The sequence below is a fragment of the Rutidosis leptorrhynchoides genome, chromosome 10 (assembly GCF_046630445.1).
Source record: "Rutidosis leptorrhynchoides isolate AG116_Rl617_1_P2 chromosome 10, CSIRO_AGI_Rlap_v1, whole genome shotgun sequence".
Taxonomy (NCBI): Eukaryota; Viridiplantae; Streptophyta; class Magnoliopsida; order Asterales; family Asteraceae; genus Rutidosis; species Rutidosis leptorrhynchoides.
The window spans coordinates 47,778,606-47,850,694 of NC_092342.1; the positions used below are offsets into that span (position 1 = coordinate 47,778,606).

Sequence of the window (72,089 nt, forward strand, 5' to 3'; positions counted from 1 at the left end):
ATGAAGCAAAAGTATCCACATTTGTTCATTGATATCGCTCATAAAATAGGTATTACTCAAAATTTCAGGACGAAGTTTTCTTTAACGGGGAGGTTATGTGATGACCCAGAAAATTTCGACTAATTTAAACCAATTCTCTATATAATTTAATATTATGTAAATATACATATAAATATATATATTATAAGATGTACAAGTAAAACACTAATTGCTACTGTAAAAACGACTTTGCTACAGTAAACACTATTTACTACAGTAAAACACTATTTGCTACAGTGAAACCGTATTTTGCTACAGTGCTACAGTGAAAACTATTTGCTACAGTAAACACTATTTGCTACAGTCTACAGTGATTTGCTACATTAAACACTATTTGCTACAGTACACTATTTGCTACAGTAAACACTATATGATGTCGACGAACTAGCAAACAAAAATGGAAAAGGCGGCCATGCGATCGCATGGCAAAAATACTGAAAACTCATGCGATCGCATGAGCTACAGTAAATCGAAAAGTACTATAAAAGGTCAGTTTTGCTCGACGAATATTTTCATAATCAATCTCTGTAATCAAATTTTATTTTATAATTATAATTATAATTTTAATTTAAGTTTAATAATAATAAAGTATATTCAAGAGTGTTTTAATTCGGGTTTCAAACCGCTTAAAGCTAAGGAAATATTGGGTATTGTTCGGGGTATTGTTCTTGAATCCAAGGCCAACCATACAGTCATCTACCATCATTACGTCTACGCAATTTGCCTACAATATTGCATCGCAATATTGAACTGTGAGTTATAGTCTCCCTTTTTAAATACTTTAAATATTTTTGGGCTGAGAATACATGCAATTTATTTTAAACGCGATAAGACACAAGTACATACTAAATTCTACACTGAGTTAAACCGAAAATCCCTTAGCTTTGGTAACTAGTTGCTACCAGTACATAGGATATGGACTGGTGGGTGCGAATAATTGTATATGGATCCATAGGGCTTGACATCCCCGTCCGAGCTAGAGCGCTAGCCTTTTAACGGACGTATGTTATTTGAGTTTAAGACACGTTGGTTTGCGTGTATTAAAACGAATGGGGTAATTATCACTATAGCGTTAAGTTTAGTTACCAGGGTGCTCTGTTACGTAGAATCTATTGATAAACTTTTGATGAAATCTTGTGGTCTATCTTTATATATGTTTATGACTCGAGCAATTAAACCTATAACTCACCAACATTCGTGTTGACTTTTTAGCATGTTTTATTCTCAGGTCCTTAGAATACTTCCGCTGTGATGTGCTTGTTGCCTGCATGGAGTCTCTCATGCTTTGTACAAAGTTTATTGCATTCAAAATAAAGCTGCGTTGTGTAATAAATAATTGGACTGTGATGTCAACCTGTAAATTAAAGACTTATGTATTTCGGGGTTTTGCTTATACCTAAGCACTCGCCCACATGTTTATAACTTTCTATGTTTAGAAAGTCACTTATTTTAATGAATGCAATATTTTATCAAAACGTATCATATAGAGGTCAAAACCTCACTGTGGAATCAATGATTAACGTGCCGCGTCAATAGCGATTTTGACGGGTCGTTACATATAGAATTGAAACGCACCAATTAGAAAACAAATGAGGGTGCTCGGCCCGCATAGTTTCCTCGAGTTCCCAAGTGGCCTCGCTAGCAGGATGATTCTTCCATTGAACTTTAACGAAAGGGGTGGAGCTTTTACGAGTTACTCTCTCCTCGCGTTCTATAATAGCTTCGGGCTCCTCAACATAAGAAATATTAGCTCGAATTTCAGAAAAAGTATATTGCACCATGTGCAATGGATGATAGTTGTAACCCCGCAACTGAGAAACGTGAAATACATTATGAACATGAGATAACTGTGGCGGTAATGCTAAATGATAAGAAACTTCACCAACTCTATCCAATATCTCAAACGGTCCAATATATCGAGGACTGAGCTTTCCTTTCAAACCAAAACGTCGTATACCCTTCCAAGGTGACACCTTTAAAAACACCTTATCACCCACCACAAACTCTAACGGACGTCGGTGTTTATCGGCATACACTTTCTGTCTCAATTGGGCCTCCTTCAGTCGATTCATAGCTATAGCAACCTTTTCATTAGTCACTCTAACCAACTCAGGTCCTTCAATCAATTTCTCTCCCGTTTCATTCCAACAAACTGGCGCTCTACACTTTCGACCATAAAGCATATCAAATGGTGCCATACAGATACTTGCCTGCCAACTATTATTATAAGCAAATTCCACAAAACATAAGTACTCATCCCAATTTCCCTTCCAATCTAAGGCACACGCTCGAAGCATATCTTCTAATATCTGTATCGTACGCTCAGACTGTCCATCAGTTTGTGGTTGAAAAGCAGTACTAAGCTTCAATCGTATACCCCAAGCTTTGTGTAACCCCTTCCAAAATCTAGATGTAAACTGAGGATCACGATCGGATACGATGGATGAAGGAACCCCGTGTAATCTCACAATTTCCTGCTGAAAAAGCTCGGATAGCTTACTTACCGAATAATCCATGCGGATACGCAAGAAATGAGCCAATTTGGTTAATCTATCAGTCACCACCCAAATAGCATCATGTCTTTTCACAGTCTTTGGTAAACCACAGACGAAATCCATTGAGATATCATACCACTTCCACACGGGAATGTCCAACGCCTGCAACAAACCACTAGCACGTTGGTGCTCAATCTTTACTTGTTGACAAGTGAGGCACTTCCCAACATATCTAGCAACGTCTTTCTTCATGCAACTCCACCAAAAGTGCTGCTTTAAATCCTGATACATTTTGGTCGAACCAGGATGTACAGAAAAAGGTGAGCTATGAGCCTCAGACAACAGAGCCTCACGAATAGCATCATCATTAGGAACACACAATCGATTCCCACACCAAATAACACCATCATCATCTTCTCTGAACTCTTTCACTCTACCCTCTTCCAAATTTTGAAACACTGTCCAAAAATCCCCATCATCCAATTGAGCCTCTTTTATTCTAGTAATTAAATCAGATTCGAATTTTAGATTTGCCAACATCCCCGATGCTCCTCTTTTACTCAATCCCATATCAAGTCTTTCAAATTCTCGAATGTGAGTAACCAAACATGAGATACTATCAAATGTCTTTCTACTCAAAGCGTCAGCTACCACATTCGCTTTTCCAGGATGGTATTGAATGTTGGCATCATAATCCTTCACTAACTCAAGCCACCTTCGTTGTCTCATATTTATCTCTTTTTGCGTGAATATGTATTTAAGACTCTTGTGATCAGTGAAAATATTACAAGTTTCTCCATAAAGATAATGCCTCCATATTTTCAACGCAAAAATCACAGCAGCTAACTCCAAATCATGAGTAGGGTAATTAACCTCATAAGGTTTCAATTGCCTCGAGGCATAAGCAATTACCTTACCATGTTGCATCAAAACACAACCCAAACCATGCTTAGAAGCGCCATTATAGACTTGAAAACCCCCACTTCCTGATGGCAATGCAAGAATAGGAGCGGATACAAGTCTTTTCTTTAACTCATCAAAACTTTTTTGTCGTTCATCGGTCCACACAAATTTTCCCCCTTTCCTCAACAACTTGGTAAGCGGCAAAGCAATCGTTGAAAAACCTTCAACAAATCTTCGATAATAACCAGCTAAACCAAGAAAACTTCGAACCTCAACAACAGAAGTAGGTCTTGACCAATTTGTAATAGCCTCAATTTTCGCTGGATCCATCATTATACCCTCAGCCGATACAACATGACCCAGAAAGGCAACTCGTTGCAACCAGAATTCACATTTAGAGAACTTTGCAAACAATTTCTTACTTCGGTGGGTTTCAAGTACAACACGAAGATGATTCTCATGCTCTTCTTTACTCTTAGAGAATACCAAGATATCGTCAATGAATACGATCACAAACGTATCCAAATACTCATGGAACACCCGGTTCATTAAATCCATGAATACCGCAGAAGCATTAGTTAATCCAAACGGCATCACTAAAAACTCATAGTGCCCATAACGAGTGCGGAAAGCAGTCTTGGGGATATCTTCTTCTTTAACACGCAACTGATGATACCCAGACCTAAGATCAATTTTAGAAAAATACTTCGAACCTTGAAGTTGATCAAATAAATCATCAATACGCGGAAGCGGATAACGGTTTCGGATAGTAATACGATTTAACTCGCGATAATCAATGAAAAGTCTCATGCTACCAACCTTCTTCTTGACAAACAAAACCGGTACACCCCAAGGTGACACACTTGGTCGAATAAATCCACAATTTATCAATTCTTGCAATTGCTCCTTGAGTTCTTGCAACTCGAGTGGTGCCATACGATAAGAAGCTTTTGATATCGGTTGAGAACCGGGAATCAAATCAATCAAAAATTCAACTTCACGAACCGGAGGCAAACGTTGCAATTCGTTAGGAAATACATCAGGAAACTCTCGAACAACATCAATATTTTCAAGTGAAGGACTCTCGATAGAAAAATTCTGAATCGAAGCTAAATAACCAACACAACCATGTGAAATGAGCTTTTGCGCCTTAAGCGCTGAGATAACCTTAATAGATTTTTCAGGAAGATCACCATTAAAGACACAATCGGGTATAGAATGATTTCCAAACAAAATTCTCTTAGAATAACAATCGATAGTCGCATGATGATGAGATAACCAATCCATGCCAAGAATAATGTCGAAGTCATGCATGGTCATAGGAAAGAGATTTGCGGGAAACATGCATTCATTGAATTCCAAACGGCAGTTTTGATACACACGATCTATAATTTCAATACTACCCATTGGGGTAGAGATTGTAAACGGAGTAGACAACCAAGTTGGAGACACTTTAAAATATTTCGAGCTCTTAACAGACACAATCGAGTGCGTAGAGCCAGAATCAAACAGAACGAAGAGGGCACGATGGTGTACAAATACATGACCAGTAATAGTACCTAATCATATCAAGAATGTATGAACAAATAACTCAAAGGAAATATTTTTAAAATGAAAAGGAATCGGAATGTACCTGTTGCGTCAGCAGCCTGAGCAGTAGTCATGGCAAAGATGCGTCCACCAGGAGCTGGAGGAGGAACCCTCGGAACAAACCCAGGTCTAGGATTCTTGCAATCCTTAGCTAAGTGACCAATCTCTCCACAAGCAAAACATGAACCCGCATTACGATAACAAACTCTTCCCGGATGATTCTTTCCACAAGTCCGACAAGGTGCATTGGCATTAACACCACCATTTCCGTTACCCCTTTGTTGCCCTTGGGGATGGTACACTTGTAATTGACCACGGTTATTATTATTTGGCCCGTTGTCAATCCTTAGCCGATTTCCTCTATTATTCCAATTATTACTACGATACCCTTGGTTCCCAGATTGTTGACCCTGTTTGGTAGTCGGTGGCGGCACAGATCGTAGTGGTTGTACATTCTTAACCCACTTATTTTTACCATCATCATTTTTAGTAGTCAAATACTCGGCTTGCTCCATCTCCAAATTTCGAGCATAATCGGCTGCCTCAGCGACATCAAAACATTTCAGATTAATCATTTTAGAGCGGTAACGCCCATTAACAGCCCATTTCTACTTACGGGCTTGGTCCTCGGAAGACCCAGCAGCAGCCCCAATCAAACCCACAAGCCTCAAAAACTTCTTTGTGAAATCATTAATTGACTCATCACTCCCTTGCTTAATATTCGCATACTCCCGAATCACAGCCTCTTTCTCCGCCTCAGAAAAGTACTGACGAAAAAACAACTCCTTGAAATCAACCCAATCTAACGAATCCTCAAAATCGTTACCTCTTTTTGCTTGTCTCAAAGCGATCCACCAACGCTGAGCATCCCCTTCTAGTTTATAAACAGCCAATGGAACCCAAAATCTCTCTTCACAACCAAGCACTCGATATATCTTCTCAATGTGAGTGATCCAATTCTCAGCTTCAATAGGAGTACTAGCAGTGCTAAATGACAAAGGACGCTGTTTTTGAAACCGTCCTAGCCAAACATGAATAGCATCCCCCGTTACAGCATTCATCTCCACATACTCATCCTCATCCACATCTTCATGCTTAAAAGTCTCGCCACCTTGCTTACGCATAGCGTCAATAGTTTGAGCTACAATGTTGGGTAACAAATTCGTGATTGTTTGGTTAATCTTGTTTTCTACCTCCTCCTCAGACATCCCCTTTCTTTTCGGTGCCATCTATGAACGAGATGAGGATATAACGGTTACTATTAGTAAGAAGAAAATAAGAGAATATGAGAAGTGGAAACATATTATTAATGTGGAAAGAAAATCCTAACCCAAAGTCAACCCAAATCTCACAGGCCATAACGTAGGACGTAAGTTTCTACAAGAGGGAACCTAAGCTCTGATACCATTCTGTAAAGACCCCTAATCTTACGAATTTCAAAACTTATAAATAAAGGTAACTTAAAAGGTAAATGAACGTTATTCTTATTCGAATTCAAACCATAGTTAAAACACCAAAGTTTACAAACTTATTCAAAGTACTACTAAACCAAAATAAACTACTAAATCTTGAAGGAAATCTCTAAGGCAGGGTGCTAAGTTCACTCCACTCTACACTCTTCCCTCGTTCCCAACGCCCCCTTGATTACCTGTCATATAAGAAGGAAAACAAAGAATACGACTGAGCCAAAGCCTAGTGAACGGATATAACAAAGAACAAAGTACAGTATGACATGCATGACAAATTTCAAAACAAACTTATTTACAAAGTAACTTATTTTTAAATCAAGGTGCAAATATGTATATATCCTTAATAACGAATATGTCAAAATATCAAAGTCACATACTAAGAGTGTTGTACAAATTCCCTAAAATAATGCCCTAAGAGTCAAACAAATATATATCAAAGTATCCAAAATGAAATCATAGGGTATTTACTCCACTAATCATTCATATTGGTGACGTTTCGTATGACACTACGATGAACGTCCACCGTCAAAACAAAATTCCAGGATCGATCCATACGCCTCCTATCACAATTATATATATATAATAACAATGAGCTCGTACCACCACCGGGCAATCAAAAAGGAGACGCCGTAGATATAACAAATACACCGCTACGGTCAATGCCACGTTACCGGTATCACAATAACGTGCTCATGAGACCTCCATAAATAGGTTACTCTTAGGCACATTTTAAGAAAATGTTTTAACCGATTTATTAATTATAAATTTTCAAATATCCTTTAATGTGATTAATAGACTTTAAAATATATTTTAAAAAATTAATGAAATGACTTATATATTTTACGTTTGACCAAATACTTAAAATATTTAAACGGGACTTAACAGGATATGTAAAGCCACATGGAATGAGGGACACTCGATACGAATCACCGTACCACTTTCCACACTCACACGTGTTCTTTACCGAAATATTTCCGACATTTTTCGGGGCTGTTTCGAGACACGGGTTTGACACAATTTCCAAAGGCCAAAATATTATAATTTCCTCAATTAACAAACATAATTAGAAACCTCGTTAGTACATCCAAATGAGAAAACATAACACAATATATAGACTAACAAATATAACGAATTTCCAAATAAGCATGTCATACCAATAATTTTTTTATACACAATTCGAGACAAGATTTTTAGAGGAAATATTTACCAATGCGATCCTAAAACCACCTAGAATATCCGTACCTTATGATGAATGAAGAAATTCCAAGGACAACAAAATACCACCAAAGGATGCGATCACCGAGCCAAATCTAATGAATACGCACGTATGAGTACAAAACGCATTCAAATAAGGAGTACGTAATATCCTTTATTTAATTAGTGTTACCATCTGATTCTTAAGTGTTTAATTCTATCTAAATAGTTTCATGAATTTATATTAATGATATAGTTATGTCACCATATATTACTAAGATTTCAATTTTCTAAATCATTAGTAACTTACATATTTTTAAGACTTCAAATTTTCGTTATCGTAACTGAAAACATGGACTATAAATATTAGTTTGTGTTATTATTAGTTAATTAGTTATTTAAATATTTAGATCAGTTTACATATATTTAAATTAATAGATAAGTTTGAGTCTACAAAGTTAAAGTTCACGTTGGTTTAGGAGTCGTAGTCGGTTACGGTTTGATCACTTTTATTATATATGCTCAGTATGTACGTAGTAGCTATCCAACTATCTATCTTTTGTATTTAATAAAAACCTTGAATTTATATAGCTTATTATTAAATTACATTCTAGTAGAAGAGTAACTACTCAAATTGTGAAGGTTTAACCATCGTCGACGACTTATGATATTCTTCATCTTCGTATGTAATATCACTATGTTAATGCTTGTTTTTAATACCGTTTTAGCTTTCGCCCTCCTAAAACTGATTTTTAAGTTCCGCCATTGCTGCCATTTGTTTAAGATTAATATTTACAAGCATTGACAGTAGCACAAAATTTTGTACGCTTTAATTTTATCAAGTTATAATTTTATATCCTAGTTACATGAAAACTATCATTCATATAATTTTATGGGGTTATAATTCATGAAACTCTGTTTGTAGTCTTATAATTAACAACTTAAAAATTTGTGATCGAATAACACTGAAAGAATCGTAGGAATTTAAAAACGATATCTAATTAGTTTAAGAACACGAATTCGTACCTTAAATTAGATTGAGCTGCTAGGTAACCAATAATCCATTAATCGATTTAGCTCATGAAAAGCCGTGCGAATTCATAACTTACCCGAAACCCCCTAAGGTCAGTCGCCCTTCTTCACTAATTTCCTTTGAGTGTTAAGTTATAATAGGAAATATGATAGGATGGGTAGTAATATATGTAGTTGTCTCGGTATCAAATTTGTTAAAAAGTAAAAGGAATCCAACCCATATTGCAGAGTATTTTTAAAGTACTACTAGGATATTAAGATAATAATAATAATAGTGGAAAACATTAGGTATTTGGATCCACAATTATGTTATTAAATCATATGTATGTCTAGTGTTCGGTACATCACAACTATTCAGTTGCATTAATTTAATAGTTTGGTGTAATGCATGATTCCATGATAATATAAGATAATAATAGTTGAGCAATATTGAATTAGTTATTAATTATTTAATGATGAGTGCATTTACTTTACACCGAATTTCAATTGTCAGACTTCAATAATATTGTTAACAATTTATTTAGTATTATTTGTTAATCATAAAGTCATTCTATTTTATTTTTATTTTTACGCCAACTATTAGTTGATATCGATATTGATTAAATTATTTATTATAAATCATAATACTATCAATCCTTATTAAAATACGGGTATTACAACTCCACCTACTTAAAAAAATTTCGTCTTCGAAATTGAAAGAAGTTATAGTGTGATGACCCAGAAAATTTTGACTAATTTAAACCAATTCTCTATATAATTTAATATTATGTAAATATACATATAAATATATATATTATAAGATGTACAAGTAAAACACTAATTGCTACTGTAAAAACGACTTTGCTACAGTAAAACACTATTGCTACAGTAAAACACTATTTGCTACAGTAAAACCGTATTTTGCTACAGTGCTACAGTGATTTGCTACAGTAAACACTATTTGCTACATTAAAACACTATTTGCTACAGTACACTATTGCTACAGTAAAACACTATTTGATGTCGACGAACTAGCAAACAAAAACAGAAAAGGCGGCCATGCGATCGCATGGCAAAAACACTGAAAACTCATGCGATCGCATGAGCTACAGTAAATTGAAAAGTACTATAAAAGGTCAGTTTTGCTCGACAAATATTTTCATAATCAATCTATGTAATCAAATTTTATTTTATAATTATAATTATAATTTTAATTTAAGTTTAATAATAATAAAGTATATTCGAGGGTGTTTTAATTCGGGTTTCAAACCGCTTTAAGCTAAGAAAATATTGGGTATTGTTCGGGGTATTGTTCTTGAATCCAAGGCCAACCATACAGTCATCTACCATCATTACGTCTACGCAATTTGCCTACAATATTGAATCGCAATATTGAACTGTGAGTTATAGTCTCCCTTTTTAAATACTTTAAATATTTTTGGGCTGAGAATACATGCAATTTATTTTAAACGCGATAAGACACAAGTACATACTAAATTCTACACTGAGTTAAACCGAAAATCCCTTAGCTTTGGTAACTAGTAGCTGCCAGTACATAGGATATGGACTGGTGGGCGCGAATAATTGTATATGGATCCATAGGGCTTGACATCCTCGTCCGAGCTAGAGCGCTAGCCTTTTAACGGACATATGTTTTTTGAGTTTAAGACACGTTGGTTTCGTGTATTAAAACGAATGGGGTAATTATCACTATAGTGTTAAGTTTAGTTACCAGGGTGCTCTGTTACGTAGAATCTATTGATAAACTTTTGATGAAATCTTGTGGTCTATCTTTATATATGTTTATGACTCGAGCAATTAAACCTATAACTCACCAACATTCGTGTTGACTTTTTAGCATGTTTTATTCTCAGGTCCTTAGAATGCTTCCGCTGTGATGTGCTTGTTGCCTGCATGGAGTCTCTCATGCTTTGTACAAAGTTTATTGCATTCAAAATAAAACTGCGTTGTGTAATAAATAATTGGACTGTGATGTCAACCTGTAAATTAAAGACTTATGTATTTCGGGGTTTTGCTTATACCTAAGCACTCGCCCACATGTTTATAACTTTCTATGCTTAGAAAGTCACTTATTTTAATGAATGCAATATTTTATCAAAACGTATCATATAGAGGTCAAAACCTCACTGTGGAATCAATGATTAACGTGCCGCGTCAATAGCGATTTTGACGGGTCGTTACAGTTGGTATCAGAGCTTGAGGTCATAGGGAACCAGAAATTACATTAGTGTGTTTAACTGGTAATTGTTAGGATGCATTAGTGAGTCTGGACTATGACCATATCTGTTTTTACTGATTTTTGCTTATTATTTGGTCAAAAACATTATATGTGATATATTTATATGCTAACATAATTGTTGTTTCAATTATGTGATAGATGACTTCTTCTAATCCTATCATTTTGTACGACTCGGAATCGGACACTGAATCTATTCTATCCACAACTGAAAAGGGCGTTCCAATACCTATTAAAGAAGAAATTGTGTTAGCCGGGGAATCTCAACTCCCGGTAAACCCAGAGGAGGTTTCAGCTCCACCCAGCTTTAGTTTTCCGGAGCCACAGTATCGTTGGCATGGACCCATGATCCCTGGAGTAAACGAGGATCATCCATTTCTAAACAAATATGGACATTGGTCCAGATATACCGCCGACGGGCGGGTTGTGCCGATTACGCCTGGCAGATTTCGGTTCATGACCACCGGTACATATTCTCGCAGTTCGTCATCATATTCTCCTACACATGACTCAGACAGTTCGTCATCAGATGAAATCAGTAAGGAGGAGGATTTCGCTAATGAAATAAAAGAGGTCACTAAGGATAAATTCCAACTTGCTATAGATAATAAAAACAACCACAATAATAGAAAGTCCTTAATTATTAAAAAGGAACATGACCATTTGATCCGTAACCACCCTTATTGTATTAAACCCACTGAGGCAACGGGTACCTCAAAACCCCAACCAAAAATAAAATACACTGCCAGAATGTCTGTCGGACCATGTGCACACAAACAATTGGCAGAGAGAACCAAATGGGAAGAAGTTTCTGATAGTTCTGAATAAACGACCTCGTAACCATAAATCTTCCATGCGCTATTCTATTGCTTATGTGTGCTACTCTATCTTGTTATGTAAAATAAGCATATGTAAAATATCAGTATTGTATGGTATTGTATTATTTTGGTTTATTAATAATAAATGCATGGAATGATTATTTGTATTATTACTACTTCTTATTATTATTATTACATAATAATGTAGTAACTCTCTATAATTTTTCATAGTGGAATATTATTAGGATTTTAGTAGTTAATTCCTTGTACTAGCTATTATGTATGAACTTAACGGGTAGGTAATACCCTAGAAATAATTATAAAATGCTAATAAGAAGAAAAGGCTTTTATAATAATCGGTTCATATTATTAATATGCTATGATTAACTATTGACAACTCATTTTACCTATAATATTCTATATGATTAAATTATATATGTTGTGTTTATTGAAGAAACATGTCTCAAATGTCGGTTGCTGAGTTTGAGCAACAAGTCGAGAAACGTGTGAATGAAAGAATTGCTGCAACCGAGGCAGCAAAAGCAACAGCCGAAGCAGCAGCCAAAGTAGCAGCCGTAAACACAAACTCACGAAACGGATGCTCATACAAAACTTTTCAAGGATGCAAACCACAGACGTTTAGTGGAACTGAGGGACCAGTCGGTCTAACCCGATGGTTTGAAAAGATGGAGTCCGTTTTCAAAATCAGTAATTGTGCGAATGGAGACAAGTCAAAGTATGCTTCGTGCACGTTGCAAGACGGTGCACTTACTTGGTGGAACAATTATGCTAAAGTAGAAGGAATAGATACGGCATATGATATCTCTTGGGAAGAACTGAAAAAGATGCTAATCGAGGAGTATTGTCCTCGAAACGAGATCAGAAAAATGGAATCTGAGTTACGTAATCTGAAGGTTATCGGCGCGAATCTCAATAACTATGAAAAGCGTTTCATGGAACTAGCCTTGTTGTGTCCCGAATTGGTGCCAAACGAGAAACGAAAGATAGAAATGTATATTGACGGTTTATCGATCAATATCAAAGGAAATGTTACATCGTCCAAACCAAATACAATGCAGGAAGCCATGACAATGGCACACCAACTCATGGACCAGATCACATAGAGTTCGATTAAGGCACCAATTACCGAAGTCAAGACAACTGAAGGAAAGAGGAAATGGGAAGACTATAAGGGCAAAAGTACTCACCTGAAGAAACAAGAAACTTTTAAAGGTAAACAAGATGGGGCAACTGCAAGTCCAAACTATAAGGGACCCCATCCGTTCTGCAAAAGATGTTACACACATCATGCAGGTTATTGTCAAGTGGTCTGTGATAAGTGCAACAAGAAAGGACATGTGGTGAAAGATTGTTATGCCACCGTTTCTGAAGTAAAGACAAAACCGACCGATGTCAAGAAATGTTTTGGATGCGGGAAGTCTGGTCACTTTATAAATCAATGCCTGATAAGGAGAAAAACAAAGAACCCGCACGTGGGAGGGCATTTAATGTTAGTACCAGTGAAGCACGTGAGGATCCTAATCTTATCACGGGTACGTTTACCGTTAATAATCAACTAGCTTCTATTATATTTGATACGGGTGCTGATAGAAGTTATATGTGTAAAGACTTTAGTTCTAAACTAAAATGTGCATCATTGCCTTTAGACGATAGATATACTATTGAATTAGCTAATGGTAAACTGATAAAAGCCGATAAAATTTGCCATGGTTGCGAAATAAATCTCGCTGGTGAAACCTTCAAAATCGATTTGATACCCGTAGAATTAGGAAGTTTTGATGTAATCGTTGGCATGGACTGGATGTCCAAAACAAGAGCGGAAGTTGTTTGCGCTGAGAAAGCAATCCGCATCCCTCGTAAGGATGAAACGTCATTAATGATTTATGGGGAGAAGAACAACTCAAAGCTGAACTTTATCAGCTGTATGAAGGCCCAGAAACTTATAAGAAAAGGTTGTTATGCTATTCTGGCACACGTAAAGAAGATCTATACTGAAGAAAGAAGCATTAATGACATGCCGGTTGTAAGAGAATATCCCGGAGTATTTCCAGAAGAATTACCGGGGCTACCTCCACACAGATGCGTAGAATTCCAGATTGATCTCATACCAGGAGCCGCACCTGTAGCCCGATCCCCATATAGACTTGCACCTTCAGAAATGCAAGAATTACAAGACCATTTGCAAGAATTATCGGACCGTGGATTTATTCGTCCCAGTTTTTCACCTTGGGGTGCTCCTATTCTGTTCGTCAAGAAGAAGGATGGATCTATGAGAATGTGCATAGATTACCGAGAATTAAACAAATTAACGATCAAGAATCGGTACCCATTACCGAGGATTGATGATTTGTTTGATCAATTGCAAGGATCAAGTGTTTATTCTAAGATTGATCTACGCTCCGGATATCATCAGCTGAGAGTGAAGGAAGAAGATGTTCCTAAAACCGCGTTCAGAACCCGTTACGATCACTATGAGTTTCTAGTCATGCCTTTTGGATTAACTAATGCTCCAGCAGTATTCATGGATCTAATGAATCGCATCTGTAGACCGTATTTAGATAAATTTGTCATTGTTTTTATTGACGAAATATTGATTTACTCGAAGAACAAGGAAGAACATGAGCAATACTTAAGACTGGTACTAGAGATACTCAAGAAAGAAGAATTGTACGCAAAATTTTCGAAGTGTGATTTCTGGTTACAAGAAGTACAATTTTTGGGCCATGTTGTCAGTAAACATGAAATTAAAGTTGACCCTGCCAAGATCGAAGCCATTAGTAAATGGGAAACACCGAAGACTCCAACACAAATCCGTCAATTCTTAGGTCTTGCTGGTTACTACCGAAGATTCATTCAAGATTTCTCTAGAATCGCCAAACCCTTAACTGCATTGACTCAAAAGGGAAAGAAGTATGATTGGTCCACGGAACAGGAATCCTCATTCCAGTTATTAAAGAAGAAGTTAACGCCTGCACCCATTTTGTCATTACCAGAAGGAAATGATAATTTCGTGATCTATTGTGACGCTTCGCGCCAAGGTTTAGGATGTGTATTAATGCAACGCACAAAATTTATCGCATATGCCTCACGACAACTAAAAATTCATGAAAAGAACTATACGACGTATGATTTGGAACTTGGAGCAGTAGTTTTTGCACTCAAAATATGGAGACACTATCTATATGGCACCAAGTGTACAGTGTACACCGACCATAAGAGTCTTCAGCATATTTTTGATCAAAAAAAACTCAATATGAGACAACGTCGCTGGGTAGAGTTGTTAAACGATTACGATTGTGAAATCCATTACCACCCCGAAAAGGCTAATGTTGTAGCTGATGCCCTAAGTCAGAAAGAAAGAGTAAAACATCTTAGGGTCCGAGCTTTGAATATTACAATTCGTACTGATCTCACAAGGCAAATTTAAGCAGCACAGTTAGAGGCTTTAAAAGAAGAAAATGAAAAAGGCGAAATGAGCAGTGGGTTAGAAAAACAGCTTGAAGTAAAAGCTGATGGAACCCTGTATTTTGCTGATAGGATATGGGTACCAAAACATGGTAATCTAAGGCAACTAGTACTGGATGAAGCACACAAAACGAGGTACTCAATTCACCCAGGAAATGGGAAAATGTACCACGATCTCAAGAAGTTTTATTGGTGGCCTAATATGAAGACAGAAATTGCTACTTATGTAAGCAAATGTTTGACGTGTGCAAAGGTCAAAGCTGAGCACCAAAAGCCGTCAGGATTACTGCAACAACCAGAAATTCCGCAGTGGAAATGGGAAAGAATAACCATGGATTTCATTACGAAATTGCCAAGGACTACAAGTAGTCATGATACTATTTGGGTGATAGTTGATCGTCTAACTAAATCAGCTCACTTTCTACCAATAAAGGAGACAGACAGTATGGAGAAATTAGCACGCCTATATTTGAAGGAAGTAGTTTCCAGGCATGGTGTACCTATCTCCATCATATCTGATCGCGACACCCGATTCACATCACGTTTCTGGCAGTCATTACAAAAAGCATTGGGAACTCGATTAGATATGAGCACCGCTTATCACCCACAGACAGATGGTCAAAGTGAAAGAACAATACAAACATTGAAAGACATGTTACGGGCATGCGTGATTGACTTTGGAACCAGTTGGGATCGACACTTACCGTTGGCAGAATTTTCATACAATAACAGCTATCATACGAGCATCAACGCAGCGCCATTTGAAGCACTTTACGGTAGAAAGTGCAGATCTCCTATCTGTTGGAGTGAAGTAGGAGAAAGACAACTTACTGGACCAGAAATTATTCATGAAACCACCGACAAGATCATTCAAATACAACAGTGATTGAAAATGGCCATGAGTTGCCAAAAGAGTTATGCTGATGTAAGAAGAAAACCGCTAGAATTTCAAGTGGGCGACAAAGTCATGTTGAAAGTGTCACCCTGGAAAGGCGTTGTACGATTCGATAAATGAGGAAAGCTAAGTCCTAGGTACGTAGGACCCTTTGAAATCACCGAAAGAATTGGAGCAGTTGCTTATCGATTAAAGCTACCGCAATAACTTAGTAGTGTTCACGACACATTTCACGTGTCAAATTTGAAGAAATGTTTAGCTGAAGAGGATGTCGTAATTCCTCTTGACAAAATACGAATCAATGATAAACTCTATTTTGTCGAAGAACCTGTTGAAATCATGGACCGTGAGGTCAAACAATTAAAACAAAGCAAAATACCGATAGTTAGAGTTCGTTGGAACGCTAGACGAGGACACGAGTTTACTTGGGAACGTGAGGATCAAATGAAGCAAAAGTATCCACATTTGTTCATTGATATCGCTCATAAAACAGGTACTACTCAAAATTTCGGGACGAAATTTTCTTTAACGGGGAGGTTATGTGATGACCCAGAAAATTTCGACTAATTTAAACCAATTCTCTATATAATTTAATATTATGTAAATATACATATAAATATATATATTATAAGATGTACAAGTAAAACACTAATTGCTACTGTAAAAACGACTTTGCTACAGTAAACACTATTTGCTACAGTAAAACACTATTTACTACAGTGAAACCGTATTTTGCTACAGTGCTACAGTGAAAACTATTTGCTACAGTAAATACTATTTGCTACAGTCTACAGTGATTTGCTACAGTAAACACTATTTGCTACAGTACACTATTGCTACAGTACACTATTTGCTACAGTGAACACTATTTGATGTCGACGAACTAGCAAACAAAAACGGAAAAGGCGGCCATGCGATCGCATGGCAAAAACACTGAAAACTCATGCGATCGCATGAGCTACAGTATGTTATTTGAGTTTAAGACACGTTGGTTTGCGTGTATTAAAACGAATGGGGTAATTATCACTATAGCGTTAAGTTTAGTTACCAGGGTGCTCTGTTACGTAGAATTTATTGATAAACTTTTGATGAAATCTTGTGGTCTATCTTTATATATGTTTATGACTCGAGCAATTAAACCTATAACTCACCAACATTCGTGTTGACTTTTTAGCATGTTTTATTCTCAGGTCCTTAGAATGCTTCCGCTGTGATGTGCTTGTTGCCTGCATGGAGTCTCTCATGCTTTGTACAAAGTTTATTGCATTCAAAATAAAACTGCGTTGTGTAATAAATAATTGGACTGTGATGCCAACCTGTAAATTAAAGACTTATGTATTTCGGGGTTTTGCTTATACCTAAGCACTCGCCCACATGTTGTATAACTTTCTATGTTTAGAAAGTCACTTATTTTAATGAATGCAATATTTTATCAAAACGTATCATATAGAGGTCAAAACCTCACTGTGGAATCAATGATTAACGTGCCGCGTCAATAGCGATTTTGACGGGTCGTTACATATAGAATTGAAACGCACCAATTAGAAAACAAATGAGGGTGCTAGGCCCGCATAGTTTCCTCGAGTTCCCAAGTGGCCTCGCTAGCAGGATGATTCTTCCATTGAACTTTAACGAAAGGGGTGGAGCTTTTACGAGTTACTCTCTCCTCGCGTTCTATAATAGCTTCGGGCTCCTCAACATAAGAAAGATTAGCTCGAATTTCAGAAAAAGGATATTGCACCACGTGCAATGGATGATAGTTGTAACCCCGCAACTGAGATACGTGAAATACATTATGAACATGAGATAACTGTGGCGGTAATGCTAAATGATAAGACACTTCACCAACTCTATCCAATATCTCAAACGGTCCAATATATCGAGGACTGAGCTTTCCTTTCAAACCAAAACGTCGTATACCCTGTAGTGACCCGAACTTTTCCATGTTTATATATATTAATTGAGATTGATATTTACATGATTAAATGTTTCCAACATGTTAAGCAATCAAACTTGTTAAGACTTGATTAATTGAAATATGTTTCATATAGACAATTGACCACCCAAGTTGACCGGTGATTCACGAACGTTAAAACTTGTAAAAACTATATGATGACATATATATGGATATATATATAGTTAACATGATACTATGATAAGTAAACATATCATTTAGTATATTAACAATGAACTACATATGTAAAAACAAGACTACTAACTTAATAATTTTTAAACGAAACATATATGTAACGATTATCGTTGTAAAGACATTTAATGTATATATATCATATTAAGAGATATTCAAACATGATAATATCATGATAATATAATAATTTAAAATCTCATTTGATATTATAAACATTGGGTTAACAACATTTAACAAGATCGTTAACCTAAAGGTTTCAAAACAACACTTACATGTAACGACTAACGATGACTTAACGACTCAGTTAAAATGTATATACATGTAGTGTTTTAATATGTATTTATACACTTTTGAAAGACTTCAATACACTTATCAAAATACTTCTACTTAACAAAAATGCTTACAATTACATCCTCGTTCAGTTTCATCAACAATTCTACTCGTATGCACCCGTATTCGTACTCGTACAATACACAGCTTTTAGATGTATGTAATATTGGTATATACACTCCAATGATCAGCTCTTAGCAGTTCATGTGAGTCACCTAACACATGTGGGAACCATCATTTGGCAACTAGCATGAAATATCTCATAAAATTACAAAAATATGAGTAATCATTCATGACTTATTTACATGAAAACAAAATTACATATCCTTTATATCTAATCCATACACCAACGACCAAAAACACCTACAAACACTTTCATTCTTCAATTTTCTTCATCTAATTGATCTCTATCAAGTTCTATCTTCAAGTTCTAAGTGTTCTTCATATATTCTACAAGTTCTAGTTATATAAAATCAAGAATACTTTCAAGTTTGCTAGCTCACTTCCAATCTTGTAAGGTGATCATCCAACCTCAAGAAATCTTTGTTTCTTACAGTAGGTTATCATTCTAATACAAGGTAATAATCATATTCAAACTTTGGTTCAATTTCTATAACTATAACAATCTTATTTCAAGTGATGATCTTACTTGAACTTGTTTTCGTGTCATGATTCTGCTTCAAGAACTTCGAGCCATCCAAGGATCCGTTGAAGCTAGATCCATTTTTCTCTTTTCCAGTAGGTTTATCCAAGGAACTTAAGGTAGTAATGATGTTCATAACATCATTCGATTCATACATATAAAGCTATCTTATTCGAAGGTTTAAACTCGTAATCACTAGAACATAGTTTAGTTAATTCTAAACTTGTTCGCAAACAAAAGTTAATCCTTCTAACTTGACTTTTAAAATCAACTAAACACATGTTCTATATCTATATGATATGCTAACTTAATGATTTAAAACCTGGAAACACGAAAAACACCGTAAAACCAGATTTACGCCGTCGTAGTAACACCGCGGGCTGTTTTGGGTTAGTTAATTAAAAACTATGATAAACTTTGATTTAAAAGTTGTTATTCTGAGAAAATGATTTTTATTATGAACATGAAACTATATCCAAAAATTATGGTTAAACTCAAAGTGGAAGTATGTTTTCTAAAATGGTCATCTAGACGTCGTTCTTTCGACTGAAATGACTACCTTGACAAAAACGACTTGTAACTTATTTTTCTGACTATAAACCTAAACTTTTCCTGTTTAGATTCATAAAATAGAGTTCAATATGAAACCATAGCAATTTGATTCACTCAAAACGGATTTAAAATGAAGAAGTTATGGGTAAAACAAGATTGAATAATTTTTCTCATTTTAGCTACGTGAAAATTGGTAACAAATCTATTCCAACTATAACTTAATCAACTTGTATTGTATATTATGTAATCTTGAGATACCATAGACACGTATACAATGTTTTGACCTATCATGTCGACACATCTATATATATTTCGGAACAACCATAGACACTCTATATGTGAATGTTGGAGTTAGCTATACAGGGTTGAGGTTGATTCCAAAATATATATAGTTTGAGTTGTGATCAATACTGAGATACATATACACTGGGTCGTGGATTGATTCAAGATAATATTTATCGATTTATTTCTGTACATCTAACTGTGGACAACTAGTTGTAGGTTACTAACGAGGACAGCTGACTTAATAAACTTAAAACATCAAAATATATTAAAAGTGTTGTAAATATATTTTGAACATACTTTGATATATATGTATATATTGTTATAGGTTCGTGAATCAATCAGTGGCCAAGTCTTACTTCCCGACGAAGTAAAAATCTGTGAAAGTGAGTTATAGTCCCACTTTTAAAATCTAATATTTTTGGGATGAGAATACATGCAGATTTTATAAATGATTTACAAAATAGACACAAGTACGTCAAACTACATTCTATGGTTGAATTATCGAAATCGAATATGCCCCTTTTTATTAAGTCTGGTAATCTAAGAATTAGGGAACAGACACCCTAATTGACGCGAATTCTAAAGATAGATCTATTGGGCCTAACAAACCCCATCCAAAGTACCGGATGCTTTAGTACTTCGAAATTTATATCATATCCGAAGGGTGTCCCAGAATGATGGGGATATTCTTAAATATGCATCTTGTTAATGTTGGTTACCAGGTGTTCACCATATGAATGATTTTTATCTCTATGTATGGGATGTGTATTGAAATATGAAATCTTGTGGTCTATTATTATGATTTGATATATATAGGTTAAACCTATAACTCACCAACATTTTTGTTGACGTTTTAAGCATGTTTATTCTCAGGTGATTATTAAGAGCTTCCGCTATCGCATACTTAAATAAGGACGAGATTTGGAGTCCATGCTTGTATGATATTGTGTAAAAACTGCATTCAAGAAACTTATTTTGTTGTAACATATTTGTATTGTAAACCATTATGTAATGGTCGTGTGTAAACATGATATTTTAGATTATCATTATTTGATAATCTACGTAAAGCTTTTTAAACCTTTATTGATGAAATAAAGGTTATGGTTTGTTTTAAAATGAATGCAGTCTTTGAAAAACTCCGCATATAGAGGTCAAAACCTCGCAACGAAATCATTTAATATGGAACGTTTTTAATCAATAAGAACGGGACATTTCAGATGGTATCCGAGCGTTGGTCTTAGAGAACCAGAATTTTGCATTAGTGTGTCTTATCGAGTTTTTTAGGATGCATTAATGAGTCTGGACTTCGACCGTGTTTACTTGAAAAATGATTGCTTAACAAATTTTGTTGGAAACTATATATTTTTAACATGTGAATATTATGTGATATATTAATCTCTTAACGCGTTTGATATTATGTGATAGATGTCTACCTCTAGAACAAGTCCCATTGACTCACCTAATAATAATGAAGAGTCAAATGTAAATTGGAATGATTCGTGGACTGATTCACAAGTTCTCGAAGAGGAACCAGAAGAAGAGTCGGAACCGGAAGAAGAATCGGAACCGGAAGAAGAATCGGAACCGGATGAAGAAATAGAACCGGTGGGGGAAATAATAAAACGGTTAAGTAAAAGAAAATCCTCAACCAACCGACCAAGGTTAATTATGGTCAATGGTGTTTCCGCCAAGGAAGCAAAATATTGGGAGGATTACCAATTCTCCGATGAATCGGATTCTGACGAGAATTTCGATGATGTTATAGAAATTACCCCAACTGAATTTAAAAAGGCAAAAGAAAATAATAAGGGAAAGGGCATAAAAATAGAGAAATCTAATTCCAACCCCGATGAACTTTATATGTATCGTCAACCCCCGAAGTCCTTAAGTTGTAACAATGACCCGGGAACCTCTAAACCACCAGGTTTTTCTAAACCAATGTGGAAAACGACGGCTCGTATTAGGGGAACGTCATATATCCCTAGAAACTTGGCAAAACAAACCAAAACCGAAGAAGAAGAAACAAGCGAGTCGGAATAAGATAGTTGTATTCGTGTGGTGTAATATATGTAATATAGTGTGCTTATGCTTTATGATATATGTAAAAATTGCTTGTATTAATAAGTATTTTTTTTATGAATCTAACTCTTGTCTATTTTACAGTATAAAAACACAAAATGGATAGACAACCCAATATTTTAAGAGACCTACCCGGAGACATGATTGATGAAATCTTGTCTAGAGTCGGTCAGAATTCTTCGGCACAACTATTTAAGGCGAGATCAGTTTGTAAGACATTCGAAGAACGTTCCAAGAATGCCTTGGTTTATAAAAGGCTTTCGTTCGAAAGATGGGGGATATCACATTGGGAAATCCATAAGTTACGATGTGTTTACTTTGACGCATATATTGCGGGGAACCCAAATGCTATTTTACGCAATGGGTTAAGAAATTATTTTGACTCAATATATCCGAATATTGGACTTCGTGATTTAGAAAAAGCGGCTAACATGCAACATAAAGAAGCATGTTATGCTTACAGATTAGTAATGTTCGCTTCTCACCAAAGTGAGAACAAGAACATCGGGCTACAACTATTAAACAAAACGTTTCCACAAGTGACGGAGTCGGTAATTGGGGTAAGAAATGAGGTTTTTAGATTGTTACGGGACTGTTGGACATTACGTAACCCTCGTCCCTTTGACGACGTTACAACACGCTGTCTTATCAACGACCATAACGGTTATGTTCCACAAGACCAAGGATGGGAAGTAATCCTAGTAAAACCAGAATGCATGACTTGTTTCTGGACGTATGAATTACGTGTCTTTATTGCCTTAGCTGAACGACTTGTGTACTAGCTAGAATTATCTTCACAACCATCTTGTATCAAATTTATTGTGTGCTATATTTCATGCTATATGTAAAATAAGCGGTATTGTAAGTTTGTAAAATATTGTGTAAAAGTTTGAACGCGAAATATTATTATAATCAGTTTTTCATATAGAATTGTAGTAGTTGAATTGTATATTAGCTACTAAGTATGAACTTAACGGGTAGGTACTACCCGAATTTAAACTTATAAAACACTAATTTGAAGAAAAAGCTTTTATAAATGAGTTCATATTATGCTACGAAATACTATTAACTACTCTTAATATTCTGTATGATTAACTTGTTCCATTTGACTATTTTGAAGGAAATGGCACCGACTACTCGACACACCGTGAATATGAATGAAGAGGAATTCCGTACTTTTCTAGCTTCAAACATAGCCGCAGTACAGGCTGCGCTACATACCAACAATAACCTTGGATCTAGCAGTACAGGAAATCGTGTAGGATGCACCTACAAAGAATTCACTGCCTGCAAACCTTTGGAATTTGATGGAACCGAAGGACCGATCGGATTGAAACGGTGGACCGAGAAGGTCGAATCGGTGTTTGCCATAAGTAAGTGTACTGAAGAGGACAAAGTGAAGTACACTACGCATACCTTCATAGGTTCTGCGTTAACATGGTGGAATACCTATCTAGAGCAAGTGGGACAAGACGTTGCGTACGCACTACCGTGGTCAGCATTCAAGCACTTGATGAAAGAGAAGTACCGTCCCAGAACCGAGGTCAATAAGCTCAAGACAGAACTTAGAGGGTTACGAACCCAAGGATTTGATATTACCACGTACGAAAGACGATTCACAGAATTGTGCCTATTGTGTCCGGGAGCATTCGAAGATGAGGAAGAGAAGATCGACGCATTTGTGAAAAGATTACCGGAAAGAATCCAAGAAGATATAAGTTCACACGAGCCCGCCTCCATACAACAGGCATGTAGAATGGCTCACAAACTAGTGAACCAGATTGAAGAAAGAATTAAAGAACAGACTGCTGAAGAGGCCAATGTGAAGCAAGTTAAAAGAAAGTGGGAGGAAAACGGTGATAATCACCAATACAACAACAACAGCAATTACAACAATAATCGCAAAAATTATCCCAACAATCGCAACATCAATCGCAACTACAACAAATGGTCCAACAACAACAACAACAACAACAACAACAACAACTACAACAATCATCCCAACAACAATAATAACCGCAACAACAACAACAATCAGAAGCAGCTATGCCAAAGGTGTGAAAAGTATCACTCAGGGTTCTACACCAAATTTTGCAACAAGTGTAAAAGAAATGGTCATAGCGCAGCGAAGTGTGAGGTCTACGGACCAGGGGTTAATAGAACGAAAGGAACAAATGGTGTCGGAACGAGTAATGGCGGAGCAAGTAGTTTCGGAGCAAGTTATGCCAATGTAGTTTGTTATAAATGTGGAAAACCGGGCCACATTATTAGAAATTGCCCAAACCAGGAGAACACGAATGGACAAGGCCACGGAAGAGTTTTCAATATTAATGCGGCAGAGGCACAGGAAGACCCTGAGCTTGTTACGGGTACGTTTCTTATTGACAATAAATCTACTTACGTTTTATTTGATTCGGGTGCGGATAGAAGCTATATGAGTAGAGATTTTTGTGCTAAATTAAGTTGTCCATTGACGCCTTTAGATAGTAAATTTTTACTCGAATTAGCAAATGGTAAATTAATTTCAGCAGATAATATATGTCGGAATCGAGAAATTAAACTGGTTAGCGAAACATTTAAGATTGATTTGATACCAGTAGAGTTAGGGAGTTTTGATGTGATAATCGGTATGGACTGGTTGAAAGAAGTGAAAGCAGAGATCGTTTGTTACAAAAATGCAATTCGCATTATACGAGAAAAAGGAAAACCCTTAATGGTGTACGGAGAAAAGGGCAACACGAAGCTACATCTTATTAGTAATTTGAAGGCACAAAAACTAATAAGAAAAGGTTGCTATGCTGTTCTAGCACACGTCGAGAAAGTACAAACTGAAGAAAAGAGCATCAATGATGTTCCCATTGCAAAAGAATTTCCCGATGTATTTCCGAAAGAATTACCGGGATTACCCCCACATCGATCCGTTGAATTTCAAATAGATCTTGTACCAGGAGCTGCACCAATAGCTCGTGCTCCTTACAGACTCGCACCCAGCGAGATGAAAGAACTGCAAAGCCAATTACAAGAACTTTTAGAGCATGGTTTCATTCGACCAAGCACATCACCGTGGGGAGCTCCTGTTTTGTTTGTCAAGAAGAAAGATGGTACATTCAGGTTGTGTATCGACTACCGAGAGGTGAACAAACTTACCATCAAGAACCGCTACCCACTACCGAGAATCGATGACTTATTTGATCAACTACAAGGCTCGTCTGTTTATTCAAAGATTGACTTACGTTCCGGGTATCATCAAATGCGGGTGAAAGAAGATGATATTCCAAATACTGCTTTCAGAACACGTTACGGTCATTACGAGTTTATGGTCATGCCGTTTGGTTTAACTAATGCATCAGCTGTGTTCATGGACCTTATGAACCGAGTGTGTGGACCATACCTTGACAAGTTTGTCATTGTTTTCATTGATGACATACTTATGTACTCAAAGAATGACCAAGAACACGGTGAACATTTGAGAAAGGTGTTAGAAGTATTGTGGAAGGAAGAATTGTACGCTAAGTTTTCAAAGTGTGCATTTTGGTTGGAAGAAGTTCAATTCCTCGGTCACATAGTGAACAAAGAAGGTATTAAGGTGGATCCGGCAAAGATAGAAACTGTTGAAAAGTGGGAAACCCCGAAAACTCCGAAACACATACGCCAGTTTTTAGGACTAGCTGGTTACTACAGAAGGTTCATCCAAGACTTTTCCAGAATAGCAAAACCCTTGACTGCATTAACGCATAAAGGGAAGAAATTTGAATGGAATGATGAACAAGAGAAAGCGTTTCAGTTATTGAAGAAAAAGCTAACTACGGCACCTATATTGTCATTGCCTGAAGGGAATGATGATTTTGTGATTTATTGTGATGCATCAAAGCAAGGTCTCGGTTGTGTATTAATGCAACGAACGAAGGTGATTGCTTATGCGTCTAGACAATTGAAGATTCAGGAACAAAATTATACGACGCATGATTTGGAATTATTCGCGGTTGTTTTTGCATTAAAGACTTGGAGGCACTACTTATATGGGGTCAAAAGTATTATATATACCGACCACAAAAGTCTTCAACACATATTTAATCAGAAACAACTGAATATGAGGCAGCGTAGGTGGATTGAATTGTTGAATGATTACGACTTTGAGATTCGTTACCACCCGGGGAAGGCAAATGTGGTAGCCGACTCTTTGAGAAGGAAGGACAGAGAACCCATTCGAGTAAAATCTATGAATATAATGATTCACAATAACCTTACTACTCAAATAAAGGAGGCGCAACAAGGAGTTTTAAAAGAGGGAAATTTAAAGGATGAAATACCCAAAGGATCGGAGAAGCATCTTAATATTTGGGAAGACGGAACCCGGTATAGGGCTGAAAGGATTTGGGTACCAAAATTTAGAGATATGAGAGAAATGGTACTTAGAGAAGCTCATAAAACTAGATACTCAATACATCCTAGAACGGGGAAGATGTACAAGGATCTCAAGAAACATTTTTGGTGGCCGGGTATGAAAGCCGATGTTGCTAAATACGTAGGAGAATGTTTGACGTGTTCTAAGGTCAAAGCTGAGCATCAGAAACCATCAGGTCAACTTCAACAACCCGAAATCCCGGAATGGAAATGGGAAAACATTACCATGGATTTCATCACTAAATTGCCAAGGACTGCAAGTGGTTTTGATACTATTTGGGTAATAGTTGATCGTCTCACCAAATCAGCACACTTCCTACCAATAAGAGAAGATGACAAGATGGAGAAGTTAGCACGACTGTATTTGAAGGAAGTCATCTCCAGACATGGAATACCAATCTCTATTATCTCTGATAGGGATGGTAGATTTATTTCAAGATTCTGGCAGACATTACAGCAAGCATTAGGAACTCGTCTAGACATGAGTACTGCCTATCATCCACAAACTGATGGACAGAGTGAAAGGACGATACAAACGCTTGAAGACATGCTACGAGCATGTGTTATTGATTTCGGAAACAGTTGGGATCGACATCTACCGTTGGCAGAATTTTCCTACAACAACAGCTACCATTCAAGCATTGAGATGGCGCCGTTTGAAGCACTTTATGATAGAAAGTGCAGGTCTCCGATTTGTTGGAGTGAAGTGGGGGATAGAAAGATTACGGGTCCAGAGATTATACAAGAAACTACCGAGAAGATCATCCAAATTCAACAACGGTTGAAAACCGCCCAAAGTCGACAAAAGAGCTACGCTGACATTAAAAGAAAAGATATAGAATTTGAAATTGGAGAGATGGTCATGCTTAAAGTTGCACCTTGGAAAGGCGTTGTTCGATTTGGTAAACGAGGGAAATTAAATCCAATGTATATTGGACCATTCAAGATTATTGATCGTGTCGGACCAGTAGCTTACCGACTTGAGTTACCTCAACAACTCGCGGCTGTACATAACACTTTCCACGTCTCGAATTTGAAGAAATGTTTTGCTAAAGAAGATCTCACTATTCCGTTAGATGAAATCCAAATCAACGAAAAACTTCAATTCATCGAAGAACCCGTCGAAATAATGGATCGTGAGGTTAAAAGACTTAAGCAAAACAAGATACCAATTGTTAAGGTTCGATGGAATGCTCGTAGAGGACCCGAGTTCACCTGGGAGCGTGAAGATCAGATGAAGAAGAAATACCCGCATCTATTTCCAGAAGATTCGTCAACACCTTCAACAGCTTAAAATTTCGGGACGAAATTTATTTAACGGGTAGGTACTGTAGTGACCCGAACTTTTCCATGTTTATATATATTAATTGAGATTGATATTTACATGATTAAATGTTTCCAACATATTAATCAATCAAACTTGTTAAGACTTGATTAATTAAAATATGTTTCATATAGACAATTGACCACCCAAGTTGACCGGTGATTCACGAACGTTAAAACTTGTAAAAACTATATGATGACATATATATGGATATATATATAGTTAACATGATACTATGATAAGTAAACATATCATTTAGTATATTAACAATGAACTACATATGTAAAAACAAGACTACTAACTTAATGATTTTTAAACGAAACATATATGTAACGATTATCGTTGTAAAGACATTTAATGTATATATATCATATTAAGAGATATTCATACATGATAATATCATGATAATATAATAATTTAAAATCTCATTTGATATTATAAACATTGGGTTAACAACATTTAACAAGATCGTTAACCTAAAGGTTTCAAAACAACACTTACATGTAACGACTAACGATGACTTAACGACTCAGTTAAAATGTATATACATGTAGTGTTTTAATATGTATTTATACACTTTTGAAAGACTTCAATACACTTATCAAAATACTTCTACTTAACAAAAATGCTTACAATTACATCCTTGTTCAGTTTCATCAACAATTCTACTCGTATGCACCCGTATTCGTACTCGTACAATACACAGCTTTTAGATGTATGTACTATTGGTATATACACTCCAATGATCAGCTCTTAGCAGCCCATGTGAGTCACCTAACACATGTGGGAACTATAATTTGGCAACTAGCATGAAATATCTCATAAAATTACAAAAATATGAGTAATCATTCATGACTTATTTACATGAAAACAAAATTACATATCCTTTATATCTAATCCATACACCAACGACCAAAAACACCTACAAACACTTTCATTCTTCAATTTTATTCATCTAATTGATCTCTCTCAAGTTCTATCTTCAAGTTCTAAGTGTTCTTCATATATTCTACAAGTTCTAGTTATATAAAATCAAGAATACTTTCAAGTTTGCTAGCTCACTTCCAATCTTGTAAGGTGATCATCCAACCTCAAGAAATCTTTGTTTCTTACAGTAGGTTATCATTCTAATACAAGGTAATAATCATATTCAAACTTTGGTTCAATTTCTATAACTATAACAATCTTATTTCAAGTGATGATCTTACTTGAACTTGTTTTCGTGTCATGATTCTGCTTCAAGAACTTCGAGCCATCCAAGGATCCGTTGAAGCTAGATCCATTTTTCTCTTTTCCAGTAGGTTTATCCAAGGAACTTAAGGTAGTAATGATGTTCATAACATCATTCGATTCATACATATAAAGCTATCTTATTCGAAGGTTTAAACTCGTAATCACTAGAACATAGTTTAGTTAATTATAAACTTGTTCGCAAACAAAAGTTAATCCTTCTAACTTGACTTTTAAAATCAACTAAACACATGTTCTATATCTATATGATATGCTAACTTAATGATTTAAAACCTGGAAACACGAAAAACACCGTAAAACCGGATTTACGCCGTCGTAGTAACACATCGGGCTGTTTTGGGTTAGTTAATTAAAAACTATGATAAACTTTGATTTAAAAGTTGTAATTTTGAGAAAATGATTTTTATTATGAACATGAAACTATATCCAAAAATTATGGTTAAACTCAAAGTGGAAGTATGTTTTCTAAAATGGTCATCTAGACGTCGTTCTTTCGACTGAAATGACTACCTTTACAAAAACGACTTGTAACTTATTTTTCCGACTATAAACCTATACTTTTCCTGTTTAGATTCATAAAATAGAGTTCAATATGAAACCATAGCAATTTGATTCACTCAAAACGGATTTAAAATGAAGAAGTTATGGGTAAAACAAGATTGAATAATTTTTCTCATTTTAGCTACGTGAAAATTGGTAACAAATCTATTCCAACCATAACTTAATCAACTTGTATTGTATATTATGTAATCTTGAGATACCATAGACACGTATACAATGTTTCGACCTATCATGTCGACACATCTATATATATTTCAGAACAACCATAGACACTCTATATGTGAATGTTGGAGTTAGCTATACAGGGTTGAGGTTGATTCCAAAATATATATAGTTTGAGTTGTGATCAATACTGAGATACGTATACACTGGGTCGTGGATTGATTCAAGATAATATTTATCGATTTATTTCTGTACATCTAACTGTGGACAACTAGTTGTAGGTTACTAACGAGGACAGCTGACTTAATAAACCTAAAACATCAAAATATATTAAAAGTGTTGTAAATATATTTTGAACATACTTTGATATATATGTATATATTGTTATAGGTTCGTGAATCAACCAGTGGCCAAGTCTTACTTTCCGATGAAGTAAAAATCTGTGAAAGTGAGTTATAGTCCCACTTTTAAAATCTAATATTTTTGGGATGAGAATACATGCAGATTTTATAAATGATTTACAAAATAGACACAAGTACGTGAAACTACATTCTATGGTTGAATTATCGAAATTGAATATGCCCCTTTTTATTAAGTCTGAGAATTAGGGAACAGACACCCTAATTGACGCGAATTCTAAAGATAGATCTATTGGGCCTAACAAACCCCATCCAAAGTACCGGATGCTTTAGTACTTCGAAATTTATATCATATCCGAAGGGTGTCCCGGAATGATGGGGATATTCTTATATATGCATCTTGTTAATGTCGGTTACTAGGTGTTCACCATATGAATGATTTTTATCTCTATGTATGAGATGTGTATTGAAATATGAAATCTTGTGGTCTATTATTATGATTTGATATATATATAGGTTAAACCTATAACTCACCAACATTTTTGTTGACGTTTTAAGCATGTTTATTCTCAGGTGATTATTAAGAGCTTCCGCTATCGCATACTTAAATAAGGACGAGATTTGGAGTCCATGCTTGTATGATATTGTGTAAAAACTGCATTCAAGAAACTTATTTTGTTGTAACATATTTGTATTGTAAACCATTATGTAATGGTCGTGTGTAAACATGATATTTTAGATTATCATTATTTGATAATCTACGTAAAGCTTTTTAAACCTTTATTGATGAAATAAAGGTTATGGTTTGTTTTAAAATGAATGCAGTCTTTGAAAAACGTCTCATATAGAGGTCAAAACCTCGCAACGAAATCAATTAATATGGAACGTTTTTAATCAATAAGAACGGGACATTTCATACCCTTCCAAGGTGACACCTTTAAAAACACCTTATCACCCACCACAAACTCTAACGGACGTCGGTGTTTATCGGCATACACTTTCTGTCTCAATTGGGCCTCCTTCAGTCGATTAATAGCTATAGCAACCTTTTCATTAGTCACTCTAACCAACTCAGGTCCTTCAATCAATTTCTCTCCCGTTTCATTCCAACAAACTGACGCTCTACACTTTCGACCATAAAGCATCTCAAATGGTACCATACAGATACTTGCCTGCCAACTATTATTATAAGCAAATTCCACAAAACATAAGTACTCATCCCAATTTCCCTTCCAATCTAAGGCACACGCTCGAAGCATATCTTCTAATATCTGTATCGTACGCTCAGACTGTCCATCAGTTTGTGGATGAAAAGCAGTACTAAGCTTCAATCGCGTACCCCAAGCTTTGTGTAACCCCTTCCAAAATCTAGATGTAAACCGAGGATCACGATCGGATACGATGGATGAAGGAACCCCGTGTAATCTCACAATTTCCTGCTGAAAAAGCTCGGATAGCTTACTTACCGAATAATCCATGCGGATAGGCAAGAAATGAGCCGATTTGGTTAATCTATCAGTCACCACCCAAATAGCATCATGTCTTTTCACAGTCTTTGGTAAACCACAGACGAAATCTATTGAGATATCATCCCACTTCCACACGGGAATGTCCAACGGCTGCAACAAACCACTAGCACGTTGGTGCTCAATCTTTACTTGTTGACAAGTGAGGCACTTCCCAACATATCTAGCAACGTCTTTCTTCATGCCACTCCACCAAAAGTGCTGCTTTAAATCCTGATACATTTTGGTCGAACCAGGATGTACAGAAAACGGTGAGCTATGAGCCTCAGACAACAGAGCCTCACGAATAGCATCATCATTAGGAACACACAATCGATTCCCACACCAAATAACACCACCATCATCTTCTCTGAACTCTTTCACTCTACCCTCTTCCAAATTTTGAAACACTGTCCATAAATCCCCATCATCCAATTGAGCCTCTTTTATTCTAGTAATTAAATCAGATTCGAATTTTAGATTTGCCAACATCCCCGATGCTCCTCTTTTACTCAATCCCATATCAAGTCTTTCAAATTCTTGAATGTGAGTAACCAAACATGAGATACTACCAAATGTCTTTCTACTCAAAGCGTCAGCTACCACATTCGCTTTTCCAGGATGGTATTGAATGTTGGCATCATAATCCTTCAATAACTCAAGCCACCTTCGTTGTCTCATATTTATCTCTTTTTGCGTGAATATGTATTTAAGACTCTTGTGATCAGTGAAAATATTACAAGTTTCTCCATAAAGATAATGCCTCCATATTTTCAACGCAAAAATCACAGCAGCTAACTCCAAATCATGAGTAGGGTAATTAACCTCATAAGGTTTCAATTGCCTCGAGGCATAAGCAATTACCTTACCATGTTGCATCAAAACACAACCCAAACCATGCTTAGAAGCGTCACTATAGACTTAAAAACCCCCACTTCCTGATGGCAATGCAAGAATAGGAGCGGATACAAGTCTTTTCTTTAACTCATCGAAACTTTTTTGTCGTTCATCGGTCCACACAAATTTTCCCCCTTTCCTCAACAACTTGGTAAGCGGCAAAGAAATCGTTGAAAAACCTTCAACAAATCTTCGATAATAACCAGCTAAACCAAGAAAACTTCGAACCTCAACAACAGAAGTAGGTCTTGACCAATTTGTAATAGCCTCAATTTTCGCTGGATCCATCATTATACCCTCAGCCGATACAACATGACCCAGAAAGGCAACTCGTTGCAACCAGAATTCACATTTAGAGAACTTTGCAAACAATTTCTTACTTTGGAGGGTTTCAAGTACAACACGTAGATGATTCTCATGCTCTTCTTTACTCTTAGAGAATACCAAGATATCGTCAATGAATACGATCACAAACTTATCCAAATACTCATGGAACACCCGGTTCTTAAATCCATGAATACCGCAGGAGCATTAGTTAATCCAAACGGCATCACTAAAAACTCATAGTGCCCATAACGAGTGCGGAAAGCAGTCTTGGGGATATCTTCTTCTTTAACACGTAACTGATGATACCCAGACCTAAGATCAATTTTAGAAAAATACTTCGAACCTTGAAGTTGATCAAATAAATCATCAATACGCGGAAGCGGATAACGGTTTCGGATAGTAATACGATTTAACTCGCGATAATCAATGCAAAGTCTCATGCTACCATCCTTCTTCTTGACAAAAAAAACCGGTGCACCCCAAGGTGACACACTTGGTCGAATAAATCCACAATCTATCAATTCTTGCAATTGCTCCATGAGTTCTTGCAACTCGAGTGATGCCATACGATAAGGAGCTTTTGATATCGGTTGAGAACCGGGAATCAAATCAATCGAAAATTCAACTTCATGAACCGAAGGCAAACCTTGCAATTCGTTAGGAAATTCAACTTCACAAACCGGAGGCAAACCTTGCAATTCGTTAGGAAATACATCAGGAAACTCTCGAACAACGTCAATATTTTCAAGTGAAGGACTCTCGATAGACAAATTCTGAATCGAAGCTAAATAACCAACACAACCATGTGAAATGAGCTTTTGCGCCTTAAGCGCTGAGATAACCTTAATAGATTTTTCAGGAAGATCACCATTAAAGATACAATCGGGTATAGAATGATTTCCAAACAAAATTCTCTTAGAATAACAATCGATAGTCGCGTGATGATGAGATAACCAATCCATGCCAAGAATAATGTCAAAGTCATGCATGGTCATAGGAAAGAGATTTGCGGGAAACATGCAGTCATTGAATTCCAAACGGCAGTTTTGATACACACGATCTATAATTTCAATACTACCCATTGGGGTAGAGATTGTAAACGGAGTAGACAACCAAGTTGGAGACACTTTCAAATATTTCGAGCTCTTAACAGACACAATCGAGTGCGTAGAGCCAGAATCAAACAGAACGAAGAGGGCACGATGGTGTACAAATACATGACCAGTAATAGTACCTAATCATATCAAGAATGTATGAACAAATAACTCAAAGGAAATATTTTTAAAATGAAAAGGAATCGGAATGTACCTGTTGCGTCAGCAGCCTGAGCAGTAGTCATGGCAAAGACGCGTCCACCAGGAGCTGGAGGAGGAACCCTCGGAACAAACCCAGGTCTAGGATTCTTGCAATCCTTAGCTAAGTGACCAATCTCTCCATAAGCAAAACATGAACTCGCACTACGATAACAAACTCTTCCCGGATGATTCTTTCCACAAGTCCCACAAGGTGCATTGGCATTAACACCACCATTTCCGTTACCCCTTTGTTGCCCTTGGGGACGATACACTTGTAATTGACCACGGTTATTATTATTTGGCCCGTTGTCAATCCTTAGCCGATTTCCTCTATTATTCCAATTATTACTACGATACCCTTGGTTCCCAGATTGTTGACCCTGTTTGGTAGTCGGTGGCGGCACAGATCGTAGTGGTTGTACATTTTTAACCCTCTTATTTTTACCATCATCATTTTTAGTAGTCAAATACTCGGCTTGCTCCATCTCCAAATTTCGAGCATAATCGGCTGCCTCAGCGACATCAAAACATTTCAGATTAATCATTTTAGAGCGGTAACACCCATGAACAGCCCATTTGTACTTACGGGCTTGGTCCTCGGAAGACCCAGCAGCAGCCCCAATCAAACCCACAAGCCTCAAAAACTTCTTTGTGAAATCATTAATAGACTCATCACTCCCTTGCTTAATATTCGCATACTCCCGAATCACAGCCTCTTTCTCCGCCTCAGAAAAGTACTGACGAAAAAACAACTCCTTGAAATCAACCCAATCTAACGAATCCTCAAAATCGTTACCTCTTTTTGCTTGTCTCAATGCGATCCACCAACGCTGAGCATCCCTTCTAAATTATAAACAGCCAATGGAACCCAAAATCTCTCTTCACAACCAAGCACTCGATATATCTTCTCAATGTGAGTGATCCAATTCTCAGCTTCAACAGGAGTACTAGCAGTGCTAAATGACAAAGGACGCTGTTTTTGAAACCGTCCTAGCCAAACATGAATAGCATCCCCCGTTACAGCATTCATCTCCACATACTCATCCTCATCCACATCTTCATGCTTAAAAGTCTCGCCACCTTGCTTACGCATAGTGTCAATAGTTTGAGCTACAATGTTGGGTAACAAATTCGTGATTGTTTGGTTAATCTTGTTTTCTACCTCCTCCTCAGACATCCCCTTTCTTTTCGGTGCCATCTATGAACGAGATGAGGATATAACGGTTACGATTAGTAAGAAGAAAATAAGCGAATGTGAGAAGTGGAAACATATTATTAATGTGGAAAGAAAATCCTAACCCAAAGTCTACCCAAATCTCACAGGCCATAACGTAGGACGTAAGTTTCTACAAGAGGGAACCTAAGCTCTGATACCATTCTGTAAAGACCCCTAATCTTACGAATTTCAAAACTTATAAATAAAGGTAACTTAAAAGGTAAATGAACGTTATTCTTATTCGAATTCAAACCATAGTTAAAACACCAAAGTTTACAAACTTATTCAAAGTACTACTAAACCAAAATAAACTACTAAATCTTGAAGGAAATCTCTAAGGCAGGGTGCTAAGTTCACTCCACTCTACACTCTTCCCTCGTTCCCAACGCCCCCTTGATTACCTGTCGTATAAGAAGGAAAACAAAGAATACGACTGAGCCAAAGCCCAGTGAACAGATATAACAAAGAACAAAGTACAGTATGACATACATGACAAATTTCAAAACAAACTTATTTACAAAGTAACTTATTTTTAAATCAAGGTGCAAATATGTATATATCCTTAATAACGAATATGTCAAAATATCAAAGTCACATACTAAGAGTGTTGTACAAATTCCCTAAAATAATGCCCTAAGAGTCAAACAAATATATATCAAAGTATCCAAAATGAAATCATAGGGTAATTACTCCACTAATCAATCATATTGGTGACGTTTCGTATGACACTACGATGAACGTCCACCGTCAAAACAAAATTCTAGGATCGATCCATACGCCTCCTATCACAATTATATATATATAATAACAATGAGCTCGTACCACCACCGGGCAATCAAAAAGGAGACGCCATAGATATAACAAATACACCGCTACGGTCGATGCCACGTTACCGGTATCACAATAACGTGCTCATGGGACCTCCATAAATAGGTTACTCTTAGGCACATTTTAAGAAAATGGTTTAACCGATTTATTAATTATAATTTTTCAAATATCCTTTAATGTGATTAATAGACTTTAAAATATATTTTAAAAAATTAATGAAATGACTTATATATTTTACATTTGACCAAATACTTAAAATATTTAAACGGGACTTAACGGGATATGTAAAGCCACATGGAATGAGGGACACTCGATACGAATCACCGTACCACTCGCCACACTCACACGTGTTCTTTACCAAAATATTTCCGACATTTTTCGGGGCTGTTTCGAGACACGGGTTTGACACAATTTCCAAAGGCCAAAATATTATAATTTCCTCAATTAACAAACATAATTAGAAACCTTGTTAGTACATCCAAATGAGAAAACATAACACAATATATAGACTAATAAATGTAACGAATTTCCAAATAAGCATGTCATACCAATAATTTTTTTATACACAATTCGAGACAAGATTTTTAGAGGAAAGATTTACCAATGCGATCCTAAAACCACCTAGAATATCCGTACCTTATGATGAATGACGAAATTCCAAGGACAACAAAATACCACCAAAGGATGCGATCACCGAGCCAAATCTAATGAATACGCACGTATGAGTACAAAACGCATTCAAATAAGGAGTACGTAATATCCTTTATTTAATTAGTGTTACCATCTGATTCTTAAGTGTTTAATTCTATCTAAATAGTTTCATGAATTTATATTAATGATATAGTTATGTCACCATATATTACTAAGATTTCAATTTTCTAAATCATTAGTAACTTACATATTTTTAAGACTTCAAATTTTCGTTATCGTAACTGAAAACATGGACTATAAATATTAGTTTGTGTTATTATTAGTTAATTAGTTATTTAAATATTTAGATCAGTTTACATATATTTAAATTAATAGATAAGTTTGAGTCTACAAAGTTAAAGTTCACGTTGGTTTAGGAGTCGTTGTCGGTTACGGTTTGATCACTTTTATTATATATGCTCAGTATGTACGTAGTAGCTATCCAACTATCTATCTTTTGTATTTAATAAAAACTTTGAGTTTATATAGCTTATTATTAAATTACATTCTAGTAGAAGAGTAACTACTCAAATTGTAAAGGTTTAACCATCGTCGACGACTTATGATATTCTTCATCTTCGTATGTAATATCACTATGTTAATGCTTATTTTTAATATCGTTTTAGCTTTCGCCCTCCTAAAACTGATTTTTAAGTTCCGCCATTGCTGTCATTTGTTTAAGATTAATATTTACAAGCATTGACAGTAGCACAAAATTTGTACGCTTTAATTTTATCAAGTTATAATTTTATATCCTAGTTACATGAAAACTATCATTCATATAATTTTATGGGGTTATAATTCATGAAACTCTGTTTATAGACTTATAATTAACAACTTAAAAATTTGTGATCGAATAACACTGAAAGAGTCGTAGGAATTTAAAAACGATATCTAATTAGTTTGAGAACACGAATTCGTACCTTAAATTAGATTGAGCTGCTAGGTAACCAATAATCCATTAATCGATTTAGTTCATGAAAAGTCGTGCGAATTCATAAGTTACCCGAAACCCCCTAAGGTCAGTCGCCCTTCTTCACTAATTTCCTTTGAGTGTTAAGTTATAATAGGAAATATGATAGGATGGGTAGTAATATATGTAGTTGTCTCGGTATCAAATTTGTTAAAAAGTAAAAGGAATCCAACCCATATTGCAGAGTATTTTTAATGTACTACTAGGATATTAAGATAATAATAATAATAGTGGAAAACATTATGTATTTGGATCCACAATTATGTTATTAAATCATATGTATGTCTAGTGTTCGGTACATCACAACTATTCAGTTGCATTAATTTAATAGTTTGGTGTAATGCATGATTCCATGATAATATAAGATAATAATAGTTGAGCAATATTGAATTAGTTATTAATTATTTAATGATGAGTGTATTTACTTTACACCGAATTTCAATTGTCAGACTTCAATAATATTGTTAACAATTTATTTAGTATTATTTGTTAATCATAAAGTCATTCTATTTTATTTTTATTTTTACGCCAACTATTAGTTGATATCGATATCGATTAAATTATTTATTATAAATCATAATACTAACAATCCTTATTAAAATACGGGTATTACAACCGTACCTATCTCTAAACATAATTTGCTTATGTAATTTTTGTTTGAACAACTTCATGCTGTTTTACCAACAAATATGCCAAATGGGTTGTAATGTCTAAATGGGTAACATAATGTAACTGTAAAAGTGTTCTATGTTATTTCGATACAAACATAAGTCGAAAAAAACATCACCTGAAATGGTGAACGCTTCGTACCATACATATGGGGATAAATTCATCACATATGTTTCTAAGCTTCTTATTTTTGTCTTCGAGGTGGCACTTGAATGGCTCAATAATTAGTGTAGTTTCAAATTTACCCCAAAAGCCATGTTAATGAAGAATTTTCAGACAAGTAATTGAACATCATCTAACAACCATTAAATATTTCCCAACATATTATCCTCTTAGTTACAACAATAAAGATAAAGACAATGATAAAAAACAGTGAAACAAAAAGAAGGATAGCAGTTAATAGAAGCGAACCCCGTCAGACGCTGCAAGTATAGATGGAAGACTAACTATTGAGTCTGCACTCTCAATTTTTACAATCACGCGGATGTCTGCATTGCAGCCTACATAAGAGATTTGTGAAACCTTGGTAAACTATAAACAAATAAAATAGGATATAAACAAATTAATCTGAGCAGAGCAACAGATAGAATCCTCACTTATGAGATAATCTTTCAGCTTATGAACCACTTCAGCATCCTTCACAAATGAGACAGCATAAAAATCAACCTGGTTGTCCACTCCAAACTTTATATCTTCCAAGTCTTTATCTGTATAATTAGGTTTGGTTAGCATGCAAACCAAACCAATTTTTGCTATACCAACTTATTCACATAAAAAAGATTGAATTAAACTATTAACTGAATGCCCAGAGACCTTTAACACCATGGAATAAAAATTAATGAAAATCAAGAAGGGTTAAAAGAAATAAAAAGATAGAAAAAAGGGATTAGGTTAATTGAAGATTGCAAAGTAAATCGGATTCATCAGATGTATGTGTGGAAGTTCTTACATCGAAGAATTGATGATCGGTTTTAGGGAACGAAATCTAGTTAGGGTTTGGTGAGGAGGATCGGTTTTGGTATCATCACAAAGATGAGAAGATGAAGGGATTAGGTAATGTAGGTGTTCCGTGTTTTTTATTATTAAGGGTATTTTAGGGATGAAGTGTATGTAAAATTGATTTATTAGTTAATATTTTAAGTGGATGATTAAGGACCGTTGGATTAAGGGGTATTGTAACGTAATTTTCTAATCTAATAGTAATTAAGGGGGTTTTGAAATATTTATTAGCTAATCGAGACTCTCTTTATAGTGAAAGGATCCTGGAAGAACTCTGCATAGCAGAGAACCCAGCGAACCCTCACATACCAATTTTATCAATTTTATCAGACATCAAAATCAACAAAATTGAAAGTTAAAATTGATGAAATAAGATCCTAAGGCTGCGATTATCAACTTCCTTGAAGGATTATACTCCAAATCATCATCGAAATCCTCAATTTCATGATGAACAGTGAACGAATGGATGAAGATGAACTGCAACTTTGATTTTTATGATTCAGTTGTTTTCAGACCTTGAATCCTTCACAAAATCTTCTAGTCGCTGCAATTGGAACAAGGTAACATCAATTTCAAACATTAATTCGATTGATTTAAGAATCTGCACATTCGATTGACTAGGTGAATTTTGTAGATGAACTCACAAATTCGAGCTCAGATCTAGGTGTTAGAATCTGAAACTTTGCACATAGATTCACGAGATGAAACCTAATAAATCTGCATTTTTAATTTTTGCCATAAGTTTGATTTTGAGAGATTCAATTTCTTACGAAGAACAGAGTGTGCATGCACCCAAAAACAAGCTCAATCTGCACGCAGATTGACTCAATCTGCACGCGGATTGACTCAATCTGCACGCGGATTGACTCAATCTGCACCCAGCTTGACTCCATCTGCACCCAGCTTGACTCGAGCTGCACGCAGATTGACTCGAGCTGCACGCAGATTGAAGGTCGAGCTGCACGCAGATTGAAGGTCGAGCTGTTGGTTCTCTCAGTTCTCTACCACCTCTGGTTCTCTCTGGATCCTCACCCTATATATATATATATATATATATATATATATATATATATATATATATATATATATATATATATATATATATAGTAATGATCCCATGAGAATGTTCTCACAAATATATAACAATGAGAACAGGCATACATATTAATTTTACCAATCGAATTTACAATTTAAACCATCATTTCAAACTCTCTTCTCGGCAGGTATATGAATCAAACAAGAAATATCTCTCGATCTAATATTTGGTTCTCTATAACTAAATATCAATTACTAGCTCCTGCTTATTTTAAGAACTTAAGTTTGCATCAACTGAAACATTTATAAAGGATGCAAATGATTACGCATGCCTACCTACTGATGGAAACAAAAACGAGGATGCATTGTACAAGTGTTCGATGTTTAATTCTCCAACACTTATTTATATTTGTATCAGCAACACAAACTTTAGATTTTAAAATCCATATACATACATAACCTACTATATTTAAATCGATAATGTTAATCAATATGGATGCTAAAAGATAACCATTATGGGAACACAATGTTAATACAATGGGAACACAACAATCTTGATAAATAGATGCAGCAACGTTAATCAATTTAATGCGAAAATCGTTGCTCGAAGGGATGTGACAATGTTAATGAACTGGGATGCTAAACGATAATCAACGGACACACGGCAATGCTAATAAACGGATATGCAACAACAATAATCAACGGGATGCGACGACGTTAATCAACGGGATGCGAAAATGTTAATCAACTGGATGCGACAGCGTTAATCAACTGGATACGAAAATGTTAATCAACTGGATGCTAATAAGAGCGTTAATCAACATCAAGACATCAATTATAGGTGGCGATTCAGCCCATGTCTTGTTGTATTTCGGTTATTGACGGGTGCAGTCAGTAACAAATGCAATAGAGTATTCACAGTAGAGTATAATACAATAGAAGCATTAATTAAAAGAAATAACAAAAAATTAGGGAAGATAAACATGGGTTGACAGTTACTCCGTATATATTTAACCAGTTTATATGAGGGTAGTTGATATTACCATGGCACCCTTTCCAGGTTTCATTTAATTTAAATTTAGTTTTAAATCTTAATATATAAATTCAATAGATCAATGGTCCAAAAGTATTCTCACCAAACTTAAATATGAGAATGTTCTCATTTAAATGCCCCTCTATATATATATATATATATATATATATATATATATATATATATATATATATATATATATATTATTTCAATTTTACACATGAGAAAGCGATTTTTTTAGAAAATAAAATAACTTGAAATCACATGAGAAAGCGACTTAGATACAAAAGCGTAAACCGAACCACTAAATTTGTTTTTATCACCATAACCTTAAGGATATCTTACAAACACAAAATTAATTAGGGTTTAAGCTACTTTAATAGTTATATATATATATATATATATATATATATATATATATATATATATATATATATATATATATATATATATATATATATATATATATATATATATATATATATATATATATATATATATTGTTTTGTTTCAACGTAGGCTATATACCCCATAAAATATGAATATATGTCACATATTTTCAAAAAATGTATCAATGTATACAAAATGTAACCTGCTCCTACCTGTTAAACCGATCATCTTCATCTTCATCTTCATTAACCTGCTTATGTTCAAATCCCTTGAATACAAGCTCACAAATATTACTCAAATTAATACGTAATTGATTTCGAATTTGCTGTCAAATTTCAAAAATTAACAAACAAAATTTGGATAGAATATGTTTATGTCAAAAATTAACAAACAAAATTTGGATAGAATATGTTTATGTATGTGTGTCGTGTGCGTGTTCATATTACAGATACATAAATCGATTTTCAAAAAGAAAAATAAATAAATAAAATAAACTGCTAAATCAACAAGAATTACGACGTTTAAACTGTGTATTATTTTATTTACAACGATAAGATTATCATCAATAAGTTACAAGTAAGTATAAATTGTGATAAAATACACAGTTACAACCATATCAACACGCACAACAATTGTTGTGTGCGTCCCAATTTTATACTTACAAGAAATGCGATAAGTTAACAAACAAAACTGATTAAATTTGTTGTTGGGAGGGATAAAAGAAAATGAAGTGGAGATGGTTGTCTTTGACCAGGAGAGAGGACTCGTCGTTAATGGGGTGACTACGGCCAGCGAACTTGGCGGCGTTTGAGAGCACGGCGGCACTCTCCATGAAGTTGTTGAAGTGATGAACTTGTAGGTTAACAAGTTATATTAGTTTATATTAACACATTCTCTTAAAATATATAGCCTACAGTAATATTTTTTTAAGTAAATGAACTTACATTAGTCCGAAAAATAAAGAATATATTTATTGGTACCTTAAACCCAGTTAACTAATACTCGTATGAACTTTGTAAATGTTGTGACGTACGTTCTATTTCTTTATCTTTGTTTTGAACCTCTAATCTTATCTTATTTGTCATCATTCACATTCATTCATATTTTATATTTTATATTTATATTTATAATAATATAAAATAATACTGCGTAATGAAAAATGTGTTGTGTAAATTATTATTTTTGTAGACCTCTAACCATGATTTATATTGTACAGCACAATATGATGGAAAAGTAGTAAACAAAATAATATAAAAGTTAAAATTTCTAAATAAAAAATGTATCGATTTCTTTTTATCCATAGAGGTTCTAATTTGAATTTGGTGAAAAAAAGTCTGATTTGAAAAAAAAAAGAGTTAATTACATCGATGGTTCCTGTGATCTTGGTTAAATTACGTCTCTTGTCCCTAACTCTTAAAAATTATATGCTTCGTCCCTGTGGTTTTAAGTCCAAACGGAGGTGGTCCCTGTGGTCTTGATTAAATTACGTCACTAGTCCCTAACTCTTAAAAATTATATGTTTCGTCCCTGTGGTTTTAAGTTCAAATGGCGATGGTCCTTGGATTAGAACGAAGTTAAATTATACTCCCTGGATTAGAAAATATTCTCTTGTTACATCAATTGAAACTGCTTGGGATTATTAATAGTGACTAATGTGATAACTTGAATTGTATCTTGTAGAACACAAGATAGTGGCTTGGTAAAAGGCTTCTTAATGGTCAGGTTGGTCAGATGGTACAGAGTAACCCAAAGACACATGTAATACACATAATATAACATTCATAATCAAACAAATAATCTACAAAAGTATAACACACTTCAGTGTAAACAGATAGAATATTCATGTTTCGAATGGAAAGAGCTTTTTAGTACTTCAGGTCTTTAGTTCTACAAAAATTTGGATAAAAAAATCTCTTTTCATTTGTATTAGACTTACTTATTAGGTGCTTCACAATGCATCAAACTAAGGTCCAACTTTCATAATGTTTATTGAACTATTCGGCCTTCCATTATGTGTGATATATTTTATATTAATTGCTATTGTATGTATTTTGGAGCCGTGGCACCTTATATAGATGACACTTCAGTATAAGTAAGAAATTAAATTACATACAACAATGGATAACAAGTTCATCAATTACAATTGAAACGTAGTTCGCTACCTACTGTGATAGTCAGACCTTAGTTAGATACATTATAATGCAGTTAACCCTTTTTTATTACTCCGTATCTAGGGCATATTTACTAATACTAGATTACTAGGTCTTCGATTTTTGCGAAGATAAATTAAAAGAAATAAAAAGCACATTTCCTGCAAGACCACATGGACCATCGCCGTTTGGACTTAAAACCACAGGGACGAAGCATATAGATTTCAAGAGTTAGGGACTAGCGACGTAATTTAACCAAGACCACAGGGACCACCGCCATTTGGACTTAAAACCACAGGGACGAAGCACATACTTTTTAAGAGTTAGGGACTAGCGACGTAATTTAAACAAGACCACATGGACCATCATTGTAATTAACTCAAAAAAAAAGTTCAATAAAGGTGATATTCGTTTCATATGTGTTCACATAGATGCAACATCATCAAATATTATGAGGTGGCGCCGTGTCTTCCAATTTTTCGGTCCCACATCATCCATTTTTCCCACAAAATAATTTTGCGACGAATTTTCTCAGCAAAAATCTAATTTTTCAGCGATCACTCATCGGTGAAGATGATTACGTGGCGACACTTCATCAGAGTTGGTGAGATGATGCCTATATGAAAGCACATGTGAACGAATATTACCTTTTTATTTTTTATTTTTTTCAAATGCAAACCATTTTATGCTTCAAATTTAGATCCGGAAACTTATGAACGAAGGAGAAATCAGTAATTTCTCAATCAGAAAATTTTAGTTTTAATGTTCTCTTTTATGACAATTTGCTCATTAGTCATCACAAAACACAAAAAGAAGTGGTGATGAAAATCATTACTCTTGACAAAATCGCATACAATCATAGAATTAATCAGGGCAAATGGTCCGAAAAAGTAACATAAGTTACCCAATTTGACAATCAAGGTAACCTCCAATTTGCACAAGCTCGAAAAGGATTGCAATTTAATTTTTGAGCAAGAAAAGGATTGCGTGTGTAAAAATTTTAAGTTCGAGGTAATATCAAAATCTAAAATCGCGAATTACTTCAAATTGAGACTTGGAACAGATTCGTAGTGCTTCGATTAGCATTTGTTGTGAAGCAAGTTGATCCAAAACATCACGAAATACAACAAATCGAGATGAACAAGTCGACTTGTTCAAATGACTTGTTCATCTTGGTTCGTTGTTTTTCGTGATATTTTGGATCAACTTGCTTCACAACAAATGCTAATTGAAGCACTACGAATATGTTCCAAGTTTCAATTTGAAGTAATTCGCGATTTTAGATTTTGATATTACCTCAATTTTAAAATTTTTAAACACGTAATCCTTTTCTTGCGCAAAAATTAAATTGAAATCCTTTTCGGGCTTACACGATTTGAGAGTTACCTTGATTGTCAAATTTGATAACTTATGTTACCTTTTTGAACCATTTGCCCAATTAATCACAACCTGTTTATCACACTTAATTATCACTCTAAATGATATCCTTAGTCTTAGAATAACTGTATTTCCATCAAGGGTGTTAGTCGTTTTACGTTTTATGTGGTTTATTCAATTTTGAAAAATATTTTTAGAAACCAATTAACTGAATCAGATTGGATAAAACTAAACCAATTCAACCAAATAAGAAATCGACTTACATGAATCGGTTTTGGTTAAACTAAATTAAAACTTTATAGATGAAATATGTGTAGTGTTTCTGCTAAATTGACATACATCTTAATCTTAATCTTAATTATGAAGTATAAGAAAGTCATAATAATTGATAAACAAAGTCAAATGTTGTGTTGCAACGAAAACATCTAACTTAAACAAGAACAAATCATAGAAAAAAATCATACATAAAATTCACAATATATGTAACGTTGGTAAAGTTGGAGATGATTTTACCTTGGATAAGTTGAATTGAGAAGAATATATGCAAAAATATGGTACGCGGTTGTGACTTTTACAACATATAAATATAGATAAATTAAATCAAATATTATATATATATATATATATATATATATATATATATATATATATATATATATATATATATATATATATATATATATATATATATATATATATATATTTATTTTTTTGAAAAGCAAACTTTCATTAAAACACCACAATTACATAATTACATGATCCCGAACACAAACTCTATGTTGGTTACAAAGACATACACATAAAGAAGAAACAAGGGAAGCATCCCTCACGTTGCGGAGTGAGCAACACGCTAGCCACAATCCCTTGGGTTAGAAATCCAATTTAACCACTCAAAATTAGCATTCTTGCATCTTCTCAAAATCCAATCATAAGATATTACTTGAATCTCATTGAAGACATTTGGAATACTGACACACTTGTTGTTGAAGACCTTTTGATTTCTATATTTCCAAATCCAATAGAAAACTATCCAACATACCGCTTGCCAAATATGAATCCTTAAATCCGAATTGAAATTCGAATTATTACCGGTGAATAAGTCATCTAAACTCAAGGGAGATGAGTCAAGTTTCCACCATGAAAAAATCCGAGTCCATAGATCATTAGCGAAACTGCATGTCCTCAAAGTATGCTTCACGGATTCGATATCCCCATCACAAATGGGACATCGAACGTTGTCAAGATCGATGCCACGCTTGTCTAGTTCTACCCTTACCGGAATCCTCCCAAGTCTAGCTCGCCAAATAAAAAGTTCGATTTTTTTTGGAACAAGGTGGTTTTTGAATGTAGCCAAACCGGAACGCTCGACCGTAAGAAACTTGTGATCAATTAAGTTACTAAGTTTTTTGACGGTAAAACGGTTACTTGAGTCTAAATTCCAACCCCACCTATCTTTAGAACCAAAGGAAAAAGACACGCTACCAATGAGATTGTTGAGTTCGATCAGTTCACCATGTGTACGGCACATTGGATCGTGAACCCAGGCCCAATTACCCTTCGTAGCCCCATTTTGAACCTGCAATCAATCAGATATAGTAGCATTTGGAGAAGCTTCGAGGCGAAATAGTCTTTTGAATCTGTCCTTCAGCGACATGTCACCCGTCCAAATTTCTGTCCAGAACCACGTGGCGTTACCGTCACCTAAAATTTTCTTGAACGACTTAGAGAATGGAATGCCGAGTTCGTCTGTTTTAAAACCTGCATCATGAATGTTAGTCCAAATGCCACCGGTTAGGATCCGGGATGAACCTTCACCAACCGATAGCCCACCATAATGACCATAGACACTTCGAATTACATTAACCCACAAAGTGTTGGATTCGGATATGAACCTCCACCACCACTTGTAAAGAAGAGCCAAATTTTTACAAAAAAGAGATTTAATATTTAAGCCTCCTTCTTCGTGAGGAAGAAGGAGTTTTTCCCATTTCACCCAAGACATTTTTTTATTAGAGCCCGACCCGCCCCAAAAAAATGAACGTCGCACACACTCTAGTTTTTTTAACACGCAAGGCGGGGAACGAAAAAGCGAGAAGTAGTAAAGAGGCAAGCTAGAGAGAACCGATTTAACAAGTGTAAGTCGACCACCGATCCGCTAAGCGTTTATTGAACTTCTCGATAACCGGATTCCAACTTTCCAATGTCTTCATTTTGGATCCAACCGGGAGCCCGAGGTATACAAACGGAAGAGACCCAGCTTGACAATTGCACCAAGAAGCCAAGTTTTCTACCTCCGAGCAATTCACACCGATACCGTAAAGATGACTTTTGTTGTAGTTTACCTTCTAGCCGGATGCCTTTTCAAAACACTCTAAAAGGTACATGAGGTTACGTGCATTTCTTCGACTCCATTCCCCGAAGAAGATGGTATCGTCGGCATATTGAAGGTGCGAGATCACCACCTTATCATCACCTACCTCCACTCCTTTATAAAGGCCTTTACTAACCGCCACCTTAGATAGGATATTTAAACCTTCCGCTGCAATAATAAAGAGAAAAGGTGATAACGGGTCGCCTTGCCTAACCCCTCTCTAGATGGAATTCGCTAGTGGGCGATCCATTGATCAATATAGATATTGAAGCCGAGCAAAGACAAGATTTAATCCAAGATCTCCATCGAGCACCAAATCCCATACATTCCATAACTTCAAAGAGAAAGGACCAATTTAGAGAATCAAATGCTTTTTCGAAATCGACCTTAAAAATGAGCCCGTGCCTTTTATTCCTTTTGAGAAAATCCACCGTCTCGTTTGCAACCAACACTCCATCAAGGATGTATCTACCACTCAGAAAAGCACTTTGCTCCGATCCAATTAGGTTAGGGATCACTTTCCGAAGACGATTTGAGAGTATCTTAGCGATAATTTTGTAGTAACTCCCAATGAGACTAATTGGGCGATAATCACTAAAACAAAGCGGGTTCGACTTCTTTGGGATCAACGAAACAAAAGATGCGTTACACCCATGTGAAAACTCTCCCTTATCCCAGAACCATTTGATAGCACATATAAGATCATCTTTGATTATATACCAAAATCTCTTGTAAAAACCCAAGTTAAAACCATCGGGGCCCGGTGCCTTTGAACTACCGCAGCTAGATACCGCTTCCCATATCTCTTTTTCAGTGAATTCCTCTTCCAAAGTAGCGGCCTGTTCAGTGTTAACCGAAGGGTAGGTCAAGTCAGAAATGCTTGGCCGATTGCAATCTGGTTCCGAAAAAATCTTTTTAAAATGAACGAGTGTAGCTACTTTAATTTCATCCGGAGACTCACACCATGCCCCATCCACGTTTATTCCCCTGATGTTATTCCGGTTGTATTTTCTCTTCATTGCATTATGAAAATATTTCGAATTTTCATCCCCGTCTATAGCCCAACGCACCCTAGCCTTTTGTTTCAACATATTTGTTTTCGACTTTTCTTTTTCGATCCAAGTTTTTCTAGAATCCAACCAAATCTCATGTTCACCGATTGCCAGACTACCTGACTCCGCCTTAGATTCCAATTCCAAGGCAACTTTTTTCGCTTTCTCAATTTCCATGTCAAGATTGCCGAAGTGACTTTTACACCATAAATAATAGCATATTTCGACTTTTCGGTTTGAAATCAAATGCTTATTTTACAAACCAACTCCAAATCGGAAACCATTAATATTTGGGGGTGAAACCAAAATACCAAATCGAAGTTTAAACTATTTAAAGCACACCCTTAATTTCCACCGCCTATGTTATTATTAATCCTATCAGAATTGTGCATTATGTGTTTAATGTATTGTCATTTATTTATTTATTATAGTAAGATTCAAAATGTTGATTGTTGTGGGAAAATTGATTATAAATGTGTTTCAGCTAATTTTTAACACCATTTTATATATGATAATATAGTGATTTCTAATCGTAGTTAATAAAAAAAAAATTATATATGATACACTGACATGACATATGCTAAGAACCATTTAATGAACTTTGTAGTCTTTAATGAAGGCTTTATAACGAACTAAGATGTATCCAAAACGAAATAAAGATGAATGAGATATCGATTCTCAAATTTAGTTAGTTATTAGTTGATTGTTTAAACTTGATCTTAGAAGCTTGCAGTAAATTCAGTCCTAATGGTCTTCGGTTAATAATTTCTTTCAAGTGTGTTACAAGACTAAATTAATTGTTGAGCTTATGATTTATGCTATAAGAGGGAGCCTTTGAAATGAGATGCTATTATAGTGATGTAACTGAAGATGATATAAATATGGACACATAGAATAAATCATGTAAATAATTTGATGTTGGCATTGATGTTATCAGTAATATCAAAGATTGGAAATTCTCATTTGAAGTGAGAAATCGAACATGGATTGATAGTATCTTAAATTGGACCACCACCTCATACCACTTAAGTCAAGACTTTAGTGGTAGAATTCAAATATAAATACATAACCCGATTCACATTCTAACAATACAAAACATATACAAACATAAATTCTTATTAATTTCTCACTTTCTCCTTCCATTCTTCAACATGGAAGAGATGTTTAACACACTTCCTAAACATAGTTGCACCTGGTTAAAAGGCAACTCAACTTGGTACAAATATCAAAACTTTTGGACATTGCAAAGATTCCATTTAGGAGCAATCTTAGCTCAACAAAACTTAAAGGCTCAACCAAGTGACATACTAGTGTGCAGTTATCCAAAAACTGGCACAACTTGGTTAAAAGCTTTATCTTTCGCCATCGTAACACGACAAAAGTTCGATAAATCCGCCAATCCTTTGCTCACAACCTTTCCTCATGACTGCATGCCTTTTCTAGAAACCGATCTTGACCTAATCGAAGAAAATCGCAATAAATCCCCACTAATATCCACACACCTCCCTTACCAATCTTTGCCCGAATCAACCATATCTTCAAACTGCAAGATAGTTTACATATATCGAAACGTAAAAGATGTCATAGTTTCTCAATTCCATTTCCTTAGAGGAATACACAAGTTACCCATGGATGATTCATCATTTGAGGAAGCATTTGATGACTTTTGTCAAGGCATTTCAGGATATGGACCGTATTGGGAGCATATATTGGGATATTGGAACGCGAGCCTCGAAAGGCCGGGGAAAATACTTTTCTTGAAATACGAGGACTTGAAACGGGACCCTACGAGTAATCTAATAAAGCTTGCAGAGTTTCTTGGTAGCCCTTTTTCGGACGGCGAAGTGAAAGATGGTGTTGTTGAAAACATTATCAAATTGTGTAGTTTTGAGAATCTAAGCAACTTAGATGTTAATAAAAACGGACTTCATAATAATTTAATTGAAAAACAAATATTTTTCAGGAAGGCCAAAGATGGAGACTGGAAGAACTATTTCACAGATGAAATGAAAGAAAAGATTGATAATTTGGTAGATGAGAAACTGAAAGGCACTAATTTGGTTCTGAAATGATTAACAACCTGTTAGTTATGTCATTATTCGGTTGATTAATTAAGTGTTTTATACCGTCTTTTTGAGTGTTTACAGTTAGTTATAAATAAATAAGGTCAATGTATCTGTCCGAATAGTAGATCTCCATGTATCTTGAAGTAATATTAATGTCGTCCTCTATCTTATACAGTAATTTTATTGATCAAATGACTTCACTTTGTATTCAATTTATTACATGTTCCTCTGTTTGTAATTAATTTACGAAGAATGTTTTTTTTTTTTTTTTTTTTTTTTTTGAAAGATCAGATGAAATTGTTGGTTGAACGTTGGTTAATGGACTAACCGACAAAGTTAAGTATGATGCTTAACAAAAGAATATGTTTTGATGATGACACATATGTATGCATTAGTGATGATCGACATCTTAACATAAAACACACAAGGTCACTAATCCATACTTGATCTTGCAAATGACCAAGTCAAACAAAACTTAAAGAATGAAAATAAAGGTCAGCAAAATACACGGTCAAAGTATCGTCGACCGCATACCCAGTCGTAGAAGCCCAGACTGAATTGCAACGCAGTTTTGTGAAAACAAGTTGCACGGTCGCCACCACGATCAACCGTAGTGCGATCGCAGTTTTCTCTGTCACCAATTTTGATTACATAATAATGAAATCATTAATAATTGTTTAGAGCATTTGTTTCTATGTTTGATAATGTGAAACTCTGTTGATAGAAAAAAAAAACTTTGTTCATAAGCTGTTGTAGAAACCTTCTTGAGAATTTATGTGGGAGAGCGTTAAATTGTGAGTGCTTAAAATGGTTACTTTTGCTTACTAGAAAAGTTAGAAATCATGTCAAATTAGTTATGGTAATACGTGTAAACAAATTCTCACACTTGACCCCTGTTGTTCTTTTTAAGAGAAAAGTAGAAATTGAAGATGATTACATTCATAGTGCATAATGTCTTTATACATAAGCCAGATTTTCAAAAACATGATTTTTATGGTTTGTTTATCTTTAAACAAGACTTATGTAACAACAAATTATAGCATTAATGAGGGTTATGTACTTTTTGATCGAATGTGCAAAATAATCATGGTATCGACCGTTTTAGAATAGTTGTTGTAAATATCGACCCAGTACTTATTGTATGGTTTTTTGGCCCAGTTAGTTATCACCATGTTTTCAATTATGTTCACCGTTTTCCGATTACTGTCAGTTTACATATCTCTTTGTTGTTGTAGGTTATAATAGTAGATTTTCCCTTTTTTTGTTGCTACAAATTGGTATGCTGTCAATATCTTCCCTTTTAAGGTTTTTAACTAATTATTATCTAATATACTAATCCACATAGTTACTACTGCCCCTTGTATGTTACCGTTCATTTGGAGTGAATTGTCCTTTCACGATATTTTGGAGGGTATTTTGGTCATCTTGGTCCATCCTCAACATCCTATTCAAATTCGTACCTAGCACCTACCTAACGGACGTCTCCGAAGGTTTCCTCTTCAAATTCGTACCTACCGCCTACCAATCGTGTGTTGTTACTATTTCTAAATGCCACTTAGTCTTCATGATACCAACATTAATGTCCTTTTTTCTTCTTCATACATATATTTCTATTTCAGACAATCTCTTGAAGTTCTTTATATCAATTTTTGAGGTAGCTATTTCGTTTATCTTTTTTTTTGTATTGGTTTTTATTTTTTATGTTTCGAATAGTATTGTTTTTGTTTCAACTATAATGTGCCTTTGTTTAATTTGCTATTTTAACAACCCGTCCTAATCCACCTGGACGAAGTCATCAACATCTGGTCCCATTGCGAGGTACTGACCTTAATATGCCATGAATGACTTCAGGTAATATCTTTAAAATGAGCAAATGCACAGCGGAATATTTCTTTCATACCTGAGAATAAACATGCTTAAAAGTGTCAACCAAAAGGTTGGTGAGTTCATAGGTTTATCATAACAATCATTTCAATATTTTAATCGACCACAAGATTTCCGTTTATAAATATATGTACACTCGCAAGTGTATAAAACCGTTCTGCTTATGTTGATGCCTCAGTAACCAACCTTAACAATAATATAATAAGTCATCTTCGCAAAGATGGATATGTACACTCGCAAATGTATAAATAATCCTCGAAGTACTAAACATCCGCCCACTAGCTCTTATGTCTAGTGCAGCCTACAGGATGGGGGTGTTAAGCCCGATAGATCTATCTTTAGGATTCGCGCTTATATGCTCTTATAACATATAACTAAATTACCTAACACATCAATCCACAGAATATCATTTTTAATCACTTGTCTCTATTTCGTAAAGCATTTATAAAATATTGCATGTATTCTCAGCCCAAAATATATATATATTGCAAAAGCAATTAAAAAGGGAGCAAATGAAACTCATAATACGATATTTTGTAGTAAAAATATGCATACGACGATACTGAACAATGTAGGGTTGGCCTCGGATTCACGAACGTATATCATGTATATATATATTAACACACATAATTGTAATCGAACAAATATATATATAAATTTATTAGTTATATTATTTTATATTAATAATATCTATATGTTTCATATATTTATTTTGTATACAAAAATATCAATTTTGTTATGTTATATGTATTAAATATATCATTTGTTTGTTTAAAAAAAATAGTAATTATAATAATACTATAATAATATTAGTAATGGTAAAAATAATAATAAAGAAAATACTTAATATTACTAATAAAGATAATAATGTTAATAATTCTATTAATGATAATAATAATGATATTAATTAATTAATAATAATAATAATAATAATCTTATAAATAATTATTATAATAAAAGTATTAATAATACTAATACTTAATAATAATACATAATACATAATAATAATAACAATAAAAATAAAAGTAGTACCTTATGGCCTAACATCTTAAATACATGAAACCCATTTAGTAAACCCAGTTTATCAAGAGCCCGGTTAGAATTTGGAAGCCCAATTAAATGCTAGTGGCCCTAGTCCATTAACAGTTAATGTGTAAATAAAAAGAAATATTTCTGCAGGCCAGAATCGAACCAGGGACCTTGCGCATACCCGACACCACCCAAACCACTCGACGATTAATGTTTTTCTGAAATAAATCACACCCGTTTATATATAACCCTTATTTTTGCCTTCACCTAAATCATCATCAACAATCGTTATTATCATCACAGTCGACATCATCATACCCATGATCAACATCATCATCGTCCTTTGTATTATCATTATCATATCATTCTTCTTTTTTATTATCACCATCAATCAACATCATCATCGTCCTTTGTATTATCATTATCATATCATTCTTCTCTTTTATTATCACCATCAATCGTCATCGTTATTAATCATTATCATCATCGTTCGTACAGCAGCAATAAACAGTGACGTACGAAGAAACCAGGGTGTCGTTTTGCAGCAATCCTCGAAAGTGGTTGCAGTTATATAAAAAAAATCTCACGAGGAACGCGTAATCTTCACCTTCATCATCATGTTACGTTCTTCACTGTTTACCCTCTTCATCATTTACAGCAGTGGTAAACTGTTGTTGCAACAGTCGTTGAGTAGTAGTTGAACACAAATAAAAAAAACATTAACGATGGTGCAGCAGTAGCCTTCGAATATCGACAGTTCAAACAGGAGCAGTAGCAGCGTAGTAACTTGCAGGTTCACAAACAGAAACGATATTTATGGTGGTTGTTTACGGGTTGTTGTAGATTTTACGGTTGAGAGAGAAGATAAGAGAGAGGTAAGAGATGGAGTAAATTTTATGGTGGTGGGTTAAGGTGGTGGTGATAGGCAATCATAGGTGGTGGAGAGTCACGGTAGTGGCCGGGTGTAGATGGTTGTGGTGGCCGTATGTTTTAAGGTGGCGGAGGTTGGTGACGGTTTGTAGGGTGATTCATGGTGGTGTACGGTGGAATACAGTTGACCGGTGGTGGGATGGCGGGGATCAAGTGATTGATGGTTTGGTTTTTATGTTCCATATGTAATGATATATATATAGAATTATCTATATAATATAATAATAATTATAATATTAAATAATAATAATAATAATAATAATAATAATAATAATAATAATAATAATAATCACATGAAACACAGTTTAACAATTAGATGCCTTTTAAATCTACCGACACTTTTACCCGGAATGGGTATCGTGGTCCATTGCTAAACATTAATATAATAAAGTGTTCCTAAAAATCTCAAATTTTTATATTATGTCCATTTATTTATTTTGGTCATTATGGTATAAAATTTGATCGTTAACTATTTACAATTATTAAATAAGAATTAAATTAATTATTAGCTCCCAACCCCAAGTAAAATATGCTAAGTGTAAAACTTAACAAATAACTCCTAAATATATATTTAATAAGCCTATAAGTTATATAACTCATTTTCGGATCACCGTTTATTCTAAAATCATATAAATTCATATTTAACTTGTTCAATATCCATCGAAAGATAATTGAGTGCTACTGACGATTACAAAAAAATTTTTTGAAACTATATATACTTATTCAATGTACTTTATTTATATATATAGATATGTTTCAAATAATAATTATTATATTTTATTTTACATAATTAATTTCTAAAATTTACATCATAAATTATATTTCAAATTATATATATATTTATTTAAATATATACATATCTATGTACAAATAGTGGTTCGTGAATCGCCGGGAATGGTCGAAGTTACATGAATGTATGCAAACAGTTCCAAAATTTTGAGACTCAACCTAACAGACTTTGTTTATCGTGTCAAAATATAATATCGTATCGAGAGTTTGATTTAAAATTAGTCGAAATTTTTCGGGTCGTCACAGCTATTGTTAAATCTGTTCTATTGTTTTTGTGCCAACACATGTTGTATTTGATTTTATGGTACATCATTTTCTTATTGTTTTTACTCTTTTCTTAACTTTAGGTTTACAGAATCCTCTATGAACTAATTATATTTGTTAGTGCATTTTGTGATACGTGTTGTTTCCGTTGGCCAGTGGTCAGCAAAGTATGTTACTTACATTTTGTTCGAATTGTCTACATATAATTGTCTTTGTGATGTTTGATATATTTAGAATGCCGCCTAAAAAGTGCCAGCGAACTAATGTTGCTGGTGATAACACTCAAAAATATGCTGCTAATGTTGATAGTTTTCTTGCAAACATGTTTGTTTTATCCACTAGACAAATAGCAGTGACAAATAGGCTGCAGGATCGTAATCGTCTGTTAACCTCATCTTCGAATGATTTGTCTTTGGCTATTGTTTTCTCAAACATCATGAAGTTACAACAGATTCTGATGGTGCTGAAGTTGGTATTTCGTCTAATTCTGTTAATGAGTCGACCCCGAATAGTAAACATAGTTCTTGAAAGTTTATGTTATTTAACTCTGCTTTTTACTTATTAACATGTTTCTTATGGGTTTGTAACATGTGGTTGTTACGAAATTGCAGCTCTCACCTCCCAAACGTTAGTACAGCTGCCGAGTGCCGAGTGACGCTGATCGAATATGCAGATCCCCTACTTCTCATGATTCCGGTCTCTTTAATTCTGATGGTGTACTTCATAGACTGATTATACCATCAGCTTTTAAATTTTTCAATTTTTCTATTTTTACTCAATTACAAGCTTTTCTTTGATTGCTTTCGAATGTTTTTATCATGTAGGTGTCTCTTCATTTAACGAAGATTTATGGGACTGTAGTAGTGCTAATTTATGGTATGAAGAGCGGGCTAAGTGAGACTCTCGAGCAAACGATATCCGCTATCATGGTTGTTGTGTGCAAGGCCGCGTATGGGTCCCGAGGGACGCAGATGCACCTGAAATAATGAAGTCTTTAATGTCCAACAATCATCACGCAGCTAACTATCTGGAATGACGTAGCACTGAACTTTGATATGCAGTTGTACGAATCGCTACCAAAACCCGTGATCCTTGCTATCAGTTCATGTTCATTCCGGGTGACAACAAAAAGAAGGTAACGCCTATAACCTTTACCTGCATCAGTAGAAACTAAAAAAACATATGCCAACTTACATAAAAAAATTCATTTGCATGAAAACCCGGAAAACCAGATCTATCAAGCTCACCAGCAACCCACTGTTACTTAATGTTGATGATTTTAGTGTTATCAACAAACATTTTAGTTAATTGAGATTTACTTGAAAGCAAGTGTAATCAAGTTATACTTAGTAACGGGTTTGGAGTGTGTGGAGTACACGCCCATAAGAGTTAACTTGATACTGGCATGAAAATTGTGATATTGAAAAGGTTCAAAATTCCACCATTTTCCATTAGGTGTTAACGAAAAGTTGCGTCTTTTCGTTGAAAGGTTTCCTCTTTTTGTTGAAAGGTTGCTACCTTTCATCGCACCCTTTCATTTCTTATATATATGAGATATGAGTTTTGCTTTCATAAGAAGAATATATACAGAAACATTCACATTCTCACTAATACTATAACTTGATCTCTTTTTTTCTATAGACAAATTGCGTTTTTGTCTTATCTCAATTAAGATTTCGTGTAACCCGAGACAAGTAGGGTCGAAATACTTAATTAGGAAAGTGTTTCACGATTCAAGAATCAATCCAGGATTATCAATTTACAACCCTTATTTTCAAACAAACTAATTAAGTAATATGTGATAACCATGATTGGATTCGTGTTGATAAACCTTGATGAATCTGAAAAGGACATAGGCGAGACTGGTGGAAATAAATATGAATAGACATAGGGTACGTTGGTGAAAATAATCATGAAACTTCTTTTATGAAAATGATAGGGGATTTCAGTAGGAGTAAATGCATGAAACAAATGATGAATTAATTTTCAGCACTATGAAATTTGTTTCTGTCGGTTACTTATTGTAGAAGGATAGTTATTATCCACTTTCTGTATATCATCCAAGTGCTCATATTATGGATATTGGATGGGTATGTTTTATTTTGGGAAAGTGATTAAACATCTCTATTATTAAAAGCATTCTGGATGGTATCCAATGTGAAAAGGATCAAGAAGGAAAATATTATTAAGTCGGTGGATTGAAGACTCGGACAATGGATCAACACATTGGTTCACTCAAAATTACAATTACACAATTTCTTATCTCTTACTCCGTAAAATTTTATTCTGATGCACATTAAGATTAATTGCATGAGTATCTTCTTGATTGATCTTGAAATTTAAAATCATGATATGGTGGATAAATATCCAATGAACTTGTATGATTAAGGATCGTTCAAAAAAAAAAAAAAAAAAGCATGATATGGATCCAATACTCTGTAAGAGTACCCATTAATGACTTATATGAATTTACGAATAAATGCTGCATAAGTGTTTCAATGGAATTCATTAAGGGTTGAATTTACAAATAAATTTACTTATATGTAAATTCAATGGATCCTTACTGTTTCAGTGGATTTTAAAGACATGCATACGAGTTTTAATATGGTTACATACGTGTTTTTACACAAATCCTGGAGTATCAATCAATGGTTGGATGGAGTTAAACGTATATAATAACCCTCACATTTTCATACTTGAATTGACTAATTTGTCTATAGGGTTGTTATCCATACGTAATATATAATTAAATTCGACGTTGATCAAATATTTATTTTTAGTCGACACGTTCTGTTAACTAAAGTTTACACTAATTATATAAAATAACTTTAGTTAATATTAATGCGTATTATATTTAAAACTATATGTAACATAATTATTAATTAAATGATAAGTTATTTTAATCATTATATATATTTTTAGCTTATAAAAAAAATAAAAATAAAAAGAAATAAGATTTTTTTTATAAATTAAATAATGAGCCCATGAATTTTGACTAAATATTTTCAAAAACAAAAACTTATTAAAAATATTTTTAACATGTTTTTATTATTTTGTCAAAATTGGCACCTTTATTTTATTATTTTTTTTCTTTTCACCAACCATTTTTTTACCTATAAATACATGGCTTTTCATTCATTTTTTCTTGCTAAACACAAAAACTTAAGTTATTCTCTCAAAACCTTGAAGAAAATTTGAGGTACTTTCTATTTTTATTAATTTTCTTCAATATTGTCATTTATATTTATATTTATTGTATATTCTTTGTAAAATTCAAAATTAATTATGTTTATATGTTATAATTAGTATTATAAGTGTTATGATGCATAAAAATAATTTTGATAATTTATGGAATATTATTTATAATTAAATACGAATTATGTAGTGTTTAAACCTAAAAACAATGTAAAATTCGTAATAAATACTTTTAACCAAAAATAAAATATATATAATTTTTTCTGAGTTTTTAAAACTTATATAGATCTGAAAAAATTATAAAAATAATTACTTGGGTCGAATTGGTATTTATTATATAATTAAACTCTATTATTATGTAATTCGAAGGTAAATTAAGAATAAATATAAAATAATAAAAAATATTTTTTTAAATATTTTTCTACAGGTTATTAGACTGATAGAAACTTATAAAAATTATAAAAATAATTATTTTGGTCTATTTAGTAATTATGTAGAATTAAAATTGTTTTGTGAATACATTAAGGGTAAAAACAAAAATAAATACAAAAATATAATAAAAACGTTTTCTTAAATTTTTCTACTAATCTATATGATTAACTAAGACTATAAAAATTATGTATGTAATTTTTAGATATTTAATTTATTATTTAGACATTTTTGAATAATGTTCGATTAATAAAACACTATTATTTTTGAAGTAATTTAGGTATTTATTTAAAGGTAATTATATTTAATATATATAAGACATAATAAGGTATAATAACTAAATATTAAATAATACTTAGGTTATATTATCACATATATAATTATTAAGTACATTAATAATTCGTTGTGTGTATACACCTAAAGTGAAGGTTAATCAAAGATAATGTATAATTCATGTGAACTTCATCGCTACTCACGGTCGTAAGTGAATGATGTCTAGGTTGCCATTTATGGGTAAGCTTGTGGATCTCGAATGCCATGACTTAGATTCTGGTCAAGAGTCCTGGGCCCCCGGTTACATCTGGTCATTCCTGACTTATTTTATAGCAACGAAGTTTGAGTAAAGTTATACAATGTCTTGCTAAAGATTAACCCGAACTTTCTAAAATTGGAAAATTACTATAAGTGGAAACTTTCCATAAATAGTAACCTTCCGAGAATGGAAATTCTTTAGTGAACCATTACTATCAATATAGTACTATATACTATTGTCTGTTAGGCAATGTCTGATCATACGTTCTATCTCTAGGTTGAGATCTCGGTCACGTCCTTCCGTTCAATTCTTTCGTAGAATACTCTTTTGAGCTACTAAGGTGAACTTCATAGCCCCACTTTTTACTGTTTCATAACTGTTTTATAACTTTTGGGGTGAGACACATGCTTGCTTTATAACTGTTTTACGCTTAGACACAAGTACTAAATTGTTAACTATGCTGTCATGCTTTGATTCATGCTAAATCCCTACCGTAATATCGTTAATTACTACGTTTAAATGCAAACTTAATTATTGTGAGTAGGCCTATTGAGAGTAACGTCTCTAACCATTCGATCGTTGGTCTTTGGTTACATAATAATGATTCCACGACACTGACAGTACAAGGTGTCATAGGGTAAATTGTTTAGTAGCGATATTACAAACTGCAGCAACACTTTTAAATTGATATATCAATATTGATCAACTTTAAACTAAATCTTACGGTCTAAAACTTTGGATATTATTTATAAACCTATGAATTTCACTCAACCTTTTTGGTTGACACTTTAAGCGTGTTTTGTCTCAGGTGATGATTGAGCTAGCTGCTACTTGCTACTAGATGATTGATGTATGCTTTGCTGCTTGCATGGAGTCCATCATTCATATTTATCATTTTATTTAAGACATTTTTCATTTACTGTACTCTTATGATGTAAAACTTTGAATAATGCTTCCGCTGTTTATTTAATAAATAAAACGTCTCATTTAGAGTCGTTCTCGCTTATACAACTGTGTTATGATATGATTGGTCACAATTACCCCTGGTCCATTTTGGGGGTGTGACAACGTAAAACCATTGAATTAATGGTTGGGAAAAATATGAATTTATTAGGAATGTCTTTTAAAAAGGAAACCGCCAAAATTGTGACTATTGGTTTTTACATAACTATAAACGTATGTATTACGGAGTAAATGAATTAATTTACAGAGATGGCTTTATGAGATTATTATTATTATTATTATTATTATTATTATTATTATTATTATTATTATTATTATTATTATTATTATTATTATTATTATTATTATTATTAATAATAGCTTAATGCCCGCGAATTCTCCGGATTTTTTTAGGGATGACTCAAAAATTGATTTGTCAGAATAATTATAGCTTAGATAGTATTTGTTAGGTTGTTAAGAAACCAAAACAGTTTAGTAGTAAAATTGAATTACTAATAATAAAGTAAACAAGTTGTAACATAAAAAAGAGAAGAAAAAAAAGAAATAATACACATATGAAATTCAAGTACATAGTAACTATAAATGAGATCAAACCAACCATAGTAGACTGACCCATTCAATGAATCAATGGGTTGACATCTCACTATTCAAATGAAAGCCAAGCACCGAAAACTTTGAAGAGTAAGAAAAATAGATTTTATGACACTTTTGCTAGCTATTTATCTTATAGCCCAGAGTGTACAATTGTGTCATAACCGTGCATCCAATCAAGATCACCAAGCTTATAAGATTGGCCATTAAGACTTAACATTTTTGCTAGGCAGACACACAAAAAACTAAAATGATGACATTTCCCTACATCCGTTCAAAATCGCCCAACTTATAGATTGATCATTTGCATAAGATTAACACTATTGTAGGACTTTCTTGCAGCCCTATCAAAAAACATTTTGACACCAAAATAATGAGAGAAGACTATCACGTACCTTTTTGACACATCAAAACCTTTTTATATCAATCCGTTTTTATATCAATCCACTCTACCCGTATACGCCTTATAACAACCAACTATTTGGGTTTTGCAGTCAAAAAACTGACTGACTACTTGTATTTATAATATATTAGTCTAAAAAATTTAACCAAATTTAGCGAAAAAGATTTAGGAAAGCAAAGGACAAAACCATATTTAACCATGTGAACTCCAGTGCCGATAAATATGCATACACATAAATGTATGTAAATATTTATACATATTAAGAGATATGCATATGTCTATACATATGGGCGTACACATTCGTCAACAAAAACTTATAATAAGATGGCAATCAAGAGAAGTTAAATGAACATTCTACAAACCTCTTGATGCCTTTCATTTGTTGCGTCCGATGTGTCATGTTGTTCTTCTGCCACGTTTCAAAATATTATCATTAAATCTTTGTTCAAGACCCACACAAGTCTGACCTACAAGATTATTCTCATAACCCATCTTCATAGCCACCTACCGAGTCCAATATATGATATAAAATCAATCTTTTCCAACAACCTACTCCACAATGATGCAAGTAATGTCATCTAGATAGGAGTATTCAATAAGTTAAATAACAACTATGATCGATTTTCAAATATGAGCAAAAAATCATCTATTATTACAAATTACATCTAATATAAATGACACCTTTGTCGACCCTTGTAGTGAACCTAAGGAATCCATAACATCCCTTCAATATGCTTTTGCATTAAAAAATTTCAAAAATTAAACCATAAATACAAAACCATAATATTTTTTTTATTGAAAAAAATCAGGGTAAGCCATACATGTACACTTGCCACTCATGAGGAGGGCCATAGTTGCAACCCTTACTATTACGGTGCTCAAACTTCAATCAAACCTATAATAATATTAGTAAAAAAAAAAAACAAAATAGTAGTTAGATACGATAGCATATCATGAACCATTAATAAATATATTGCCTTGGCATACCTCAACTGCATGAGGACATGTTCTAAAACCACATTTGCCCAACTTCGTGTCAATCTTATACGTAGGAGAACTTTTTTTGGAACGGTTATACATAGGAGAACTACCTACTTTAACCTGTATTAAATCAATATATAAAACGTGATCAACATATATAACAAATACTGTACAAAGTATAAAATATGGACGAAGATATACCCGATCAGTTACACGAGTCGCATTTCCTCTTCGACTCCCATTATCATGTCACCACTTCCACCTTCTATAGAAATATCTTTATCCGCAACACCGTTAACGACCAGTTCTACAATTTCAACAGCAACCGCGTTTGGAACAAAGTCACAAGGTGGTTCAGGGTCTAAATCAATCAACTTAATGCCTCTTCCTCTACTACCGGTAGTTGGCCTACCTTTTCCTACATATATAGTGTAAACCTTTGTGAAATTCAACTTGGTAAGTTGATTATCATTTAATTCTTAAACGCGTCTTATGTGGATAATTGATTTCAAAACTATGTAACATATTTGTTAACTGATTTTGCTAAAAACTGGGGTCAAAGGTTATCTATTGTCCTTTCCTTTTCTTCATAGAAGACACTCAAGAGCATCTTTGCAGAACTTTTCAAGACTTAAAAACCTCAACAGTTGCTGGTGTGGATCACTAGTATTCTTTCTTCGGAATATAAGAATATCCATTTTGATTCTCATTATTCAGACCAAATTTACCCCCCAATAGGCTCCACTTTTCCTAATTAATAAACAAATACATGTTAGTTACTAACCATAATCAGATCACACATATAAATGGAGTGATCCATGAGAGCAAAACCAAGTATACAATTGAGATTTTGTTAACCTAAGAATCTCAGTCATATAATCAATTTGACATGAAGACAAAACGTATAATCTTGAGTTAATACTCAGCACATTTAAACACCCACTTCATCAAATGGGTAGACGGGTTATATGCCACAAGTAACAAATATGCAGGTAACCTGAGCTCCAAACTGTCAATCATTTATAAGTGAAAAATACATGAAGTACATGATAACCTGAGTTGAAGAGGACACACAGTCAAGGATGCAAACCCTCTGGACTTGTCTAAATATTCCTTCACCACATAAACACAATAAGTAAGATGATTATGTAAAAAAGAGTAAATGTACAAAATGGGTACCCATCTGAAGGGTTCAGATATAACTATGTTCGCATGTTGCAAGAAATAAATTGCCTTCTAACATAAAGAATTCATGCATTTCATATGATATATCAGATATTTGAAAGAGAACTTCAAGATAAAATAATGGTTAGATTTATTAGAGACTAACTTGTAGTCTATAGCATAGTTGTTACTTCCCTTCAACAGAGAGCCACCATAGCCTTCATTAGAAGTTGATATTCAACTGTTATATGTGGGTTTAGATTATAACCTTGTCTATTCATAATTAGAGAGTTGTCACGAGATGTCACTCATGATTCATAGATGCGTGAAGCATTACAATTACATCAGAAAAAATAGGTGAACATACAAAATTAATCCAAAAACAATTAGCTAAAAGATGATATCCATGATCTTTGAAGAGCCATCAACTACCCATAAACTATCCAGCTGTTAGAGCATGCCTTCAAAGGTTAAAAGTGTTAATTTTTGAGCTATTGTTGCATACTTTTAACGATTGAATTATAAGCGTCATTCATTATCAAATTGTACCCTTGCCTAAACCATGAGTAAAAAAACAAACCTTTGATTTCGATAGCTATACCAAGAGCCCTTCTGCAACACCATATCCAATCACTTCAGCGCAGTCGAATATACATCCATGCATACATATTAGATCAGGGCATCAGGCTATGAAAATATAAAAAGATGACAGTTTTTACCCATTTAATTCTTAAAAATCACACACTGACATATTCGTGTTGTATTCAACATAATTGTAACCTTGCTTAAACCATGGGTAAAAAAATAAACTTTGATCTCGATAACTATATCAAGAGCCCTTATTCAACACAATGCCCACCAATTCAGCGCAATCCACTATACATCCATGCATACATATTAGATCCAGCATCATACTATGCAAATAAGAAGAGATGACCATTTTGACCCATTTAATACTTAAAAATAACATATACTACATATTCGTGTCGTATTCGACATAATTGTACCATTTCCTAAATTATAAGTAAATAAAAAAACCCTTTGATCTCGATAGCTATACCAAGAGCCCTTCTTCAACACAATGTCCATCATTTCAGCGCGGTCCGATATACATCCCTACATACATATTTAATCATTTGTTATCCTCCCTTCCTAATTATTGATTGGAATCGATATTGCAAAGCCAGACAACACATCACAATTAGTTTGATTGTTGAAATTAAACATAAAACATAACAAATTAATAACTACATAAGCTGTACCAAAAAGGACCATTAGCAGGTTCGATGTATACTTTCGTCTGGTTAATTATTCATTGAAATGTATTTCACGAATTGTTGTGATCACCTAACAATCCCTGTTCAGAAGACTTTTGTTCTTCAAAACCCTAATGTAATCGAGATTGCTTAATGACAAAACACTTTACATATTGTTGAATTGAAATTAAACTTAGCAATTGAAAGACTAATAAACAATAATCTGACTTACGATCATTCCTGTCTTCACTATTTAATACCGTCTTCTGCTACATACGTACATCGCACGCTCGGATACCATTTCTGGAACACCCTCTTTAAAACGTGTTAGAATTTATTTAGATTAATGGATAGATCAAACACTTTCCATCTATCAGAAGGGAAACCTTATTGCGAAGCTCATTTTTCGTTGTTTCACTAATAAACTGAGCAATTTCAACTGGTTCACATACTACATTGTTCGGTGTATAGATAAATGAAAAGAATGCTAGCTAAAAGTATCGCTTACTTTGCTTTCAACTTCTCCCTGATCGCATCAGTTTCACAACTGATAAAAAATTGTTTCGTGTCATTGTTAATTTACTTGCAAGATGAAACAATTAAAATGATAAGTGACTAATTTCGTAATGACAATCGTATACACATAATGCAATTTTCTTAACAAAAGTAATTGCTTATATCCAGTAAAAAATAAACACATCAGTATGATCAAATATTCAATTGATGCAATACCCTATGACAATATCATTCATATCAATTCAATGAGACATAATCACAAACACCTTGTGTGCAAAACAAACTTTATAATTTTTGTAACTACAAACATATCACTGATAATGCTAAAAACGAACATATATTTCATAGCATTATTCCTCAAGAAAGACAAGCTTTTAGTTGCAATTGTTCTATTTACAAGTGATATTCGTTTAAATAATAAAAGGTGAAGACAAAAGACAGATTCAACGAATTGAAGACGCAAACGACCAAAAAGCTCAAAAGTACAAAATACAATCAAAGAGGTTCCAATTATTGATAAGAAACGTCTCGAAATTACAAGAGTACAAGATTCAAAACGCAAAGTACAAGATATTAAATTAAACGCAAGGACGTTCGAAAATTTGGAACCGGGACCAGAGTCAACTCTCAACGCTCGACGCAACGGACTAAAAATTACAAGTCAACTATGCACATAAATATAATATAATATTTAAATAATTCTTATAATTATTTAATATATTATATTATTTATAAAACCGTCGGCAGAAGAAAACAACCAAAAATGAGCCTCCCCAGCTGGCCATGCGATCGCATGGCCTGGAAGGCATAAATCCATGCGATCGCATGAGCCCCAGTTCCAGCCTACATGCCTATAAAAATCGAGCTTTGGTGCACCAAAAACCATCCATCTTTCTCTTTTCTCATACGTAAAACATATATATATATATATATATTTATAATTTATATTTTAATTTTAATTATAATTCTAATAATAAGGGTATGTTAGCGAATGTTGTAAGGGTGTAAGTCGAAATTCTGTCCGTGTAACGCTACGCTATTTTTAATCATTGTAAGTTATGTTCAACCTTTTTACATTAATGTCTCGTAGCTAAGTTATTATTATGCTTATTTAATCCGAAGTAATCATGATGTTGGGCTAATTACTAAAATTGGGTAATTGGGCTTTGTACCATAATTGGGGTTTGGACAAAAGAACGACACTTGTGGAAATTAGACTATGAGCTATTAATGGGCTTTATATTTGTTTAACTAAATGATAGTTTGTTAATGTTAATATAAAGATTTACAATTGGGCGTCCCTATAAATTACCATATACACTCGATCGGACACGATGGGCGGGGTATTTATATGTACGAATAATCATTCATTTAACCGGACACGGGAATGGATTAATAGCCACTAGAATAAATAAAACAGGGGTGAAATTATGTAAAAGGACACTTGGTATAATTGATAACAAAATATTAAAACCTTGGGTTACACTCAGTCGACATCCTGGTGTAATTATTAAACAAAGTATTAAAATCTTGTTACAGTTTAAGTCCTCAATTAGTTGGAATATTTAACTTCGGGTATAAGGATAATTTGACGAGGACACTCGCACTTTATATTTATGACTGATGGACTGTTATGGACAAAAACCAGACGGACATATTAAATAATCCAGGACAAAGGACAATTAACCCATGGGCATAAAACTAAAATCAACACGTCAAACATCATGATTACGGAAGTTTAAATAAGCATAATTCTTTTATTTCATATTTAATTTCCTTTATTTTATATTTAATTGCACTTCTAATTATCGCATTTTTATTGTTATTGTATTGCACTTTTAATTATCGTACTTTTTAATTATCGCAAGTTTATTTTATCCCACTTTTATTATTCGCAATTTCATTATCGTTATTTACTTTATGCTTTAATTTAAGTCTTGTATTTATTTTTAATATTTTACATTTGGTTTTAACTGCGACTAAAGTTTTAAAATCGACAAACCAGTCATTAAACGGTAAAAACCCCCCTTTATAATAATAATATTACTTATATATATATATATATATATATTTGTATTTTTATAAAAGTAAACTAATATAGCGTTGAGCTTTGTTTAAAAAAGATTCCCCGTGGAACGAACCGGACTTACTAAAAACTACACTACTGTACAATTAGGTACACTGCCTATAAGTGTTGTAGCAAGGTTTAAGTATATCCATTCTATAAATAAATAAATATCTTGTGTAAAATTGTATCGTATTTAATAGTATTTCCTTGTAAAAATTAATAGTATTTTATACCCCTCTGCTCTGACATCAAGTATTTTTGGCGCCGCTGCCGGGGACACTCTTAAACGCCGGAAGCGCAACGCTAATATAAAAAAAAAAAAAAAAGATTTTTATTTTTAGTACGCTTTTGTAAAAATACGTTTTAAATATTCGAAAATATAAAAAGAAAAACAAAAATATAAATATTTTTAGGAGTTTGATAAATATTTAAGTTTTATAAAGTTTATTTATTTCTATTTTTTTTTAGTTTGTAAAAATATACGTTTTATTTAATTAATAAATATATTTTATACAGCAAAAACAGAAAAAAAGAAAAAAAAATATAATTAATTCGGCCCGAACACTGTAGCAGCCCAGCTCTTGGCCCGAAACCCTAGCCCATGCGATCGCATGGCTGGGCAACTAAGGACTCATGCGATCGCATGAGCCCTGCTGACACGCCAACTGTAGCCCTGAATCAGCATTAATTACGGGTATTATTTATTATTATAATTATAAAACCCTATTTAGTTTTATATTTAATATTAATTAAGTTTAGTTTTATTATTTAATTTATATATTTAGTTTATTTAGTTTAATTAAATTGTAAAATTAATAGTTTTATAAAATAAATAATATAAAAATAATATTTTTATAAAAATTGTACTTTTTACAACTTTTTATATATTTTTATATTTTGTCCCTTTTTAATCGTTTTAGCGTAATATTTGTATTTTTCGCTCATATTTAGTTTTAATTCATAGTTTTTGCCATAATTATTTTTACTTCTAGATTTTTAGGCTTTGCCGTAGAATTCCTTAAGTGCTTTTTCTTTAGACTAAGATTTAAGTGCTTTAGAATTTTGCGACGCCTTTTTAAGTTTTAGTTTCTTTTTAAGTTATTTCCATTTGGGATTTAGTTTTTCTTGTAAGCTTTAATATTTTTAGACGACTTTTACCTATGTATCAATTATCATTCCAATTAGTAATTTCAATTTGCGATTATAATTTTAAGTTAGTTGTAGTAATAAGGTTAGGTTAGTCAAGTATTTTTAAGTTTTATAAGTTTGTTTTATTTTTCCGTCACCTTTTATTTTTCAACCAATTTTTTTTTTCTTCGACCTTTTTCGACGAACTCTTTTTCTTTCTTATTTCTCGCTATTCTAGTTTTAGGACATAGATTTTTATTCTACTTCTTATCTAAATTTCTTAAAATTACGAAAATTTATTTTGAGTGGTTAAATTAATAGACATCAAAATTTTCTGGTTCGTAGTAATAGTTGGATTTGTACGTGGACCGGGTTATTGGAGCAAAACAGTCCTCAATTATATTGAGACCAAACGAATCCTGCCCCTCTGCTGCATCTTTTGGCTATTCGAAACGTGGGCAAAATCAGAAAAGTCTATTAATTGGATAACTTATTATAATTTTTCTTTCCTTTTTAAAACTAATAGGATATTCAGTGAATGCACCGAGCAAGACGTTCACCACCTTTTGTACGTTCACCACCTGTAACTAGATCAAGACATTTAGCAAATATAACCGCCGTTGATTTTTCTTTAGAATCGTCATCTAGTCGACCAAGTACTTCAGTTCAAATTTCCGATAATCCATTTTTTGAACCCGACCTCACAATTGAGAATCCGGAGAATATTCAGGAACGGTTCGTAGATCCTGAACCACTAAACTTTCCCCCGAAACCACCAATCATTCAAACAGAGATTGTTGAGGAACGAACCATTAAATCAGAATCCTCTAGTGATTCCGATTCAACAAATTCAATTATGGAGAATCTGGAACCTTTAAGTATGGAAGACTGAATGAGAGCTAAACGCATTGGCCAAGGTCACGCAATTACTCATCCAGACATTAATGCGCCAGATTATGAAATCAAAGGACAAATTCTACACATGGTGACTAATCAATGCCAATTTAGTGGTGCGCCGAAGGAAGATCCAAATGAACATCTACGTACCTTTAATAGGATCTGTACACTATTTAAAATCCGAGAAGTGGAGGATGAACAGATATATCTCATGTTATTTCCCTGAACTTTAAAGGGAGAAGCCAAAGATTGGTTGGAATCGTTACCTGAAGGGGCGATTGATACATGGGATGTTTTAGTTGACAAATTTCTTAAACAATTCTTTCCTGCATCTAAAGCCGTAAGACTTCAAGCAGAAATTGTTACGTTTACACAGAAGCCAAATGAAACTCTATATGAGGCATGGACAAGATATGGAAAGTTGTTAAGAGGATGTCCGCAACATGGTTTAGACACCTATCAAATAGTACAAATATTCTACCAAGGATGCGACATCACTACAAGGAAAGACATAGATATAGCAGCTGGTGGTTCTATTATGAAGAAAACCGAAACTGATGCTTACAAAATTATTGATAACACTGCTTCCCACTCACATGAGTGGCACCAAGAAAAAGATATCATTAGATCATCTAAAGCAGCTAGAGCCGATTCTAGCCATGACTTAGATTCCATTTCCGCAAAGATAGATGCTGTGGAGAGACGAATGGAAAAGATGACTAAAGATATTCACTCAATACGAATTAGTTGTGAGCAGTGTGGAGGACCACATTTGACAAAAGATTGTCTCAGTATTGAATTAACAATGGAACAAAGAGAGAATATTTCATACATAAACCAAAGGCCTAGAAATAATTATCAGAATAATTATCAACCGTCAAAACCGATTTACAATCAAAACCAGAATTATAACCGAAATATTCCATACAACAACCAACAAGGTCCTACCAATCAACAAGTATCTAATAACAATTACAATCAGCAAAGACCTAATTTTCAAAACAAACCACCACAACAAACCGATGATAAAAAGCCGAATTTAGAAGATATGATGACGAAGCTAGTTGAAACTCAAACGCAGTTTTTCACATCTCAGAAACAAACTAATGAACAAAATGCTCAAGCATTTAGAAATCAACAAGCTTCTATTCAAAATCTGGAACAAGAAGTAAGTAACCTAGCAAGGTTAATAGGTGAAAGAAAACCGGGAAGTCTACCTAGTGATACAAATGCTAACCCCCAGAATGAAACAGCTAAAGCCATTACCACAAGAAGTGGTACAACACTTAAACCACCTGAAATACCTGTAACTTCTGATAAAGCTATTCCTACTCCACAAGAACCACAACCTGATCAAGATAAGGAAAAAGAACCGGTAGTTGAAAAGGTTAATGAAGATAACACAGTTAAGGATAAACCTTATGTTAAACAATACCAACCACCACTTCCTTACCCGAGTAAAATGAAGAAAGAGAAACTTGAAGCCGAGCAATCCAAATTTTTGGATATGTTTAAACAGATAAATGTAAATCTTCCTTTCATTGATGTGATTTCAGGAATGCCTAGATATGCTAAATTCTTGAAAGATCTAATCTCAAATAGAAAGAAAATGGAAGAACTCTCGGCTGTTACTATGAATGCTAATTGTTCAGCAGTGCTGTTGAATAAGATACCAGAAAAATTATCTGATCCAGGAAGTTTCACAATTCCATGTTTTCTGGGTAGTCTTAGTTCAATAGAAGCATTGGCAGACTTAGGTGCTAGTATAAATCTAATGCCGTATTCGCTATACACTAAACTAGACCTTGGAGAATTGAAACCAACCAGAATAAGCATACAACTAGCCGATAGATCAATAAAATATCCTAGAGGGATAATGGAGAACATGCTAGTTAAAGTTGGTACTTTAGTATTTCCAGTAGATTTTGTTGTTTTGGACATGGA

The 72,089-nt window shown here is 34.1% G+C and overlaps 1 protein-coding gene and 1 pseudogene across 1 annotated transcript; one reads left to right on the forward strand and one right to left on the reverse strand.

Moving 5' to 3' along the window:
• Window positions 1-17,718: 17,718 nt before the first annotated feature.
• On the reverse strand, window positions 17,719-35,475 carry LOC139870249 (uncharacterized; annotated as a pseudogene).
• A 14,736-nt stretch (window positions 35,476-50,211) lies between these two features.
• On the forward strand, window positions 50,212-51,132 carry LOC139871602 (flavonol 4'-sulfotransferase-like). The gene has a single exon (XM_071859314.1). It carries the CDS (start codon window positions 50,212-50,214, stop codon window positions 51,130-51,132), a length of 921 nt encoding a protein of 306 aa, XP_071715415.1.
• Window positions 51,133-72,089: the final 20,957 nt, after the last annotated feature.

Bases quoted from the DNA above. Each gene is read 5' to 3' on its own strand.
- LOC139871602 (XM_071859314.1), top strand. From the start codon at position 50,212: ATGGAAGAGATGTTTAACACACTTCCTAAACATAGTTGCACCTGGTTA.